The following is a 72,089-nucleotide window of genomic DNA, read 5'->3' on the forward strand; positions in this document are numbered from 1 at the left end:
CCTCCACGACCAATGCGATCAGTATCTCTTACTCACAAATACTTTTGTGCAAAACTTTCATTTTCATTCTAGGAACTCACCACCTACGGTGGAGTTTCATTTACATGATGAGCATAAAGAGATGTCACTTTATGATTTCTGTCGGATTTGTTTAGTCCCTTTTGAGGGCAAGACAGAAGAACCACATCATGATGATGTGGCTGGGTTTATTGATACTATCACTATAGGAGAAACTAGGAAGGTTTCCGATGCACGAATCACTAGCATACATTTTCCTGTTTTACGTTACTTTGCATTATTTGCTAGCCATTGTTTAATTGGACGTGGAAACTGTGGAAACCTTAGTATCCCTGGTATAATTATTCTGCACCACGGTTTATACAGTGATAACACTTTTAGTATGGGCGGTATTATTGCTAGACGGTTAAGTATGAACCGTACCAAAGGCCCCATCTTTGGAGGCATCTATGCTACACGCCTAGTCGTACATTTTAACATACCTATTAGGCATGCTGAGAAGGAAGAAAAGGTGCTGCCCCATGTTTATCTAGATCATAAAAGTATGGTGGCACACGATTTTATTGTTAAGAATAGGGCAGGAGAGCTTAAATATCAATTGTTCTTTAACAAACATCATCCTGAGACTATTATCATGCCTGCTCCTTCTTTGTTTGATTTGACTGTAGGCACGTACCTTGTTCCGTTGACGGCTATTCACGCCTACCAGAACCCTGCACCAGCCGAGGAGCCAGAACCGGAACCACAATTTGATCCTTCACGGCAGTCTAACTATCAGTGGGATCCGGAGATGATTGCCAGCCAGTGGCAATCGGAGCCTTCTTCTTCCTCATCACAGTATGACCCCAACAACTATTATTATGGATATCCGCCAGGCCAGCCGTGGCCATAGACCAACTTAGGCCAAAAGCCTAAGCTTGGGGGAGTACGTATTTCTCACCGACATTACATTTATGTTCACACACACACTCATTACTAGATGTCGGTGCTCATACTTTTTCACTGTAATATCCATGCTAGTTTATTTTCTTTTTCCTGCTTTCTTCTTGTGTGTTTGTTAAACCTTAACAAAAACCAAAAAAATAGTAGTAGTTTATTTTTCTGCTGTATAGTAATAATTAAAAAGAAAACCCAAAAATATTTCCCGTTCTTCTTTTGCTTGTTGGGAGCTTTCCCGTGTAAATAGTTTTATTTCTTTTCTTTTTTGGGGGGGTTAGTAGGAGAAGACCATAATTAAATTGTTGAAGTGGCTCTTATATGCATTATTGTTGATTTAACCAAGAGCCCGTATTGCCTTGTCTTCTCGTGTTTATTGAATGCTCGCAGATTCCAGCTTAGTCCAATGCACGTACACTCTTATTATTATTCACACCGTTCGGTCGTGCAAGTGAAAGGCAATTATGATGATATATGATGGACTGACTGAGATGAGAAAAACTGGTATGAACTCAACCTCTTTTGTTTTTGTAAATATGATGAGTCCCTTGTTCTTGATTCAGCTTATTATGAATAAACATGTTTGCAATGACAATTAGAGATCGTAGTTGCTTGTGCCATGCTTGATTAGCTATGAGTTATAAAGATTTACCTTGTGTGCCAACATGTTATTGAGGTGGTTATGATGTGGTATGATGGGGTGGTATCCTCCTTTGAATGATTTAAGTGACTTGACTTGGCACATGTTCACACATGTAGTTGAAACAAAATGAGCATAGCCTTCACGATATTTATGTTCATGGTGGATTATATCCTACTCATGCTTGCATCCAATGTTTATTAATTTTAATGCAGGTACATGGCTGTTGTCGCTCTCTAGTTGGTCGCTTCCCAGTCTTTTGCTAGCCTTCACTTGTACTAAGCGGGAATACTGCTTGTGCATCCAATCCCTTAAACCCCAAAGTTATTCCAGATGAGTCCACTATACCTACCTATATGCGGTATCTACCTGCCGTTCCGAGTAAATTTGTATGTGCCAAACTCTAAACCTTCAAATAATTATTCTGTTTTGTATGCTCGAATAGCTCATGTATCAACCAAGGTTGTCCTTATCTTCCGTGTTAGGCGGGTTATTCTCAAGAGGAGTGGACTCCGCTCCTCACTCACGAGAAAATGGCTGGTCACCGGGATGCCGAGTCCCATGCTTTATGCAAACTAAATCAAAATTAATTGCAAACAAAACTCCCCCTGGGACCTGATGTATCTTGGAGGCACTCGTTGTTTCGAGCAAGCCATGGATTGATGCTTGTTGGTGGAGGGGGAGTATAAACTTTACCATTCTGTTTAGGAACCGCCTATAATGTAGCATGGAAGATATCGCCATCTCTTAGTTGTTACGTTGACAATGAAAGTATACCGCTCAAAATACAATTTATCTCTATTTCAAAACCGAGCTCTGGCACCTCTACAAATCCCTGCTTCCCTCTACGAAGGGCCTATCCATTTACTTTTATGTTGAGTCATCACCCTCTTATTAAAAAGCACTAGCTGGAGAGCACAGCTGTCATTTGCATTCATCACTATTAATCTATGTTGGGTATGACTATGATTGGATCTCTTTTACCATGAATTACAATGTCTAGTCAGTCCTTGATCTTTAAAGGTGCTCTGCATTTATGTTTTGCGGTCTCAGAAAGGGCTAGCGAGATACCATCTTGTTATATCATATTATGATTGTTTTGAGAAAGTGTTGTCATCCGAGATTTATTATTATGACTTGCTAGTTGATTATGCTATTGATATGCGTAATTATGAGACCTGAGAATTATTGCAAATGTGGTTAGTTATGATCTATGCTGAAAACTTGAATGCTGGCTTGACATAGTTACAATAACAAGAGCAAACAGAGTTTGTAAAAGTTTTACTTTCTTTTTGTCAGTTTGTCAACTGAATTGCTTGAGGACAAGCAAGGGTTTAAGCTTGGGGGAGTTGATACGTCTCCGTCGTATCTACTTTTCCAAACACTTTTGCCCTTGTTTTGGACTCTAACTTGTATGATTTGAATGGAACTAACCCGGACTGACGTTGTTTTCAGCAGAATTGCCATGATGTTATTTTATGTGCAGAAAACAAATATTCTCGGAATGACCTGAAACTCCACGGAACATCTTAGAAAAAATAAAAAAAATCCTCGCCAAAGATGAAGACTAGGGGGGCCACACCCTTTTCACGAGGGTGGGGGCGCCCCCCCTAGGGCGCGCCCCCTACCTCGTGGGCCCCCTGGATGCCCTCCGACGCCAACTCCAACTCTATATATTTGCTTTCGGAGAGAAAAAAATCAAAGAGAAGAAATCATCGCGTTTTACGATACGGAGCCGCCGCCAAGCCCTAAAACCTCTCGGGAGGGCTGATCTGGAGTCTGTTCAGGGCTCCAGAGAGGGGGATTCGTCGCCGTCGTCATCATCAACCATCCTCCATCACCAATTTCATGATGCTCACCGCCGTGCATGAGTAATTCCATCGTAGGCTTGCTGGACGGTGATGGGCTGAATGAGATTTATCATGTATAGTATCCACTATGTTCTGAGATTGATGTTGCTATGACTTTGCTATGCTTAATGCTTGTCACTAGGGCCCGAGTGCCATGATTTTAGATCTGAACCTATTATGTTTTCATGAATATATGTGAGTTCTTGATCCTATCTTGCAAGTCTATAATCACCTACTATGTGTTATGATCCGGCAACCCCGAAGTGACAATAATCGGGACCACTCCCGGTGATGACCATAGTTTGAGGATTTCATGTATTCACCATGTGCTAATGCTTTGTTCCGGTTCTCTATTAAAAGGAGGCCTTAATATCCCTTAGTTTCTGTTGGGGAACGTAGTAATTTCAAAAAAATTCCTACGCACACGCAAGATCATGGTGATGCATAGAAACAAGATGGGAGAGTGTGATCTACGTACCCTTGTAGACCGACAGCGGAAGCGTTATGACAACGCGGTTGATGTAGTCATACGTCTTCACGGCCCGACCGATCAAGCACCGAAACTACGGCACCTCCGAGTTTTAGCACATGTTCAGCTCGATGACGATCCCCGGTCTCCGATCCAGCAAAGTGTCGGGGAAGAGTTCCGTCAGCACGACGGCGTGGTGTCGATCTTGATGTACTACCGTCGCAGGGCTTCGCCTAAGCACCGCTACAATATTATCGAGGATTATGGTGGAAGGGGGCACCACACACGGCTAAGAATATGATCACGTGGGTCAACTTGTGTGTCTAGAGGTGCCCCCCTGCCCCCGTATATTAAGGAGCAAGGGGGAGGAGGCCGGCCCTAGGAGGGGCGCGCCAGGGAGTAGGATTCCTACTCCTAGTTGGAGTAGGTTTCCTCCTTTCCTAGTCCAACTAGGAGAAGGGGGGGAAGGGGGGAAGAGGGGAAGGAAGGGAGAGAGGGGTCGCGCCCCAAACCCCTTGTCCAATTCGGACTGGGCTTGGGAGGGGCGCGCGCCACCTCCTGCTCCTTTCCACTAAGGCCCATTAAGGCCCATATACTTCTTCCTCGTATTCCCTTAACTCCCCGGTACTCCGAAAAATACCCGAACCACTCGGAACCTTTCCGATGTCCGAATATAGTCGTCCAATATATCGATCTTTACGTCTCGACCATATCGAGACTCCTCGTCATGTCCCCGATCTCATCCGGGACTCCGAACTCCTTCGGTACATAAAAACTCATAAATTCATAATATAACTATCATCGAAACCTTAAGCGTGCGGACCCTATGGGTTCGAGAACAATGTAGACATGACCGAGACACGTCTCCGGTCAATAACCAATAGCGGAACCTGGATGCTCATATTGGCTCCTACATATTCTACGAAGATCTTTATCGGTCAGACCGCATAACAACATACGTTGTTCCCTTTGTCATCGGTATGTTACTTGCCCGAGATTCGATCATCGGTATCTTAATACCTAGTTCAATCTCGTTACGGCAAGTCTCTTTACTCGTTTCGTAATACATCATCTCACAACTAACTCATTAGTTGTAATGCTTGCAAGGCTTATGTGATGTGCATTACCGAGAGGGCCCGGAGATACCTCTTCGACAATCGGAGTGACAAATTCTAATCTCGAAATATGCCAACCCAACATGTACCTTTGGAGACACCTGTAGAGCTCCTTTATAATCACCCAGTTACGTTGTGACGTTTGGTAGCACACAAAGTGTTCCTCCGGCAAACGGGAGTTGCATAATCTCATAGTCATAGGAACATGTATAAGTCATGAAGAAAGCAATAGCAACATACTAAACGATCGGGTGCTAAGCTAATGGAATGGGTCATGTCAATCACATCATTATCCTAATGATGAGATCCCGTTAATCAAATAAAAACTCTTTGTCTATGGTTAGGAAACATAACCATCTTTGATTAACGAGCTAGTCAAGTAGAGGCATACTAGTGACACTCTGTTTGTCTATGTATTCACACATGTATTATGTTTCCGGTTAATACAATTATAGCATGAATAATAAACATTTATCATGAAATAAGGAAATAAATAATAACTTTATTATTGCCTCTAGGGCATATTTCCTTCACCTAGTACCGAAAGTATGGCACCTCCATGATCTGCACATGTTCGGCTCGGTGACGTCCCACAAACTCATGATCCAGTAGAGTGTCGAGGGAGAGCTTCGTCAGCACGATGGCGTGATGACAATGATGATGATGCTACCCGAACAGGGCTTCGCCTAAGCACTGCTACAATATGACCGAGGTGGATTATGGTGGAGGGGGGCTCCACACACGGCTAAGGGATCAATGATCAACTTGTGTGTCTATGGGGTGCCCCCTCCCCGTATATAAAGGAGTGGAGGAGGGGGAGGGTCGGCCCTCTACTATGGCGCGCCCTGGGGAATCCTACTCCCATCAGGAGTATGATTCCCCCCTTTCCATGTAGTAGGAGTAGGAGAGTAGGAAAGGGAAGAGAGAAGAGAAGGAAGGAAGGGGCGCCGCCCCTCCCCCTGAGTCCAATTCAGACTAGGCCTTGGGTGTAATGCCCCAGATATACTTTCCATATTTGTATCCAACTCTTGCCGTCTCCGGCGCTAAGTTATATTTATTTCTCGGGTTCGGGTCTTTGTCTCCGTGTGTTGTTTTCGTTTTCATGCATCTCATATCATGTCATCATGTGCATTGCATTTGCATACGTGTTCGTCTCATGCCTCCGAGCATTTTCCCCGTTGTCCGTTTTGCATTCCGGCGCTTCGTTCTCCTCCGGTGGCCATTTCCAGCTTTCTTTCGTGTCTGGGGATTAAACATTTCTGGATTGGACCGAGACTTGCCAAGCGGCCTTGGTTTACTACCGGTAGACCGCCTGTCAAGTTTCGTATCATTTGGACTTCGTTTGATACTCCAACGGTTAACCGAGGGACCGAAAAGGCCTCATGTGTGTTGCAGCCCAACACCCCCCAAATTTGTCCCAAAACCCACCAAACTCTGCTCCATGTCCTAGAGCGTTCGATCACGATCGCGTGGGCGAAAACCGCACCTCATTTGGACTCTCCTAGCTCCACTTATGCCTATTTAAACACCCCCCATTTCAGATCTCGTCTTCCTCCCCGTCCTCCTCCTAAAAAAAACAGATCAACCCCCGCCACCGACGGACGTGTCCGGATCGGACCGGACAACGTCCGCCGCCACCTCCCGTCCAGTCCGCGCGCGCCACGTGGGCCGCGCCCACATCGCCGCCGCCGGGCCCGCCTGGCCTGCGCCCGGCCCCCGCGCGCCACCTCCCGGGCCCGAGCGCCCCCGCGCCTCTCCGCCTCCAGCGCCGCCGCCCCTTCCGGCTCCGGCGGCCGGAGCAGCCGCCGCCGCCACGCCTCGCCGACCCCGCCGCCGCTCCCCTCCGTCCTCGGCGCCCGTGCCCGCCGCCTCGCCCTCGCCGGACCGCTGCTTCCTCTGCCTCCGGTGAAGCTCCAGCGTGAACAGTGCCCAAGTCCGACGACCTCGAAGTCCGTGCCCGCGGGATCCCGATCTGGATCCAGATCTGATTTTCGAGCGGTTGACTTTTTTCCCCGAACCCTAGCTCATGATGCTTACTTTGACTGCTCATATCTCCGCATCTGTAGCTCCGTTTTGGGCATATAATATATCAAAATCTTCGTCTCGACGTGTACATCATTTCATTCCATTGCGTAATTTGCATTTGAGTTCATCTTGATGCCCAAAATGCTGTTAGAAGGAGGCTTCGTGAGTTAAATTGCAGATCCGTTAGTTCATCATGCACTCTTGTCATTTTTGCCATGTTTAATTCGTGCATGATATGTCTGTGCCCCTTTGGGATGAATTGTTAAGCATTTTGTCTTCTTTCCAGAGGTGTCACCCATGCATTTTTAGGATGTGTGTGTTGTCTTGTGCAAGCTTGCGAAGAGAGTTACCTGAGATTGCTGATTTCAGGGACTTAGTGATTTTCACTAAGTCTGGGATATTTTAGCTCATGATGCTATATGTCCAGCTTGTTTCCTAGTGATCCGTGCCTCTTTTGAGGATGATCAGTAAGGGAGTTTTGATATGTATGTTATGCTCTATCCATCCATGTTTTTGTTTGCATATGTGGAGTGCTCTAGGTTGACTCAATCGAGCTCAACTTTTGCTTCGTTGTTAATCTGGGCAGATCGTCAACTTGTTTGCGATTTTGCCGATGCTACCGTTAGTGTTCCATGCATGCTATGCCTTTGTTCTTGCCATGTGTAGCTAGCATATTGTGCCTTCTTGCTGGTTATATGCTTTCCTTGCCATGACTTGCACCGTAGTGAATGCATCGAGCTCGTTTACATGCCTTCGTGAGTTAAATTTCTGCATGTCTCAGTTTTCACTAAGTCTGAAAACTGATTGTGTTCGAGCTATGTTCGTGAGCTCGGTAGAGTATTTTGTGAACCCTTTTGGCCCCAGGTCACTTTGGGTGTTTTGTTAAGCTTGTTGAGTAGCTCCATGCCATATTCTTACTTGTCATGTTCAGGTCATTTATCATGTTGTTTTTCTGCTCCGAAGAGGGCTTCGTGATCTGAAATTTCAGGCTAGTGTTAATTTCACTAAGTCTGGAATCTCTTTTGCATTTGCATTTTTGCCATGCTTGTTTGAACCTCTTAATGGATGAATTTTCCTATGGCTCAGTGCTAGTGTTTTGTTAAGCATCTTGTGTAAATCACTGCCATGTATTTTGTTTTCATGTTTGGTGGCTGTAGCATGTTCATTTCGTTGCATTTAGATGCCTACTTGCTGTAAATCGCAGACCGGTGTCATATCTTAAAACGCTTGCCATTTCCAAACCGTAACTCCGATTCCAATGATCTTTATATCGTTTTCAAGCGATTTCATCCCCTCTATCCAGTGGCACCCTTGGAATTCCAAGTTGAGTCCAGGTTCATGCATTTCCTGTTATATCTTGCATTTTGCATCCCGCATCGCATCCCGCATTGCATAACATCTTTGCATATTATTGTTTGCCCTTGCACGTGGTTGATTGTATTCTTGTTGCTTGTTTGTGTTGTTTGGGTAGAGCCGGGAGACGAGTTCGCTAACGAGGAGCCCATTGAGTTTTCTTGTGAGGATCCAGTCAACTTTGACAACTGTGCAGGCAAGATGATCATACCCTCGAAATCACTACTATCTTTGCTATGCTAGTTTGCTCGCTCTTGCTTGCCAATGCTACGATGCCTACCATTTGCTTGTCAGCCTCCCAATTGCCATGTTGAACCTCTAACCCACATTGTCCTAGCAAACCGTTGATTGGCTATGTTACCGCTTGGCTCATCCCCTCTTATAGCGTTGCTAGTTGCAGGTGAAGTTTGGAGGCCGTTTCTGGTTGGAACATTTATTTACTTGTTGGGATATCATTATATTGCCATGTTATCTTAATGCATCTATATAATTGGTAAAGGGTGGAAGGCTCGGCCTCTCGCCTAGTGTTTTGTTCCACTCTTGCCGCCCTAATTTCCGTCATATCGGTGTTATGTTCCCGGATTTGCGTTCCTTACGCGGTTGGGTTATAATGGGAACCCCTTGATAGTTCGCCTTGATTAAAGCTTTTCCAGCAATGCCCAACATTGGTCTTACCGTTTGCCACCTAGCCTTTTCCTTTCCCTTGGGTTCTGCAGACTCAAGGGTCATCTTATTTTAACCCCCCCCCCCTCGGGCCAGTGCTCCTCTGAGTGTTGGTCCAAACTAGAGTCCTGTGTAGCGCCCCCTCGGGGAAACTCGAGGTTTGGTTTTAGTTGTATGGAGCGCTCATCTGAGTGTGCCCTGAGAAAGAGATATGTGCAGCTCCTATCGGGATTTGTCGGCACATTCGGGCGGTGTTGCTGGTCTTGTTTTAACCTGTCGAATTGTCTTGTTGTACCGGGTTACCGAGTCTGATCGGTGTGACTCGGGTGGAGGTCTATTCCTTCGTTGACCGTGAGAGCTTGTCATGGGCTAAGTTGGGACCCCCTGCAGGGATTGAACTTTCGAAAGCCGTGCTCGCGGTTATGGGCAGATGGGAATTTGTTAATGTCCGGTTGTAGATAACTTGAACCTTAATTAATTAAAATGAATCAACTGAGTGTGTTGCCGTGATGGCCTCTTCTCGGCGGAGTCCGGGAAGTGGACACGGTGTTGGAGTAATGCTTGCGCAGGTTGTTCCTCTAGATTCTCGCTCGCGCCTTGCCTCCTCTTCTCGCTCTCTTTTGCATATAAGTTAGCCACCACATATGCTAGTCGCTTGCTGCAGCTCCACATATACTTGCCTTATCCTTCCTATAAGCTTAAATAGTTTTGATCGCGAGGGTGCGAGATTGCTGAGTCCCTGTGGCTCACAGATACTATAATTCCAGATGCAGGTCCAGGTGATTCCGCTCCAGGTGACGAGTACGAGCTCAAGTGGGAGTTCGACGAGGACTCTCAGCGTTATTATGTTTCCTTTCCCGATGATCAGTAGTGGTGCCTAGTTGGGGTTTGATTCAGGGCCTTGTCGCATGCTGGGTTCTTTTCTATTTTGGCGCCGTAGACGGGCCATGAGTGTTTGTTTGATGGATGCTATTTATGTACTCTGATGTGACGTGGCGAGTGTAAGCCAACTACGTTATCTCCCCCTTTTATTATGTATTACATGGGATGTTGTAATGATTGCCTGACTTGCGACATTGCTTTCAATGCGGTTATGCCTCTAAGTCGTGCCTCGACACGTGGGAGCTATAGCCGCATCGAGGGCGTTACATTGGGACGCGCATGGACTGCCCTAGGCAGCCCCTCCCTCTCCCCCTAAAGCCCATTAGGGCCCATATACTCCCCGGGGGGTTCCGGTAACCCCCCAGTACTCCGGTTAATGTCCAAAGTCACTCGGAACCATTTCGATGTCCAAACATCGTCATACAATATATCGATCTTTATGTCTCGACCATTTCGAGACTCCTCGTCATGCCTGTGATCACATCCGGGACTCCGAACAACCTTCGGTTCATCAAAACACATAAACTCATAATACCGATCATCACCGAACGTTAAGCGTGCGGACCCTATGGGTCCGAGAACTATGTAAACATGACCGAGACATGTCTCCGGTCAATAACCAATAGCCGAACGAGGATGTTCATATTGGCTCCCACATATTCTATGAAGATCTTTATCGGTCAAACCGCATAACGATATACGTTGTTCCCTTTGTCATCGGTATGTTACTTGCCCGAGATTTGATCGTCGGTATCTCAATACCTAGTTCAATATCATTACCGGCAAGTCTCTTTACTCGTTCCGTAATGCTACATCCCGTAACTAACTCATTAGCTACATTGCTTGGAAGGCTTATATTGATGTGCATTACCGAGAGGGCCCAGAGATACCTCTCCGACAATCGGAGTGACAAATCCTAATCTCGATCTATGCCAACTCAACAAACACCATCGGAGACACCTATAGAGCATCTTTATAATCACCCAGTTACGTTGTGACATTTGATAGCACACAAGGTGTTCCTCCGGTATCCGGGAGTTGCATAATCTCATAGTCAGAGGAACATGTATAAGTCATGATGAAAGCAATACCAATAAAACTAAACGATCATTTATCCTAAGCTAACGGATGGGTCTTGTCCATCACTTCATTCTCTAATGATGTGACCCCGCTCATCAAATGACAACACATGTCTATGGTCAGGAAACTTAACCATCTTTGATTAACGAGCTAGTCAAGTAGAGGCATACTAGGGACACTCTGTTTTGTCTATGTATTCACACATGTACAGAGTTTCTGGTTAATACAATTCTAGCATGAATAATAAACGTTTATCATGATATAAGGAAATATAAATAAAAACTTTATTATGGCCTCTAGGGCATATTTCCTTCACTTACAACTGTAGAACTTGTCGAAGACTTCATATCTCTCGACCCGAGCATGAGCTTGGAAAACCATTTTCAGCTCTTGGAACATTTCATATGCTCCGTGCTGCTCAAAACGCTTTTGGAGCCCCGGTTCTAAGCTGTAAAGCATGTTGCACTGAACCAGGGAGTAATCATCACTACGTGACTGCCAGGCGTGCATAACGTCTTGAGTTGCTGGGAAAATGGGTGCGTCATCTAGCGGTGCTTCAAGGACATATGCTTTCTTGGTAGCTATAAGGATGATCCTCAAGTTATGAACCCAATCTGTATAGTTTCTACCATCGTCTTTCAGCTTGGTTTTCTCTAGGAACGCGTTGAAGTTGAGGGCAACATTAGCATGGGCCATTTGATCTACAAGACATATTGTAAAGACATTTTAGACTAAGTTCATGTAATCAAATTATTTAATGAACTCCCACTCAGATAGACATCCCTCTAGTCATCCAAGTGATACATGATCCGAATCGACTAGGCCATGTCCGATCATCATGTGAGACGGACTAGTCATCAAGGGTGAACATCTCCATGTTGATCGTATCTGCTATACAACTCATGTTCGACCTTTCGGTCTCTCGTGTTCTGAGGCCATGTCTATACATGCTAGGCTCGTCAAGTCAACCTAAGTGTTTTGCATGTGTAAATCTGGCTTATACCCGTTGTATGCGAACGTTAGAATCTATCACACCCGATCATCACGTGGTTCTTCGAAACAACGAACCTTCGCAACGGTGCACAGTTAGGGGAAACACTTTTCTTGAAATTTTAGTCAGGGATCATCTTATTTATGCTACCGTCATTCTAAGCAAATCAGACGTAAACATGACAAACATCACATGCAAATCATAAAGTGACATGATATGGCCAATATCATCTTGCACCTTTTGATCTCCATCTTCGAGGCGCGGCGTGATCACCTTCGTCACCGACATGACACCATGATCTCCATCATCGTGTTTTCATGAAGTTGTCTCGCCAACTATTACTTCTACTACTATGGCTAACGGTTAGCGATAAAGTAAAGTAATTACATGGTGTTTTCATTGACACGTGGGTCATACAATAAATTAAGACAACTCCTATGGCTCCTGCCGGTTGTCATACTCATCGACATGCAAGTCATGATTCCTATTACAAGAACACGATCAATCTCATACATCACATATATCATTCATCACATCCTTTTGGCCATATCACATCACATAGCATACCCTGCAAAAACAAGCTAGACGTCCTCTAATTGTTGTTGCATGTTTTACATGGCTGCTATGCGTTTCTAGCAAGAACGTTTCTTACCTACGCCAAAGCCACAACGGTGATATGCCAATTGCTATTTACCCATCATAAGGACCCTTTTCATCGAATTCGATCCGACTAAAGTGGGAGAGACAGACACCCGCTAGCCACCTTATGCATCAAGTGCATGTCAGTCGGTGGAACCAGTCTCACGTAAGCGTACGTGTAAGGTCGGTCCGGGCCACTTCATCCCACACTGCCGCCAAATCAAGATAAGACTAGTAACGGTAAGCAAATTGAACAAATCATCGCCCACAACTACTTTGTGTTCTACTCGTGCATAGAATCTACGCATATACCTAGCTCATGATGCCACTATTGGGGAACATAGCAATAATTCAAAAAAATTCCTACGTGTCACCAAGATCAATCTAGGAGATGCTAGCAATGAGAGAGAGGGAGTGCATCTTCATACCCTTGAAGATCGCTAAGCGGAATCGTTGCAAGAACGCGGTTGGTGGAGTCGTACACGCAGCGATTCAGATCGCAGTCGATTCTGATCTAAGCGCCGAACAACGGCACCTCCGCGTTCAACACACGTACAGCCCGGTGACGTCTCCTCCTTTTTTATCCAACAAGGGGAGCGGATAATTTGAGGGAGAATTCCGACAGCACGACGGTGTGGTGGTGATGGAGCTCGTGGTTCTCCGGCAGGGCTTCGCCAAGCGCTACGGAGGAGGAGGAGGAGGAGGAGGAGGTGTAGGAGAGGGGAGGGGCTGTGCCAGTGGAAGGGTACAGCTGCCCTCCCGCCCCCACTATACATAGGGGCAAGGGAGAGGGGGCCAGCCCCCTAGATGCATCTAGAGGGGTCGGCGGCCAAGGGGAGGCTTGCCCCCCAAGCCATGTCGGGGCGCCTCCTCTAGGGTTTCCCCCAACCCTAGGCGCATGGGCCCTAGGGGGGAGTTGGTGCCCAGCCCACCTAGGGGCTGGTTCCCCTCTATATTCAGCCCATAGGGCCCTCCGGGGCAGGTGGACCCTCCCGGTGGACCCCCGGAACCCCTTCGGTGGTCCCGGTACAATATCGGTAACCCCCAAACACTTCCGACGACTGAATAAGGACTTCCCATATATAAATCTTCATCTCCGGACCATTCCGAAACTCCTTGTGACATCCGGGATCTCATCCGGGACTCCGAACAACCTTCGGTAACCACATACTATTTCCCATAACAACTCTAGCGTCACCGAACCTTAAGTGTGTAGACCCTACGGGTTCGCGAACCATGCAGACATGACCGAGACATCTCTCCGGCCAATAACCAACAGCGGAATCTGGATACCCATGTTGGCTCCCACATGTTCCACGATGATCTCGTCGGATGAACCACAATATCAGGGATTCAATCAATCCCGTATACAATTCCCTTTGTCCATCGGTATGTTACTTGCCCGAGATTCGATTGTCGGTATCTCTATACCTCGTTCAATCTCGTTACCGGCAGGTCTCTTTACTCGTTCCATAACGCATGATCCCGTGGCTAACTCCTTAGTCACATTGAGCTCATTATGATGATTGAGGGAGTCCTGGATTAGGGGGTGTTCGGGTAGCCGGACTATACCTTCAGCCGAACTCCTGGACTATGAAGATACAAGATTGAAGACTTCGTCCCGTGTCCGGATGGGACTTTCCTTGGCGTAGAAGGCAAGCTTGGCGATGCGGATATTCAAGATCTCCTACCATTGTAACCGACTTTATGTAGCCCTAATCCTATCCGGTGTCTATATAAACCGGAGGGTTGTAGTCCGTAGGCAATGAACTCCATACACAACAGTCATACCATAGGCTAGCTTTTAGGGTTTAGCCTCCTTGATCTCGTGGTAGATCTACTCTTGTACTACCCATATCATCAATATTAATCAAGCAGGAGTAGGGTATTACCTCCATCGAGAGGGCCCGAACCTGGGTAAAAAACATCGTGTCCCTTGTCTCCTGTTACCATCCGGCCTTGACGCACAGTTCGGGACCCCCTACCCGAGATCCGCCGGTTTTGACACCGACATTGGTGCTTTCATTGAGAGTTCCTCTGTGTCGTCGCCTTTAGGCCCGATGGCTCCTTTGATCATCAACAATGATACGGTCCAGGGTGAGACTTTTCTCCCCAGACAGATCTTCGTCTTCGGCGGCTTCGCTCTGCGGGCCAATTCGCTCGGCCACCTGGAGCAGATCGAAAGCTACGCCCCTGGCCATCAGGTCAGGTTTGGAAGCTAAACTACACGGCTGATATCCATGGGGACTTGATCTTCGACGGATTCGAGCCACAGCCAAGCGCGCTGCACTGTCTCGATGGGCATGATATAGCTCTGCCGCCGAACAGTGCCTTGGAGGCCGCACACGCATCGGTTTCGACCATTGATTCAAAGCCTACTGCGCCGATCGAGGATCAGCGGTTGGATGCTGCCTCAGGGGCTGCGATCTCAGAGGCGATCGAGCCGAACTCCAGCCCCGCACTCCGCATGGCCCGTGACTCCGAGGAGCCGGATTCCTCTCCGAACTCCGAGCCCCCCGCGCCCCTGCCGATCGAATCCGATTGGGCACCGATAATGGAGTTCACCGCCGCGGACATCTTTCAGCACTCGCCCTTCAGCGACATCCTGAATTCTCTAAAGTCTCTCTCTTTATCAGGAGAGACCTGGCCGGACTACGGTCAGCAAGGTTGGGATACGGACGATGAAGAAATTCAAAACCCACCCACCACCCACTTCATAGCCACTGTCGACGACTTAACCGACATGCTTGACTTCGACTCCGAAGACATCGACGGCATGGACGACGATGCAAGAGATGAACAAGAACCAGCACCTATAGGGCACTAGAAGGCCACCTTGTCATATGACATATATATGGTGGATACTCCAAAAGATGGAGATGGCGATGGAACAGTGGGGGATGACGCCCCCAAGAAACAGCCAAAGCGCCAACGTCAGCGGCGCCGCTCTAAATCCCGCCAAAGCAAAAACAGTGATTCCGGCACGGGAGATAATACTACCCCGGATAGCGCCGAAGAACACCCACCTCAACAAGATTCAGCACAGGAAGATGGAGAAGCCAGCCCTCATGAGAGAGCGGCAGACTGAGAGGTCGAGGATGATAACTATACGCCTCCCTCCGAAGACGAGGCAAGCCTCGATGACGACGAATTCGTCATACCATCAGACCCCGCCGAACAAGAGCGTTTTAAACGCAGGCTTTTAGCCACGACAAGCAGCCTCAAGAAAAAGCAGCAACAGCTTAGAGCTGCCCAAGATTTGCTAGCTGACAGACGGACTGAAGTCCTTGCGGCCGAAGAGTATGAACTCGAACGCCCCTCCAAGAGTTACCCGAAGCGTAGGTCGCTACCCCGATCAGAGGAGGAAGCACCTACATCACCAGCGCATGACATGGCAGACCGGCCACCTTGCGGCCGCGACAGAGAGGCCTGTCGGCCCTCCACCCAAGCCATGCCCCAACGCCGCTCAACTAAGGCACGAGAAAATGCGCCCGACCTGCGAGACATACTGGAGGATAAGGCAAGACAAACAAGATCGATCTACGGATCGCGCAGGCGCCCTACGGCATGTGACAATGATGTTCACTCCGGATACAACAAATCCGACCGAGCCGAACACAACAGACATAGCTCCTCCGAGCTGCGTCGTGATATAGCCCAGTACAGAGGCACCACACACCCGCTATGCTTCACGAATGAAGTAATGGATCATAAAATCACAGAGGGTTTCAAACCCGTAAACATCGAATCATACGATGGCACAACAGATCCGGCGATATGGATCGAGGATTATCTCCTTCACATCCACATGGCACGCGGCGATGATCTACACGCCATCAAATACCTCCCGCTCAAACTTAAAGGACCGGCCCGGCATTGGCTTAACAGCTTGCCAGCAGACTCAATCGGTTCTTGGGAGGACCTGGAAGCCGCATTCCTCGACAACTTCCAGGGCACTTACGTGCGACCGCCGGATGCCGATGACTTAAGCCACATAATTCAGCAGCCAGAGGAATCGGCCAGACAATTCTGGACACGGTTCCTAACAAAGAAAAACCAGATAGTCGACTGTCCGGACGCAGAGGCCCTAACAGCCTTCAAGCATAACATCCGCGACGAGTGGCTTGCCCGGCACCTGGGACAGGAAAAGCCGAAATCCATGGCAGCCCTCACGACACTCATGACCCGCTTTTGCGCGGGAGAAGACAGCTGGCTAGCTTGCAGTAACAACTTATCAAAGAACCCTAGTAATTCGGATACCAAGGACAAAAGTGACAGGACACGTCGGAATAAGCAAAAATGCCGTGTCAACAACGACAGCAATGAAGACACGGCAGTCAATGCCGGATTCAAAGGCTATAAATCCGGTCAGCGGAAAAAGCCATTCATAAAGAATACTCAGGGCCCGTCCAGTTTGGACCGAATACTCGATCGCTTGTGCCAGATACATGGAACCCCCGAAAGGCCAGCCAATCACACTAACAGGGATTGTTGGGTGTTCAAGCAGGCAGGCAAGTTAAGGGCCGAAAACAGAGACAAGGGGCTGCACAGCAACGGCGAGGAGCCCAAGCCGTCGAACAACAATGGACAGAAGGGCTTTCCCCCACAAGTGCGGACGGTGAACATGATATACGCAACCCACATTCCCAAGCGGGAGCGGAAGCGTGCGCTATGGGACGTATACGCGATAGAGCCAGTCGCCCCAAAGTTCAACCCATGGTCCTCCTGCCCGATCACTTTTGATCGAAGGGACCATCCCACTAGCATCCGTCATGGCGGCTTCGCTGCATTGGTTCTCGACCCAATCATCGACGGATTTCATCTCACAAGAGTCCTCATGGACGGCGGCAGTAGCCTGAACCTGCTTTATCAGGATACAGTGCGAAAAATGGGCATAGATCCCTCAAGGATTAAGCCCACAAGAACGACCTTTAAAGGCGTTATACCATGTGTAGAAGCCAACTATACAGGCTCAGTAACACCTGACGTGGTCTTCGGATCCCCGAACAATTTCTGAAGCGAAGAGTTAATCTTCGATATAGTCCCGTTTCGCAGTGGCTATCACGCCCTGCTCGGACGAACCGCATTCGCAAAGTTTAATGCGGTGCCGCACTACGCATATCTCAAGCTCAAGATTCCAGGCCCTCGAGGAGTAATTGCGGTCAACGGAAACACCGAACGCTCCCTCCGTATGGAGGAGCATACGGCGGCTCTCGCAGCGGAGGTACAAAGTAGCCTTCTCAGGCAATTCTCCAGTCCGGCCATTAAAAAGCCAGACACTGCCAAGCGCGCCCGGAGTAACCCACAGCAGGACCGCCTGGCACACTCTGAGCAAGCGTAGCAATGCGGCCCCAACCCCAGCTTTCGCGACATAGTGAAACCAGTACCTCGCGTACATAACTACGCCCTTGAAATACCATGGGTACAGGGGAAGGGGCACAATAACGGCATGCCCAAAATACGGCTTAAAACGTACTAGGGGCTGCCGGATTCTTTTTTTTTAATTTTTTTCTTACTTTCAGGACTCCATACTTCGGACGACCTATTCGGCAATTCGACTGCCGCACAAACGATGCAAGATCCAGGGAGGCAGACAAGACATGCCACATTATGGAACTCCCAGGTGGTCTCTGTTACGAGCGCTATACCTGTTTTAAATACAATTCCGCGGCCTGCCCCTGGTCAGGACATACTGAATAGTCCAATATCTTTTGCTTACCGCACTATTTGTATCGTTCGGCTTTGATAAATAGCCTCTCTATAAACAATGCTTAGCTTTTTGTCTATTTTTTGCATTACTCTCTTTTATATATGTTCATTAATGACATGTTGCACCCGTACACTGTGGTACGGCAAGTACGCCAGGGGCTTCAGTACCCTTTAATATGGTGTGAGAAGTTCGTACACTTTCACAAGTGCGGCACCCCAAACTTGTAGCACTATATGCATCGGCTCCGAATCATGATTTGGGTCAATAGTTGGGTTTGCCCGGCTCCTATGTTTTGGTGCCTTACGTTCCGCTATATCGGCTAAGGTAGCACTAGGAGAACCACTGCGATTGTGCCCCGGTTGAGCTGGGTTAAGCACCTCAGTGGAGAAAGCTAAAACTGACTGTCATGATGAGGCGAGAGACCGGTCGCTGTTCGAGAGGTTTTTCGAGTCCCTAAAGACTTATGCCGTTTCGAGCGAGGAGCCGGATTTGTCCGGCCAAGGCGTGGATAGCGCCCCGAACTCGGTCTTCCGAACTAGGGGCTTCACCAAAATTTAAAATTATACAGTTCTATGGCTAAGTGAGAGTGTTCAAGCACTATAGTCCGATTGCCTGGTTCGTTGTGCTGAGCGCCTCCCTCGAAGGACCCAACTATGGGAAAAAGAGCGCTCAGGTTTATCCCGAACACCCCAGCACTAGTGGCATGGGGGAAGAAGCCGACGACTGGCCATCTCTCAATTTTTTGATAAACGGCCGCACAGAAAATAATATTTTAAATTCAACAAGCATTGATTAAGCGCCTATGAACAAGTTTTCAGCGAACAGGATAAAAACGAGCGAGTTTATTCAAAAATTACATCCTTGGTACATTCATCTGCCACAAGGCGGGCACCCGCAAGAACATCCTTGTAATAGTTCTCGGGCTTGCGATGCTCCTTCCCCGGCGGTGGCCCGTCCTTCACAAGCTTCTCACCGTCCAGCTTACCCCAGTGCACCTTTGCACGGGCAAGGGCCCGACGGGCACCTTCAATGCAGACGGAGCGCTTGATGACCTCGAGCCTTGGACAGGCCTCCACCAGCCGCCGCACCAGCCCGAAGTAGCTCCCAGGCAGGGCCTCTCTGGGCCACAGCCGAACTATGAAGCCCTTCATGGCCTGTTCGGCCGCCTTGTGGAGCTCGACCAGCTATTTCAGCTGGTCGCTCAAGGGCACTGGGTGTCCGGCCTCAGCATACTGAGACCAGAACACCTTCTCCGTCGAGCTGCCCTCTTCAGCTCGGTAGAATGCGGCGGCGTCAGATACGCTGTGGGGAAGATCTGCGAATGCCCCTGGAGAACTCCGGATTCGGGTAAGTAACAAGTAGTTTACTTTTATATTTCTGCTTTGCATAAAGAATGCCTTACCCGCTGCTATCTTCTTCATATCCTCCAACTCTTGGAGGGCCTTTTGGGCTTCGGCCTTGGCAGACTTGGCAGTCTTAAGGGCCGCCGCGAGCTCGGACGCTTGGGTCTTTGACTCAAGCTCCAAACTCTCATGTTTTTTCATGAGAGCCTGAAGCTCTTGCTGCACCTCGCCGACCTGAGCCCCAAGTTTCTCTCGCTCGGTGCGCTCCGCGGCCGTTTTCTTTTCGGCCTCGGACAGCGCCTGCTTGAGGGTCGCCACCTCAGTCGTGGCCCCTATAATAAGCAGTGCAATCCTGTTATTTTTTGCAATCACGCCTCTCTATAGGCACCTTTTCTGTAAGGTATTTCCTACCTTCTTTTTCCTTGAGCTGCCGCTTGGCAAGGCCGAGCTCTTGCTTGGTCCGCTTGAGGTCCTGTTTCAGGACACCCACCTCCGCAATCAGTGCAGTGGTGGATAGCAGCGAAGCCTGCACACGCATATTGACTCTTTATTGTTAGACTCCTGCAAAATTTACTAGATCCTCTATTCGGCTTTTCTTTCCGAACGCTAAACAGAGCATCAGGGGCTACTGTCTATGCGGTACTATTTTTATATATTTTTACTTACCTCGAAGCCTGTTAGAAGGCTAGCGCAAGCTTCAGTCAGTCTGCTCTTGGCGTACTGAACCTTCTAGATCACCGTACTCATAATAGTACGGTGCCCCTCGTCGATGGAGGCGCCGTCAAGCACCTCCAGCAGATTGTCCGGCACCTCCGGTTGGACGGAGGCCGCCGGCTCAGAAGGCTTGCTCCTCTTGGAAGGAGTTCGCCTACCGCGGTCCGGAACTATGGAAGATTCCGGCGCGGTGTCCGGCACAAAGCCGGACTTGGAGCCCTGGGGGGCCTTATCCCCTTCACTCCTGGAGTCCAGGAGGTTGCCTTGCGGCTCCTCCGGGACCACCTCCTCCTGCCCCGGAGCTTGTCGCGACGCCACTTCGGCGTCGTCTGCAGTGCGGGGGGAGACAGCGGGCGGAACCGAGTTCACGTCCGATGAGTCCAGGGAGCCGCCCGACGATTCGTCGAATTCGGCCCGGGGCGGACTGCATAATTACATTCGACATTAGGGAAAGTTGTGCAGCAAAGGAACATCATGAGTTATTCTGATATCCGAACTTACGATTTCGCCGGACGCTTGGCCCTGTTTGGCCACTCCTCTTTGCCCTCTTCGGCGTTGGAGGCGTAGTCCGGCGGAGGGGTCTTCCTTTTCCTAGACCCCTCGGCCTCCCCCGTTGGGGCGGCCTTCCTCTTCTCTCCTCCCTCTGCTGGGGGGAGAGTTTTCTTCTTCCTCCTCCTCGTTTTCGCGGGAGGAGGGCGTCTCGGACTCGTCAGATGACGAGTTCGACACCACCATGTTGCGGGCACTCTTTCGAGTCCCCGTGGTCTTCTTATTCTTGGCCTTCTTCTCCGGCACCACATAAGGCGCCGGAACCAGCAGCTTCGCTAGTAGAGCAGGGGCTGGGTCTTCGGGCAAGGGAGCCGGACAGTTAATCGATCCGGACTTCGCCTGCCAAGCCTGTCAAAGGTAAGGGAGTTTAGATCCCGCATAGAGTCAAACTATGAAAAAACTTAACATCCTGTAAAAGGTGAAAATAGCTTACCTCGCTTGCGTGACGCTGCGAGCTGTATCCGCGGTCCTCGGAAGCGGATGTGGGAGCCTCGGCGCCTTTGGTTAGCACCTTCCAGACGTCTTCATACGTCGTGTCGAAGAGCCTGTTAATGGTTTGGTGCTGCGCCGGATCGAACTCCCACAGATTAAAGTCCCGTTGTTGACACGGGAGGATCCGGCGGACGAGCATAACCTGGGCTACATTGACAAGCATGATCGGCTTGCTCACCAGGGACTCGATGCATGTCTGCAGTCCGGTCACCTCTTTTTCGTTGCCCCACGACAGGCCCGTCTCTTTCCAGGACATAAGCCGCGTGGGGGGTCTGGATCGGAACTTGGGGGCTGCGATCCATTTCGGATCGCGCGGCTCGGTGATGTAAAACCACCATGATTGCCACCCCTTCAGAGTCTCCACGAAGGAGCCCTCGAGCCATAGGACGTTGGCCATCTTGCCCGCCATGGCGCCTCCGCACTCCGCCTGGCTGCCGCGCACCACCTTGGGCTTGACGTTGAAGGTCTTGAGCCAGAGGCCAAAATGGGGGCGGATGCGGAGGAAAGCCTCGCACACGAAGATAAACGCCGAGATGTTGAGGACGAAGTTCGGGGCCAGATCGTGGAAATCCAAGCCATAGTAAAACATGAGCCCCCGGACAAATGGGTGGAGTGGAAAACCCAGTCCGCGGAGGAAGTGGGGAAGTAATACTACCCTCTCATGGGGCCTTGGAGTGGGGAGAAGCTGCCCCTCCTCGGGAAGCCGGTGCGCGATGTCTTTGGACAAGTATCCGGCCTTCCTTAGCTTTTTGACATGGCCCTCCGTGACGGAGGAGACCATCCACTTGCCTCCCGCTCCGGACATTGTTGGAGAAGGTTGAGGTAGGAAGTGCGGGCTTGGGCGCTGGAGCTCGGGTGCGCAGGAGATGGATAGGCAAAGGAGGAAGAAGGCGTAGGTAAAAAGGTGGATCCTTGTCCCCTTATATGGGCGAATGCGGTTATGCGTCCCCACCTGCCTAATAAAACTCGCTTGCCTCCCAAGCGCCATGGTAAATGGCGCGGTTGGATTACCCACGTCTGTATTGATGAGAATCCCGTAAAGGGGGTACACGATCTCTGCTTTGACAAGACGTGCCAAGGAAACCGCCTCGCAAAACATGCTGAGGTGGAAAAGTAAAAACGATTCGAGTAAAGGACTTGGCCGTAGTGTGATAACGCACCGCGGAATACGTCGGCAGATTTGATTTGTGTCAATATTATTCTCTCTATGGCAATATGTGGAAACTCATTTTGCAGAACCGGACACTACTCTTGGTGTTTACAATCTTCTATGAAGGACTTGGAGGAGGAACCCGCCTTGCAATGCCGAAGACAATTTGCGCGCCGGACTCGTCGTCATTGAAGCCTGGTTCAGGGGCTACTGAGGGAGTCCTGGATTAGGGGGTGTTCGGGTAGCCGGACTATACCTTCAGCCGGACTCCTGGACTATGAAGATACAAGATTGAAGACTTCGTCCCGTGTCCGGATGGGACTTTCCTTGGCGTAGAAGGCAAGCTTGGCGATGTGGATATTCAAGATCTCCTACCATTGTAACCGACTTTATGTAACCCTAACCCTATCCGGTGTCTATATAAACCGGAGGGTTGTAGTCCGTAGGCAATGAACTCCATACAGAACAATCATACCATAGGCTAGCTTCTAGGGTTTAGCCTCCTTGATCTCGTGGTAGATCTACTCTTGTACTACCCATATCATCAATATTAATCAAGCAGGAGTAGGGTATTACCTCCATCAAGAGGGCCCGAACCTGGGTAAAAAACATCGTGTCCCTTGTCTCCTGTTACCATCCGGCCTTGACGCACAGTTCGGGACCCCCTACCCGAGATCCGCTGGTTTGGACACCGACAATGATGCATTACCGAGTGGGCCCAGAGATACCTCTCCGTCATACGTAGTGACAAATCCCAGTCTCGATTCGTGCCAACCCAACAGATACTTTCAGAGATACATGTAGTGCACCTTTATAGCCACCCAGTTACATTGTGACGTTTGGTACACCCAAATCATTCCTATGGTATTCGGGAGTTGCACTATCTCATGGTCTAAGGAAATGATACTTGACATTAGAAAAGCTTTAGCAAACGAACTACACGATCTTGTGCTACTCTTAGGATTGGGTCTTGTCCATCACATCATTCTCCTAATGATGTGATCCCGTTATCAATGACATCCAATGTCCATGGTCAGGAAACCATGACCATCTATTGATCAACGAGCTAGTCAACTAGAGACTTACTAGGGACATATTACGATCTATGTATTCACACATGTATTACGGTTTCCGGTTAATACAATTATAGCATGAACAATAGAAAATTATCATGAACACGGAAATATAATAATAACCACTTTATTATTGCCTCTAGGGCATATTTCCAACAAAAGCCTTGAAAACAGATGATATCTTTGCAAAGAATTTAGCTCATCGTGAGATCCTGACAATCCAAAATATGAATGCCAAATCCAAAGGTCATTTGATGCCACGACTTCTAGTATTATGGTTGCATCTTTACCTTTCCCGTTGAATTGTCCATGCAATGGTGTAGGACAATTCTTCCATGCAATGGTGTAAGACAATTCTTCCACTTCTAATGTGCAATCGATGCTTCCAAGCATACCGGAAAAGCCTTTTGATGCACACATATGAAGAAGTCATGCAGTGTCCTCTTCATTTGGAGTTTGGAGATATTCTTCTCTGAATCTCTCAATGTTAGACTTCACAAAAATTGTTAGAACTCTTAATGCAAGTGCTCTATGCCATTCCAATCCAATCATCAATAAAATTAGTTGGACAACCATGTGCAAGCATGCACACCGCCGCTAAAACCTTCTTCAAAGAACTGTGACCTTGTTGACTAGCTGCATTTCTTCTCTACACAAGTACGAGCAATGATATTCCACAAGATGAGCAGTGCACAGAACAAATCCTTTGACATTGGGAACCTTCTCCTAATTTTTTTAAACCGAACACTGGATTCTCTCCAAAGTAGTCACCCATTAGCTTGTCATGAATAGCTTGCTTGTTTTGAAAGAGTACGATATGCTGAACCTCCCTGCCCGCCTTCTTGTTTGATATTGTGTCCACATATAAAGCAATCACCATTTGAAGTTCGTCATCCTCGTCCGAGGATGAGTCCTAAAAAAACAACTCGACAAGAGAGTTCATCTGCAATGCAATATGAGCACACACAATCTCAACAAATAATTCTTTTGGTCATATAAAAAAATGGGCGAAGAAACTCGTCGAATACCTTAGGGATGAAATGGAGCCGAGTGAGCGTTTGGCAGGGGTGGGAGGTGGGCGGCTTGACCGGGCGGCGGGGGCTAGTGCAGGGAGGCAGACGTATGGAGGAGAAGTTGGGCATATTATACGAAATCCCTTAAATTTATTTATCAAGTTTACACAGCTGTTGAAACATTTTTTTAACAACTTATTCTAAACTAGGATATTTTTTTTGGATATATGGGAACTTTTGGAGATGCTTTATAAATAGCCAAAATATTTAGAGAACTCCGAAGGCTCTTGTTATTACTTTTTCTCGCTTGATTGGCCGGCGGCCAAGGTGAGCGCCGCCGCGATAGCACCCCCAGCCCCCATCCACAGACCCACACGCAGCCAGCCGTCGCATATCGTGAGGGGCGAGGAGAGTGGCTGACTAGCCGTCACCTCCCTCCAGATCCGTGGCGAGCCGTGAACGAGGTACTATCCCGCCGCACGCACGCCGCACGCACATCGCTCTCGTTTGATATCTGATCTGTTACGTATGGTTTCTGTGCGTGACATAGTGTGCCGAATCTTGCCCTAGAGTACTAATGAAATTTTCAGCTGGGCCTTCTCTGATACATTTACGGTCGACTATAGCTGATTATAAAACCTAGACAAACTAGAAGAACGCCCGTGCGTTGCAACGGGGCCACATTAACTTTAAGAGTTCAATATTAATCATGTTAATAATACATTTAATATTCTCATACATATCAAGTGACACTGGCGACCTTTTTTGTCAATTTAGCAACGGGCTCAGTTGCAACGGGCTCTTTATACATATCAGACAACTCGCTACTACTTAAACTACAACTATGGCTACCAATATTTTTTTGTCAATTTAGCTCAGCAATAGTGCCTGGCTTAATAGACTGCTTTGCATTCACCCCCTCAAAAGACAGAGAGAACCAACTCAACATGTCAGAAGATTAACAGAAATTTCATTTGTATGGCATGAACATATAGCAGGAGCACCAACACATAGATCAGCAGAGAGCAGAGCACAGCATGCACACACTCGGGCCATCTATATCATACACACACAGCAACGCACACACGCATCACGCTGGCATACACATACAGAAAAGCAGGCACACACACCATGCGCATTGGCCGGTGCGACGCACGCAGAGCAAGTACGTACGCACGGAGAGCAAGCTAGCAAGCACGCACGCGTCCAACCCCGCCGCTGCATGCGCTGGCAGAAGGTGAGGCAGCAAGGGAGACTGCACATTGAAGCTGTCCATGCAAGGCTGGAGGTGCTGGGCCGGCGACGGCGGTGTCGGGACGGCGCTTGATTCGTTCCCGGTGGCGTGGAGCTTGGGGCGGCAACACGGCGATAGCTAGTGCTCGGGGATGGGGGTTTGGAGCGGGGGCAGTTGACCCGATGGCTGGCGAAGTTAACGGGCTCGGGCGGCTGGAAATTCGGCGGGTGGCGGCGGCACAACGCGAGGATGGGACAGGCGAAAAACCTAGCGGGCGTTCAACTACCAATACCCACGTCTTTTTTTAGGGGAATTGCTTGTGAAAATAACGTGGGACGATGCTTAGCGAGCGGATCCCTTTAAAAAAGACATAGCGAGCAGATTCCCTTAAAACTGATAGGAATGGATACGATTGATGACGTTGATAAATAGTGGTGAATGTTGGCCTAATTTACTATCATCATGCATGGAAACGAATCATCAAGAAAAAGAATACTTCCTATTACTACACTCATAGGAAGCTTCCTAATCTCTGCTACCAAATAGTTTCTGCCCAAACAAGGAAGGAAAGTTATGGACGTGATTCGGAAGGAAGCAAACGTTATGAAGATTAATTAATTTAGATTTGATCTTTAGAGATTGATTGTGATTGATTCTTTTACATAAAGACATTACTAAATAATTTGCGTCAGTATGGAAAGTTCTGATCCGTTCAGTTTTTTTCGTTGTGTGAGAGGGTGAAGTGAAAATAAACCGATAAAGTGGGGGAGGCGACGAAAAAAATCTACGACGGTTAACCTACGAAAAAAACCGGACGAAAGTGGTGCGACAAAAAAAAACCAGGAAGCGAGACTACCAACTGCTCCATTAGGAATAGAGATTACTACTGTTGCTCGTTCTTGATTAATCTGGTTTCCGATCTAGTATAAAACTCTGACGGTTGAGCTAATGTCTCGCCCCATATTGTAAGTTTTGCTGATTTTTTCCTGACTCTTGAGTGACAAGTTCCTTAAAGTTTGAAACCGCTATTTAGATACATTAAAACCGAGCATTTTTTCAGCCCTCTTAGGTCATCAACACTCCCAACCGTCTGATCATTAATTTTGAGCATTGCCGGCCGTTAGATTAGCTGTGAATCGCTTTTAATCTCATATCGTTCGCTAATACAGATCGCTCACATCATGGGCCGTTGCTCTGCTAGCATTTTTAGACGCTCCAGGTTAACTTGGGCCTAATGGGTCGTGGCAGTTTTCCCACGTGAAGCGGATGGACACGGCGAACCCTTGCTCTCTAAAAAAAAGTTGGGATCAACAGCGCTTACATTCTATGGTGTTCCTCGTATCAAAATGTCAAATCTTAACCTTGGACTGGAAGCTTTGCTGATTTTTTCCTGACTCTTGAGTGACAAGTTCCTTAAACTTTGAAACCGATATCTGCCTTAAAGTTGGGATCAACATCCGTTAGTTAAATGGTGTTTCTCAGACTATCCATAATGGGAATAATATAGATAGTAACATCACGCATATATAGGCTAAATAGATGATGTGACATGCAATAAATGAAGAAAGAGATGAAAGTGGTAACATAGCTAGTTACTACTAGTATGAGTAATATCACATATATCAAGATAAGATGTGTCTATAGTCTAATAAATGAAGTGCTTCATGTTATCACGCATATGTTACTATCCACTGTGGCTAGTCTCATATCAAAATTTCAAATCTGAACCTTGGACAGGAAGCTTAATTTATTGCACCTCGTTTTGCAGCGCAGCATCTAGTCTCGTTTTGTGATCAGGAACCAAGCTTGCTAGCAATGTATATTGGGTCGGCCATTAAGTGGGAGATGCATGAGCGCCAATTCTTCTAAGAGCATGGTTAATATTATAGCCAGCTGCACGCGATAAGTCAGTGCTATGTCAACTACAACCTGTCTTATAGTCAACATGTATAATAGTAGATCAAAAGAGTGTACTACTTTTTTATTATGTGGCCAACCTTTTATTCTTACAAAGTGCCTAGGAGCACGTGCTAGAGCTGACTCTTCACAAAGAGCCCGCTTATCTTCTCTCTCGTCTTCTCTTTCCTCCAACTAAGCAGAAATATACTACTTTATTCCTTATAGCCCGCTGACTCAGCTCTATTGTACTTACTCTAACCGGCGCGGATGGCGCCGAGACCTCTTATTCCGCACCTTTAGCGCAGAGGCAACTCACACTCATTGCAGCTGGTGGGCCAATCCAAGAACGCACATCACAACGAATACTATATATACTAGATGATACCCCGCACGTTGTTGTGGCATAGTTTGCAACATATTTCAATGAGATTCCTTGCATGAAACATGAATGTTTGGAGACGACTGGAGTAATAATATAAGAGATAGAACTAAAAATACATATGGCATATTGTGTTTGATTATTGTATAGTTATATAATATTTATTAAATATAGATATCACAATAGAATGAAAATTCCCATGCATATTTGCATGTTCTCTTTCCATGCATGCTGCATCATGATGTGGCATGCCTGCATGTTTAGAGAAATATGTTAGTGGGGTGGGCTTTTTTCATACATGTTGTCTGATAAGGTGGCATGCTTGCATGTTGAGATAAATAGGTTAGTAGGGCCTAGATTAGGCGAGTCACTTTCAAGCATGTTGCATGATCATGTGGCATGCCCGCATGTTTAGAGAAATAGATTAGTGGAGTGGGCTTTTTTATGCATGTTGTCTGCATGCTTGCATGTTGAGAGAAATAGGTTAGTGAGTGCTAACTATTTAGTTTATATCTAAATAGTTAGCACTCACTAACCTATTTCTCTCAACATGCAAGCATGCCTTCTCACCTTAAAATTATGAATGGGATAAGTCTCACCTCAACATGCAATCATGCATGGAAAAAAATCCACCACAACAGTCGTGCATGGGAAAATGTTTTCCACTAAATTATTCTATTTGCATTTAATAAATATTTTACAACTATACATACTCAAATATAATAAGTCATGTGTATTTACAAATTTTGACTCTCATCTCATCAGAGGCGGAGACAAGGGTGCGAGCAGGGGTCAGACACCCCCATCCCCTCCCCTTATTAGGTTACGTTAGTTTCTACTTCTAGTAGTAATAGTTTAGACATATAGTAGTGGCCGACCTATCATAGTTATACGTCTGTTTAGCGATAATGGTCAGCATTCCAACTTCCCAGCCCAAGAATCAAACAACATGTGAAAGGCACAAAGACATGTATCACGATCTTGCCTCCAGCCGCCAGGGCGCTTTCCTCCGTTGTCGTCCTACGACAGCTCCCCTCTGCCCACGACCTTGGTTATCGGTGGTGAGGGGGGTCGCAGGATCCACGTGTGTGGGTTGTTTTAGGCATTAGTAGCTTAGGGTTTTCGGTTGTTCATCTTTTTGGCTTCGGTGGTGGCGATGGCGGCACCGACTAATAAATATTTAGATCCTTCCTCAACGAGACGGTCCATTTTAGGGGTGGATTTTAGAAACTAGTCCGTCCAAGCAAGGATGGTGCGGCGGCGACATCCTCGTGGTGAACCTGTGTGCTCGGGCTCTGCCGTTGCGGCGGCATTTGCTCTAGCACCGACACAGAGCTTGGGAGGTAGTCCAGGAGCAGATGCAGATTATGGTCTGCATCGGCGTCATCTATAAGATGGTGGATCGTGTGCTGGATTCGTGGTTTGTGGCAGGCAAGTATTGTTTTCTCCTCCGACGTCTTAGCCGCGCGGGGGTGCCAGATCTGGAGTTCGATGGCGTGTCCGGGGTGTTACCCCGGTTTGATTCGTTCAACGGCAATCAGCGATGGAGCCGCGTCGACCTCGGGTGTGAAAATGGTTCGTCATTTTCTCCTTTGGTGGCTGATGTGGTGGTGCGAGAGGTACATGACGGATGTTTGTGTCAAGTTCAGAGCATTCTTCAATCTTGTTTGCAATTTTATTTCTTGGGTGATGTTCCTATATGCAAAGGCTAGCGTTCTGTCGTCTTTTCAATTTTGTCAGATTACGTACGTGACTTATAATATGATCCTTATGATATAAATAAGATACGTATTACCATAAAAAAATACTTCCTTTTTTGAATAAAAAATACTTGCCAGCTCAAAAGCCCAAAGCATAGCTTGATCGCTAGGTTATACATGGACGTGTCTACCGAGCGGTCAGTGGCTCGGTAACACTCCAGGGCAGCCTTCCCTTTATAGTATATTTTTGTCCTAATTAAACAGATTAGGAAATATTTTGTCTTCTTAGCAAGAAAAGGACAAAGACCATACACCGTGTTTTAACATAATTGAAAAAGCACACACGGGAACAAGTGTGAACACATTTAATTCGGATTTTAAAATTTAGAAAAGTCACAACTTTTGAATCGAACATCGAAATTAAGATCCGCTTTCATCGTTGAAATCCTCGCGATGTGCTCTTCGAAACTAGATCCCACATGGTACGTTTTGACAAACTTTTTTTGTACAATTTTGCCTCCATTTTATGCAACTACCCCGTTGTTGATGTGCAACTACCTAATAGTCGATATGCAACTTTCTCTATATCCATGAATGTGTGGTTTTCGTTGATGGCACCTCACCCTAAACTACCCACTATCAAGTGAGATGTGCAATTTAGTCTACTGCCCCAGTCAACTTCTTAGTAGTCGATGTGCAACTTTTTCTCTATAGTTGGAGGTGCATTTTTTACTGTTTGCTTCCCCGGTCAACTGTCAAGCAGTGGACGTGCAACTTCGAAAACTATCTCAGCCAACTATCTAATGGTCGATGTGCAACTTTCCCCCGTATCCGTGGGTGTGTAGTTTTCATTGCGAGCACCCCTTCCCACCCACCCCAGCTAGTGAGATGTGCATCTGGGAAAATATCAGGTGCTACCAGCACTTAGGTGATATCGTGATACGGACTTCTGGACCGTTGGATCTCATATCCAACGGCTCTGGAAGTCTATTGTACCTACGTGAAATTTTGAGACTCCTGAATGACTTTTTTTGCAAAATGCTCAAGAACTCCCAGGAGCCGTCGGATCTGAAATCCAACGGCTCCTAGAAGTCCGTATCATGGTATCACATGATATCTTCTCATGTGCATCTTTAGGGTCTCGCCTATACACAACTTTTCTACCCTCATGGTCGTATGGATGCGCAGTTTTCCCATCCAACAAATCCATGTCGATGAGATGTGCAACTTTATCTGCTAGCCCAACCAACTGCCTAGCAGATTATGTGCAACTTCGCCTGTTGCCACCGCCAACTAAAACTAAATATCCACAAGTATGGAGGGGAAGGAGCTGCCCATTGACTACTATAAAGTTACATGAAATAACAGAGTAAGTTGCACATATAGCTGGTAAGATAGGTGGGGCATGGTATGACAGTAATGAAAACCTATATCATCCATGAATAGAGAATGTGAGGGTTGCACATCAACTACTAGATAGTTGGCTAGGTAGTAGACTAGTTGCACATCACTAAAAATCGGTTGTCATGGTTGCTAGGCTCCAAATCTCATAAGAATTTCGATCATGTAGCTTTACAAAAAAATGGTTTTGAACAAAGTTGCACCATGATGTATTAAAATTGCACGATGTAGTAATAGAGTTGCACCATATAGCATCAAAGTTGGCATCAATTTTTTTTATCAAACATATCCATGCGGGATCTAGTTTCGAAGATCTCACCGTGAGAATTCTAACGGTGAAAACGGATCTGAATTTCGACGCATGGTTTGAAATATACGACTTTTTGAAAATTTATGAAGCTGAATAAATGCATATGCAAATCCAACAGACATGGAATCAAATGTGTTGGCCTTCCCATGTGACCATCCTATTAGTATATGCCATGTCATGAATAAAGACAAATTTTAAACCACAGAACTGCATGTATGCTTGTGTGATAGCTGACCGCTCGTTTTCACCAAATAGTGCGTATGCACCTTTTAGATTTTAGGGTTATACATAGGTTACCCTAAAAAAGATTATACATAGGCGTTACCGCGTGAGTAAAAAAGGATTACATCCAGCGTTAGATCGAGTAGTTAACTCCCTATCCTTCCCATAATTACGTTTGTGGCTTCTAGGTTTGCTAGCTCGGTTTGTTCTTGCATCGTCGCCCTCGTCGCGGCGTCGCTTCTTGCTGTTTCCACCGTTGTGGTTGTGGGACAGCCCGCACAGGGCAGAAGGCAGGACTCCCGGGGCAAGAGAATCTATGAGAGAGATCACAACTACTCACTCTGTTCATAAATATTTGTCTTTTTAGACATTTCAAATAGACTATCACATACGGATATATGTAGACATATTTTAGAGTATAGATTTACTCATTTTTCTTTGTATGTAGTTACTTGTTGAAATATCTAGAAAGACAAATTTTAGGAACGGAGGGAGTACTAGTCTGCAACACGCCAACATCAGCGTCACACATCAACCGATCGACTTCCAAGGAATCAAGGTACGCCACTGGTATATAGTAATCCATGTGAATCAATACAATTCGTTTCAAACCAATGATTTAATTTACTAATTAGGTAAGGTTGTAATTTATATATCTAATTTCACTTCTAGTTTATTATTTCATGGAAAATAGATTCATTTTACAAGCTCAATTGCTTCCAACTCAAATATTACTGAGAATTCAAATCAACTTGAGGATCAACCTATTCTACATGATAATTCAATCTCATGTTGTTACCAAACATATGTTTCCATTCATGTCAATTTCTACTTTTCAGACTATATTTTTGTGTTGTGTCTATTATTATCTTTCTCACCCCTTATGTCTAAATCCTAGCTCCGCCCTTGCAAGTCATCAATCCAAATTTTCATCAACCAATTTTGACAAAGAAGTGTCTCTCCCGAGGAATCGAACTCGCGCCGTTACACTTTTGTACGTGTTTGGCTAACCACCAAACCTATTGGGTGTTCATGACTAATTGCACCGTGAATAATTTAATAACAACCGTAGTCGCGCTATCTATTGCACATTATATTGTACCATTTTTTTCACAATAATTTGACTTTGAAAAAAATATGAAAAATTCATAAAAACTGAAAGAAAACTTGATTTGAAGAAAGTTCATAAGCTTGCAAAAAAAGTTCACGAAATATGAAAAGGTTATTTAAAAAAAATCCATGACATTTGAAAAAAGTTCACTAAAAAAGTTGGCAAAAAACTGGAAAAATTACGTGGATTTGAAAAAAATTCATGAAATTTGAAAAGAAGTTCTTGAAGTTGAAAGTTTTCACAAATTCTATTTTTTATGATTTTCCAAAATTTCACTTAATTGAAAAAATCAGACAAAATAAAAAATTTCAAAAGTAAAATAAAACAAAAACTCAGAATAAAACAGAAAAAAACCCGGTTCGAAAAAAAACAGAAACAAAAAGGAAAAAAGTGCTTTATGGGCTGGCCCATTTTGAATCGGATGGTTCTGGTTGTTACTTTTTTTCGCTTAGTGGCCGACGTGCCGTCACCTCCCTCCAGATCCGCAGCGAGATATCAGCTCCCTCCAGATCCGCGGCGAGCTGTGAACGAGGTACTACCATCGCACCGCACGGACACCGCTCTCGTTGATATCTGATCTGTTATGTATGGTTTGTGATGAAGTGTGCCGAATCTTGCCCTAGAGATGAAATTGTCGGTCGGGCTTTCTCTGATACGTTTACGGTCGACTACAGCTGATTATATAATGCCTAGATAAATTATTGCTGTTGCATCGTTCTTGATTGATATATAATTTCCGATCTATAAAACTAGCTGAGGTTCTCTGTAATAAAGAGCTAATGTCTCGTCCCATATCGTCAAGCCTTGTTGATTTTATTTCTGACTGTTGATTCACAAGTTCCTTACAAAGAGATGTGGCGGTTATTTCAAGTGAAAGGAACTCGTGACAAAAAAACACAAACCGGATGCATTAGCACTGGCTGTATCTTGAAAAAGGTGGAATCTTTCCCTGATCGGAAGAAGGGGATGAATCCTTTGCAGGTCAGAAGAAATATATCATCAGATAAGCAGCTAAATTGGAGCCGGGGTGGTGGCAGTGGATGTGGGGGTTGGGGGTGGGGGGATGGGGTTGGGGTTAGTGGGGGCGATGGGGCTGCCTGAGGGCCGAGAGGATTTCATGATGTTGGGAGGATGGAGGGAGTGTGGTTTCTGGAATCCTGTCCCACTCGCTCGATGATGAGTGGCTGGAAATACGAGTATGAGATTGGTTTTGGCAGATAGCAAGTCCTTGCCCTCGGGCGTGCCAGTACAGATTGGAGGACGACAAGAGCTTGGACGCTGTTTTAGACCTGTGAAAATGCCAGGCCAGTATGGGACGGGCCTCAAGAAACTCCTCGTGACCGCGCAGCCGCAAATCCCTCTGCTCTTGCCTTGTTGTAAGGCCAAGTTTGAAACAACTATCTGCTTTAAAGTTCTGATCAGCATTCACTGGTTACAGCCCTCAGATTCTATATTGTTCCTCGTGTCAGAATGTCAAATCTGAATCTTGGACTGAACGCTTAGTTTTCTTGAACCTTGTTTTGTCGGCGCAGTATTTAGTCTCAGTTGCTTCCTAGCCATCTGTATGTGTATCTACTCTGCGAGTTGTATATAAGACAATTGAGTCATGACGTGCTTTTTTTATATGTGAAGTAAATATGATACTCAAAATGCAATTCCTGTTTTTTGTTTGGTTGGTTTGCTGACCTTATGCATGCGAAGATTTCTCATTGTGCTTTGAGTGGCGTCAGTAAGGGCAAGTTAGCTATTTGTGGGAGCCATTAACCAGTGAATATCTACTTCTTGTTGAACTGTAACATCAAATATAGCTTTTGGTTCTAGATTTTCATAATTTATATGCACCGGATTTTCTAGCACCTGTTAACTGGTATTTGATAAACTTGTTTGGCCCTTCATTTTGCATATAGCATCAGGATTTATACATAGTAAATGTAATGTTTTCTATTTGCAGCACATGTTTATGCTTCCGCGATGCACAATCCATTTTAGATTGGACTCATTTTATCTCAGGGTCTTCTGTATCATTGTTTGACCATGGCAGGATTGTAGTAATCTTGTTTGGAGCATAATTCAAAATTAAATTTCCTTGTTTCAGAAAAACGGAAGTATGGAATTGAAATTTGAGGAGGTTGCTGCCCTAGACAAAGATAACGTTAATGGTGAAGATGGATCAATTACAGTAAGAAGTGCGTATCCACTGGGTCCTTGCCCTCACTTTGAATATACTGAGGGAATCGATATGACAAAGATCGATGAGGTATGATGACTATCCATATCTGTGATATTCTTTCCCCTTCTTTTTTCTTTCCCAGTGCTGGCTCTTGACATCCTCTCTTTCAGCTTATGGCAGAAAGGTCTCTTTCCATGGCCAAGTCCAGAGCAAATGACATAATCATCCCAGACCCTACTCCTGAGGTTTTTGTTACCTTACCTTCATTTACAGAATCCGTTTGATGAGTCATTCCATTATATTAGTTGCTTGGTTTAACTCTGTAATATTATTGGGTACTTACGTTTACTGAAACAATATATTTATTGTTGTCATATATGAACCTTAGATAGGAACCATGATAGCTTTAGACCCCCTTGCTTTTTCTTCTCTCCTTGTTGGTACCTCATGTTCGGTATCTGTAGCCTACACAACTTGCTTGGGTTACAAGGTTTTGTTGTTTTATTGTTGTTGTTGTCATATATTCACCTCCAGTTAATTTTGTTGTGCTTTTAGTCGGATAACTGATGCCTTTCACCTTTTTCGACTGTGACGGATCCATCTACTGGGTGTGTGATGACTTCTTCGACAAGTATGCCAAATTGGAGCCCATCTTTTTAAAAGATAATGTCCGGTGCTTCCTCCGATTATTCAGGAACGGTGGGGGCAAGGCCATGTCATGGGATCTTTCCATCACAGCAGAAACCTTAACCTTCTTGGTCAGTTTCAATGCCCTGCAATGTGCACAACTTGTGTTGGAGGGCGAGGCACCTGAGCTCCGTGGGATGCACGCTAATCCCAACTGCATAAACAAATATGGATACTTCCCGCTCCACCAAGCTGCTGAAAGGTTCTCTGTTGACATGATCAAGCTGCTTTTACGTCATGGTGCATCAGCCAATGTACGCACAGTTGGCAAGGAAATTATTGAGGATCTACTCCCGCTGCATGTCGCAGTAGAGAATACTTGCCTGCATAAGTATCTGGAGGACAATCTGGAGGACAATCTTTCTCCCAGCCAGAATCATCTGGATTATATCTACAAGCTCATCCGTCTGCTGTGTCTACCTGAAATGGTCTGTTTCACTTCCCTCCCTTTACGAATTACTACTTTTGCAGCATGACATACGAGTAACTGTGGTCATACCATAGATCCCTAACAGCTGTTATAATGATATTAGTGATACTAAGGACTGGGCATCCTTTCATCTCCATTTGTCAGAGAAAGTAGAGTTTCTGTTTGTTACTGCATGTTCTTATAGTAAACGATAACGAGTCTTCATTGGACTATACAAAAACTGTTGCTAGTAACTAATTTAATTTTCTTTTCCTTGGAAATTGGACCTAATCCATATTTACTTTGATAGAGGAAACAAAGCGAAATATAGAAAGTTATTTAACTGTATTTGCTTGCATACAAATGCTAAATGCACTTAGATTTTTGTTCCTTGTTGTTCTACAGAAGATCTTCTTGGATACAACTAGACTGCTTGCAGAAAAAACAAATAATCTACTTGAAGAGCTCTGGAAGTACATTGAGGATGTAAAACTTATCCAGTCTGCAGTTCTACTACTGGCTGCTCAAGAGCAGATACGTGGAGGCTGTTCCTCCAGTAGTAAGAAAGATGGGTTTGACATTATCAAGAGCAGTATACTGAGGCTTTCATTTGCCTTGATATGGGGGAAAGGTTCAAATGAAATGCCACAGAAGCTTCTGGAGGAAATGAAGGCACTTCATTGCGCAGGGCTGCTTGTTGATGTAATTTCCCGTGTCGGTGAACCTCTTTCTGCATACATTCAAGCACATTCAAAGGTACACGTTTTTGGTACATTGCAGCTGTGGTGCCTCATATCTGTTACTAATGTTTTAATACTATTTGTAAATACATGCACTAGTCTTAGCAAGAAGTATGTTAATAATCTGATGTCAACTGAAAAGAACAATATCTTATGCTCCCTCCGTCTGGGTTTACGGGGCTGGCGGGCGTCCGGACAACAGCCATGCCTGCTTCTGACCACCCAAAACCCTCCTTCCTCTCCCGCACGCGTTCCCGCCAGGCGCCAGCTACCCACATTCATGCTGATGTAGAGCAGCCGCTCTATATTGAAGCCGACACAGAGCGGATGCGATCTCTCACTGGCTCTGCCATTGAAGCGGTGTGCCGGCCGAGGGTGCCGCCCGTTGCACGTCTGGCTGAACACGCCTCCTCGCCGTATTCAAACATCTCCATTAAACCCGTGTGTGCCGAGAAACCTACTTCGGCCACACGTCTGTTCACGAGTGGGTCAGCATTAACCACAACGCCGTGCAAGGTCCTCTCGTCAGCCGGCTATTTAAAGGAGGCCAGACGCCGGGCAAGAATTGCACCACTCCACCGCCTCCCATCTTGCCCTTCCACCATTTTCTCCACCCTTCCGATGGCATCCGATGAGCAGGAAGAGCAGTTCACCGGCATAAAAGCCGGCTGGGTGGCCCGCCGAGCCCATCGGATACGAGTCAGGCAACTCGCTGCTCCACCTCCCTCACCTAGCCCAACGGAGCAAGTTGCCTCTCCAAGCTGGCGCGTGGTTCAACAATTGCCACTCCAAGCTAGTTCGCAAAGGAGTGGCAAGTTGCTCCAAGCAGGCACGCGGGGGAGCACGGCGGAACGGGCATCGTGGCTGCCATGGGTGAGGCCATCCCCCGTACCATCCGTCGTCAATGTTGGCGGAACCGCGCTCGGTCAGTGGAGAAATACGTGGAGATCGACGAGTCGGTGGCGACCAGTGCGTCCGCGCCCGCCGCCGCCGTTAACATCGAGGAAAAGTAGAACACGGGAGGCCACCGCCGCTTGGGTCCCAGGAAGGCCACTGCCGATGCGTCGCCGGCGTGCACAGTCGGTGACTTCATCGGTTCAGCGCAGACCATCGTCGACCCACGCATCGGCTTCATGGAAGCGGAGTACGCACCCTTCCCCTCCGGCTGAAGCACCCCCTTTGCCACTCGATGAGCGGCGCAGCCGGACATAGGGAAGATACGGGGGAAGAGTATACCTCCGGGGCTAACGGGGCTCCCGGCAGTCCGATGAGCGGGCTGTCGGACATGAGGAAGACAAAGGGATCCGCCGCGGCTGGCCGTAGACTAGTGTACATACTTTTACCTTTTTAATGGTTCAGCGTTGGAGATGCCCTTAGCAACAAAATAGCCTGTATGAACATCAAGTGTTTTGCCAATGCTATTGCATGGTGCATGAATAGAGAACATGCTAAGAGTAACGTGGTTACTCTTGCTCCTCAAAAAAAAAGAATAGAGAACATGCGCTTGTGTCATTTCTCTCTGTCTATTTTCTACGCATGGCAGATAAACTAGCAAAAATGAGCACTTCCATGTTTTCATGGCCGCAGCTGTTTGGCAGGGCTCCAGCTCCAAATATTCTAGGTGCTGGAGCCGGGGGTATGTTAAGGGTGTTGACATGAGCCTTCTTTGTTCATGTTAGACTGGAAATTTATGCTTAAGATACAAATTTTAGCCTACAAACTCCAGGTTCTGCAAGAAACAGGGAGTTGTAGCTCATACCTTAACTTCTCTGTGGCTCTGGAGGACAGTCTAATTCAATTCAAAAACACTAGGTGTATGCAATTCATGACTAACCTTTTTAGTTTGTCTGAACTTTATTTTATTTCATATAGCCTAAATCAAATACGTTTATTATAGTTGGAATTTGAGTAACTGTAAAGTTTAGTTAAGTGTGATGCGGTTCTTGACTACTTTTCAAGGTCTGGATCATAAGCTTTGGACTACAAAACTTGTGGCAGCTAACAGGTTTTGCTTTAAGATATCAAAGATACATCAATCTAGATGAATCCACATCGGTATATTATGTACTCCCTCCGTCCCATAATGTAAGACATTATTACATCTGATATGTGTACATTATGGGATGGAGGGAGTAGTTTATAAAACCTAGTAGTGATTGTATGTTTGTAACTGTTTTTGCACACTGTTCTATTGCCTTCCAATTCATGTTGTATAACTGCAGTTTCTCCTTCAAACAATTTTTTCCATCATCTCGCTGCTTACCCTTGGTTATATGTTTGCTAAATTGTATATACAGTAGATCTGTGTTAGCCATATATTGCCTTATACAACAGTTTGTATGTCATGTAGGTGCCCCATGCTGAGGTCTTGGAACATGTTTCATCTATCCTGAAGGAGTATGGATTTTGCCCTACTGGAGATTCCATGGACACTTTAAACCTGTACTACTCTTTGTATTACTTCACACAACAATTTTCTATGTAAATAAATGGTCGTTTTGCTGATTATTTTATTTTATCTTCTTGCAGCCAGCCTTATGACTGCAAAATGTCGAACGGAGATGTCACACCCTAGCTAGTCCATGCATTAGAGTGTGCATCATGTTTACTTTCATCAAAAACTTGAAATGGGAAAGGCAGAACCCCAGCACCCCTCCTGAAATCAACTAGGGTTTACTAAAAATAATTTCAATGAACCTGAAATGCCCTTCTAAAATGTTCACCCTCTTTGCCTTGGGTTAGAACCTCTGGCAAAATAGGTGCACAATTTTCTAGGTCAACAAAGGTCACTGGATTAAATCATATGTATGTTGCCTTTGGACATTTAAATGCTAATAAATAATTTAAATGTTCAAATAATTCTGGAAGTAATTGTTTTCTGTTGGAAATAATCTAAACAGAGGCCACATTTATTTTTCAGGATTTTTGGAAACGTTTTAGTATTTTATCTAAAGCTAAACAGTTGCAATTTAATAGAAAACAGAAACAAAAATCAAAAAAAAAGAGAGAAGAAAGCCCACCTGGGCCTTACCTGTGCTGGCCCAGCCACCTGGCTCGGCCCAGCCTGCTGGCGCTGCCAGTCGTCGTCCTCCTCGCGCCAGAAGGACGCGGAGCGCGTGGCCGGCGCCCGCGGCCACACGCCGGCCACCTCCTGCTTCCGCCGACGCCCGGGAGACGCCCTGAAGTGCCACGCGACCCCCACGTCTCCCTCTCGCACTCGCTCACTCTCCCCCTTGTCTCCCTCTCTCTCTCCCGCGACGGCCGAGCGCGTACCTCGCCACCGATCGCCGTAGTCGCCACCACAGGCACCCCCTCGCCTCTCCGACGAGCCCATTAGCTCCGCCTCGACTCCCTCGTCCTCCCCACCGAGCCACGCATCGCCGGAGGCCCTGCATCACCGCCCTCGCCCTCGTCTTCAACCTCGGGCACCCGAGCCATCTCCGGTCGAATTCGCCGCCGCCAGAACCTCCCCGAGCCCGCTGACCCCCTCTCCGACTCCGCTGTGAGCCCCTCTTCTTTTCCCCCTAGTTCCCGTGCTCGATTACGCCTCGTAGCCACCGCTCCCTCCGAGCCCGAGCGCTCCTCGCCGCCGGCCATGTCGCCGTCGTGGCTACGGCCGTGTAAGCACGCGTCCGAGCGCCTCACCGTGCTCAGTACAGCACCAGGAACCCGTAGCCACCCCAGTTTCCCCCTCCCGTGCACCGTAGCATCGATTCCGACCTCGCCCGAACTCCGGCCGCCGCCACGAGCTCGAATCCGGTGAGCTCGCTCCACCCCAGCTCCTCCCACCTGCCCCACTAGATGCGCACGAGCCCCAGCTACGCGTAGCACGTCTCCGCCGTCGATTTGGTCACCGGAGGACCAAATCCGAAGCCCTCCGCCGTCTCAGGCCTCGCCGGCGTCGAGCCACCGGCGAGTTGACCCAGTTTGACCCTGGGTGGGCCCAGGAAGACCCCCCCTGAGTCTATGACAGGTGGGGCCGGTCGGCTAACTAAATTAGGATTAGTCTTAATTAATTTTAATTAAATCAGTCACTGACATGTGGGCCCAGGCCCCACTAATAAATAATTAGTGTTAATCTAATTTTGCTAATTAGCTGAGAGGCTGACAGAAGGGGCCCACCAGTCAGGTTTGACCTGGGCTGGCGCCTTTGACCTGCTGACGTCACCCTGACGCGTTGCTGACGCAGTAATTGATTTTCTGGATTTATTTTTATACAGGAAATTCCAGAAAATAGTTCAAACTTCAAAAATTCATAGAAATTCAACCATAGCTCCAAATGAGACAAATTATATATGAAAAATTATCAGAAAAATTCAATCTATCCATCTGTAATGGTTTCATGCATGACAAAACAAGTTTACCTTGCTGTTTAGGCAGAATAAGGTAATGCACTATAAATGCCATGTTAATGAGCTAATATTTGAATCCTTGATTCAAATGAGTTCATCCCTTTCTACTTTAGCCTGCATTAGGCCAAGACACAATCATATTGCCCTGTCATAGCATGCATCATATTGTTGCATATTGTCATGTGTTGATTGTGTTCCGATGTGTTCTCCGTGGTAGGTTCTGCCTCCGAGGATATTCACGAGTATCCAACTGAAGGGCAGTATCCTGCTACCACTCCATCAGGCAAGCAACCATTGATCATTCCGATACAACCCATGTTCTCGCTCCTGCTCTTGTTTACTGCATTAAGACATCGCGATTCAAACTGCTGTGTGCTACGGTAGTTGAACCCTTATCCTCTGCATGACCTGTCATTGCCACAGTAACTAGATGAAACCCACTAGCATCTGTAGGAGTTGTTTGAGCCATGTTTTGTGATTCCTACCTTGCTATGCCTGCTATGCTTAGAGTTGTGTCAGGTCTGGCTCATCTGGGTGATGGGCTAGAGTGAAATGCTTATGTCAGTAATGTGAGGGATGTGTTGAACATGTTTTGGTAAAGGTATCGATGAGAGGCCATGTAGGAGTACATGGTGGGTTGTTTCATTGAGGCCGCCCCTAAGAACTGAGATCTGTATGTGTGATTTAAGATGCAGTTACTACCGTACATTGGGCCCGAAACCAATGGACCCTCTCGGCTTCTTAATCACCCTAGTACTCTGTCCAGGAGTTGCAATTAGTTTCTGGTGTTTGTAGGTTATGTGTTGGCGGCCGTGCGTAGCGCTGACCCTAGGGGTGGGCTATGTTGCGGTAGATACACCGTGGCACAGTGTACCGAGTCACCCGTTTGGTGTCTCGGGAACCCTGTTCACATCGTTCGGGGCCGTATGTGGAAACCTCGGCCGGACTCCCTGCGGATGGAACCTGGATAGGCGATAAACCTGGACTAGGGGCTTAAGTGTTTAGGTAGGCCGTGGCCGACACCCTCGCTGGGCTTCCGCTTGAAGGTTGCCGAGTACATGTCGTGTAAGCGGCGGTAAGTGGTGAAAGCGTGTATGACGAAGTACACCCCTGCAGGGTATAAAACTATTCGAATAGCCGCGTCCGCGGTAAAGGACTACTTGATTGCCTATACAGTTCATAGACAAGTTAATGAATACTACTAAAAGACTCAAGATAAGTGTGAGTATCGAGGATGGCCCTCTTGTAGGATGATGAGGGAGGATCCCCGGTAGTGTATTGTGTTGGTGAGTAGTGGACTCGTGTGCGAAAACTATTTTATTGGTGAAGATCCGTAGGATAGCTTAGCCAAGAGTCAAAGCTGGCTTGCTGCATCAACCCCACCACCTTCTTGAGAATAAGCATGTATAGTAGGTTCTGATGTAAGACTTGCTGAGTACCTTTGTACTCATGTTTGCTTATTTATTGTTTTCAGACGACAACACTACCCCCTCCGATGGGTTTTATGTAGACCTTGACATCGATGAGTGACTAGCCACCCAGGTGGTGATCCCGGCCATGGAGGGCCCTATGTAGATAGACAGGCTTCGAGAAGCCTTCTTTCCTTCTAGAGTCTGTACTCAGACTAGTTGCTTCCGCATGTGCTTGTATGTTTGTATGATTGAGTGTCGGGTCATGTGACCCCTATCTATATGAACATGTTATGTATGCCTCTCTGGAGCCTTTAAATAAAGTACTTGAGTTGTAGAGTTTTGTTGTGATGCCATGTTGTATGTACTCATATCGAGCATATTGTGTGTATGATTGAAATGCTTGGTATGAGTGGGATCCTACAATCCAGTTGTTTATCCTTGGCAGCCTTTCTTATGGGGAAATGTAGTCTAGTGTTCCTCGAGCCATAGTAGTCCGCTACAGCCCGGTTCATCGGAGTTCTGCTAGCCCAGCACTACTGTTCAGGACACTTGACTGGCCGGCATGTGTTTCACTTCGTCCCTATGTCTGTCCCTTCGGGGAAATGTCACACGGTGACTTTCGGAGTCCTGCTTAGCCTGCTACAGCCTGGGGTTCCCCGGAGTCCTGTTAGCCTAGTGCTACAGCCCGGAATCACTCGTTGATGACCGACATGTTCGATGTGATTCATGTATGCCTGTCTCCATAGGTTTGTGCCGCTTTGGGTTCATGACTAGCCATGTCGGCCCGGGTTCTCTGTCATGTGGATGTTAGCGACACTATCATATACGTGAGCCAAAAGGCGCAAACGGTCCCGGGCCATGGTAAGGCGACACCCGTGGGATATCATGCGTGAGGCCGCAAAGTGATATGAGGTGTTACCGGCTAGATCGATGTGACTTGGAATCGGGGTCCTGACAGCGTTGGTATCAGAGCCGGACTGCCTGTAGGTTCGTTGAGCCAAACTGGTCGATGTCGAGTCTAGAAATGCTTTAGTTATATGTAGGGGAATTGATTGTGGAAGGGAACGTAAGGTTCTTTTACTTCTTTACCTATGCCTCTGATCTGAGTCATTCTCTCCTTATTCAACGTGGGCTAAGGACTAGGCTCTCTTCTTCTATCAGGTTCACGTGTTACTAATCCGTAGTAGCTTATAGGATTATTGTTACGAGTTCCAGTCCAGTTTCTACTATTCTTAGTATGTTGCTATTTGAATCAGAACCTTGATATGATGTTGTTGAGCGGTATTGTGAACTGTTGTGGATGTCTCAAATCTTTTTCTGGGCATTTACAGCCGTTATGCTGTCCAATTTTCCCTAGAAATTCTAATGTCTTTGCCTTGTGGTTGTGCTTTCAGATGGCCAACCGTCCTCAAAACCAAGTGGTTCGCCTGACCAGGTGCCTCGACGTGCCCGGTCATACTGCTATGTTAGTCCGAGTCATGATCGAGACACGATACCGTTGGTATCCCGAATACACTGTTGAGGAGCAGTTCCACGATTTTAATCAAAGCCAATATCTCTGCACCGTCAGGATATTTCCTTCTTATCCTGGATCTACTGAGCCCCTTCACTGTTCCTATGGACTCGGGGTTACTGTTGAGATGGCTGTGCAGGATGCTGCCTATTCCATGATGACCATTTTGCGAGTCCGGACTGGCCTGCTTCGGAACACCGATTTCTGTTACATGCCAGCTTCACTTCCGGGAGCGCAAGGGTATCTTCAGGCTATCTATGCTGACTCCACTCAGGAGGACTCACTAACTCGTACCACTGCCGAGTTGCTCGAAGATAAGGACCGAGAGAATCGGGCCTTAAGGCTGGAGCTTTTCAATACCCGTGTTGATCATTGGGCCACATTGACTCGGTTTGCACCTGCGGTGCAAGCTGGATGTATGGATACAAGGGATCTGTATCCTGTGAGATCAGCTCTGCCAGACATGGTGGATTGGCGTGATGTGGGAGGCATCACCCCACCCCGTGGTCCCCGCAGGCCACCGTTCGTTGGTCCAAGACCTCATCCTAGCCCTTTTGGTCCACAGGCTCCTCAGGACTGTCTGTTTCCGGATGGTCATGTTGAACTTCCAGGTTACGGAGGTGACTTCTATGAGAACTACTACGGAGCTGTCTGAGTTAGTAGTAGTACCACTAGTATTGTAGTAGTTGTATTTCCACTGTCCCGCGTGACTTGTGGAATACGACTTAGTGAGTAGTCAATTCCGGAGGTGTAGACAAATAATGTATAGGAGCTTGGAATGCTTCCGATGAGATGTAATGTCTTCCATCATAGTTGTACTGTAGCCTGGGCTTGTACTAAACTATGTATGATGTGTATGACCGTTGGTATATATATGGCAATTTTATATTACCATGTCATGCGGATGAACATCTCTGCATTCCGTGTTATCCATTACATTCTGCACTTCCTTGCTAAGTTTGAGCCATCCTTGTCTAAACCGTTGTCTTGTTTTCTCCTAGGATGGTCAACACTCGCAGCAACCCTGCTGCCCCGGAGCAGGGGGAAGCCAGTGCAGCTAGGGGTGAAAATCTGCCTCACCCGCCTTCTCTGGCCGAAGTGATGCTAGAGGCGGAAGGAAACAAGCGTGAGACTAACCGCCTGCTGGAGCGGATTGAGCAGAACACTGCACGCCACCCACGAAATGACTTGGTGTCAATCAATGACTTTATCAAGTTGTACCCACCAAAGTTCAACCATTCCGTCGAGCCCCTCGACGCGGATGACTGGCTTCGCAGCATCACCCACAAGCTACGTTCTGCCAACGTGGCCGAAGCCGACAAGGTTACTTATGCTGCCTATCACCTCGAAGGCCCTGCTAGCCTTTGGTGGGAAAACTTCGAAGCTATGCGCCCGGTCGGCCAAATCACTACTTGGGCTGAATTCAGTGAGGCTTTCCGTGAGCATCACATTCCGGAAGGTCTCATGGATCGCAAGAGGGAGGAGTTCTGTAACTTCACCCAAGGAAGACTGACTGTGGATGCTTACAGTCGTGAATTTGGGAATCTGGCACGCTATGCTCCCGAAGAGGTATCTACTGACGCCAAGAAGCAAGCAAGGTTCCGCAAGGGACTTAGCCCTGAGCTTCGCCGCGATCTCCGTCTGCACGAGTGCACATCTTTTCAGAAGTTCGTAAATAAAGCCATCAGTGCTGAGACGGGCCAGACTGATTATGATGCTTCACGCAAGCACTCCCGTGATTTTGGCTCTTCATCCGGCTCTGGGGCTCAGAAGCGCCGGGTGTGGATTCCAAGCATGGCACTACCACCCAGGTTCATTCCGAGGCCATCCTTTGAGGCGCCTCGTCCCAACCAGCAATTTGCACCGCCCAAGCCCTATGGTGGCCCCGCTGCTAATGCTGCTCCACGCCCCAATGTGGTGACATGCTTCAAGTGTGGAGAGCCGGGTCACTATAGTCGAGAGTGTCCCCAGAACAACCCCAATCAAGCTGGAAAGTCCGTTGGCCGTGGTAAGGCCGCGGGGAAGACTTTCTACGCCAAGCCGGCCACCACTGCCCGTGGCCATGTCAACTATGTTTCAGCCGAGGAGGCTCATGAGGATCCTGACGTCGTCCTTGGTACGCTCCTTGTTAAGTGCCATCCGGCATCTGTTCTTTTCGATACTGGAGCATCTCATTCATTCATATCCGAGAACTATGCTCGATTGCATAACACAACATTCTGTGACATGCCCACTTCCATGGTAATTCAAACTCCGGGTTCCAAATGGCAAACTTCTAGAGTAAGCCATGGGAACGAAATTCTTGTCGATAGACTTGTCTTCCTTGCATCCTTGATAGCTCTCAAGTCCACGAACATAAACATCATCTTGGGTATGGACTGGATGTCAGCTCATTACGCTAAGATTGATTGTGCCACTAGAATCGTTCAACTTACTCACCCCTCGGGCAAGACAGTTAATGTTTTAACTCGAGTGGCCAAGCGCCAACTTTACTCCCTAAATGCCAACCCCCTTCCAGACCTTGAGGATGTTCCGGTAGTCCGAGATTTTCCGGATGTCTTTCCAGAAGAACTGCCAGGTGTTCCACCTGACAGGGATGTCGAGTTTGTGATAGATCTTGTTCCAGGAACTGTTCCAATTTCTAGAAGACCCTACAAGATGGCACCCTTAGAACTAGCCGAGCTTAAGAACCAACTCGATGAGTCCTTGAAAAAGGGTTTCATCCGTCCTAGTTCCTCTCCTTGGGCTTGCCCCGTCCTCTTCGTCAAGAAGAAGGATGGAACGGATCGAATGGTTGTGGATTACCGACCTATCAATTTGGTCACCATCAAGAACAAATACCCGCTTCCCAGGATCAACGATCTGTATGATCAGCTCACTGGATCCTCAGTCTTCTCCAAGATGGATTTGAGGTTGGGCTACCATCAAATCAAAATCAAAAACGGGGACATTCCCAAAACGGCCTTTGTTACTCGTTATGGCCAATACGAGTACACCGTCATGTCCTTCGGTTTAACCAATGCCCCGGCTACCTTCTCTCGGTTAATGAACTCGGTCTTCATGGAGTACTTGGATAAATTCGTCGTAGTATACCTCGATGACATACTCATCTACTCCAAGAATGAAGAGGATCATGCCGAACATCTAAGGCTGGTATTGATGAAACTTCGAGAGCATCGCCTTTACGCCAAGTTCTCCAAGTGTGAATTTTGGTTGCCAGAAGTGACCTATCTAGGCCATGTAATCTCTGGTAAGGGTATTGCCGTCAATCCCGAGCGAGTTCAAGCCGTCCTTGATTGGACTCCACCTGAAACGGTCAAGCAAGTTCGGAGTTTCCTTGGCCTAGCAAGCTATTGCCGCCGCTTCGTCGAGAATTTCTCCAAGGTTGCTAAACCTCTAACTGAACTCCTCAAGAAAGATAAAAAGTTCGAGTGGACTCCATAGTGCGAGATCAGTTTTCAGGAACTGAAAAGACGTCTGACATCTGCCCCCGTACTGGTACCACCAGACTTCTCCAAGGACTTTATTATCTATTGTGACGCCTCGCGACAAGGACTAGGTTGCATACTCATGCAAGATCGTCAGGTAATTGCCTATGCCTCACGGCAATTACACCCGCATGAGGAAAATTATCCTACACATGATCTAGAGCTTGCAGCTGTAGTCCATGCACTTAAAACCTGGCGACATTACCTTCTCGGTAATCGTTGCGAGATCTTCACCGATCACCAAAGTTTAAAATATATCTTCACCCAACCAGATTTGAATCTCAGGCAAAGACGTTGGGTCGAGTTGATCTCGGATTACGACTTAGGAATAACTTACACCCCGGGCAAAGCCAATGTCATGGCTGATGCGCTAAGCCGTAAGTCCTATTGTAACAACCTGATGTTACAACAAAGTCAACCACTTCTCCATGAGGAATTTCGTAAACTTAATCTTCACATTGTTCCTCGAGGATTCCTTTCCACCCTGGTGGCGAAACCTACCCTTACGGATCAGATTATCAAGGCACAGAAGGTAGATCCGGGAATCTCCCGTATTAAGAGAAACATTAAGAAAGGAGTCGCGAATTGTTTCTCCATTGATGATCAAGGTGTCGTATACTTTGGGAATCGCCTAGTGGTTCCAAAGGCGCGAAACCTGAGGCGACTGATCCTCAAGGAAGCTCATGAATCCCCTTTCACCATTCATCCCGGTAGTACCAAAATGTATCAAGACCTACGCCAGAGGTTTTGGTGGACTAGGATGAAGAGAGAAATTGCTCAATACATTGCTAATTGCGACGTTTGTCGTCGTGTTAAAGCAGAGCATCAACGGCCTGCTGGCACCCTTCAACCTTTGACTATTCCTGAATGGAAATGGGATAAAATCAATATGGATTTCATCACTGGGTTTCCCAGGACCAAGAGAGGGAATAATGCCATCTTCGTCGTGATCGACCGACTTTCCAAAGTAGCCCATTTCCTACCTGTTCGTGAGTGTATCACCGCTAGCCAGCTAGCCGAGTTATACATCTCCCGGATAGTGTCTCTTCATGGTGTTCCATTGGAAATTAACTCAGACCATGGGAGTCTCTTCACCTCTCGATTTTGGGAAAGTTTCCAAAATGCTATGGGAACTCGTCTCTCTTTTAGCACCGCCTTTCATCCCCAATCAAGCGGTCAAGTAGAACGAGTCAATCAAATTCTGGAAGATATGCTCCGAGCCTCTGTCATCTCGTTCGGAATGAGTTGGGAGAAATGCCTCCCATTCGCGGAGTTTGCCTATAACAATAGTTATCAAGCCAGCTTAGGCAAGGCTCCTTTCGAAGTTCTCTATGGATGGAAATGTCGAACGCCTCTTAACTGGTCAGAAACCAGGGAAAGACAACTCTTTGGCCCGGATATGATTCAGGAAGCAGAAGAGAAGGTTCGCGTTATTCATGAGAAATTGAAAACAGCCCAATCTCGTCAAAAGAGTCAATATGATCGTAAACATAAGCCTATGACTTATGAAGTCGATGAGAAGGCCTACCTTCGGGTTACTCCGTTAAAGGGAACCCATCATTTCGGTATCAAAGGCAAATTGGCCCCTCGTTACATTGGACCCTTTCGCATTCTTGCCAAACGAGGAGAAGTTGCCTACCAATTGGAACTACCTCCGCATATTTTCAGAGTTCACAATGTCTTCCACGTTTCACAACTCAGGCGTTGCTTCGCGGATCCTATCCGCGGGGTGGACCACGAAACGCTTGATCTACAAGATAACCTCTCTTATCGGGAATATCCCGTTCGTATCCTTGATCAAGCCGAGCGTACCACTCGACGTCATAACATCAAGTTTCTCAAGGTTCAATGGTCACATCATTCCGAGGAAGAAGCCACTTGGGAAAGGGAGGATCGTCTTCGACTCGAGTACCCCACCTTCTTTCCAGAGGATCCTAAATCTCGGGACGAGATTCTTTTGAGTGGGGGTGAGTTGTCACACCCTAGCTAGTCCATGCATTAGAGTGTGCATCATGTTTACTTTCATCAGAAACTTGAAATGGGAAAGGCAGAACCCCAGCACCCCTCCTGAAATCAACTAGGGTTTACTAAAAATAATTTCAATGAACCTGAAATGCCCTTCTAAAATGTTCACCCTCTTTGCCTTGGGTTAGAACCTCTGGCAAAATAGGTGCACAATTTTCTAGGTCAACAAAGGTCACTGGATTAAATCATATGTATGTTGCCTTTGGACATTTAAATGCTAATAAATAATTTAAATGTTCAAATAATTCTGGAAGTAAATGTTTTCTGTTGGAAATAATCTAAACAGAGGCCACATTTATTTTCAGGATTTTTGGAAACGTTTTAGTATTTTATCTAAAGCTAAACAGTTGCAATTTAATAGAAAACAGAAACAAAAATCAAAAAAAAAGAGAGAAGAAAGCCCACCTGGGCCTTACCTGTGCTGGCCCAGCCACCTGGCTCGGCCCAGCCTGCTGGCGCTGCCAGTCGTCGTCCTCCTCGCGCCAGAAGGACGCGGAGCGCGTGGCCGGCGCCCGCGGCCACACGCCGGCCACCTCCTGCTTCCGCCGACGCCCGGGAGACGCCCTGAAGTGCCACGCGACCCCCACGTCTCCCTCTCGCACTCGCTCACTCTCCCCCTCGTCTCCCTCTCTCTCTCCCGCGACGGCCGAGCGCGTACCTCGCCGCCGATCGCCGTAGTCGCCACCACAGGCACCTCCTCGCTTCTCCGACGAGCCCATTAGCTCCGCCTCGACTCCCTCGTCCTCCCCACCGAGCCACGCATCGCCGGAGGCCCTGCATCACCGCCCTCGCCCTCGTCTTCAACCTCGGGCACCCGAGCCATCTCCGGTCGAATTCGCCGCCGCCAGAACCTCCCCGAGCCCGCTGACCCCCTCTCCGACTCCGCTGTGAGCCCCTCTTCTTTCCCCCCTAGTTCCCGTGCTCGATTACGCCTCGTAGCCACCGCTCCCTCCGAGCCCGAGCGCTCCTCGCCGCCGGCCATGTCGCCGTCGTGGCTACGGCCGTGTAAGCACGCGTCCGAGCGCCTCACCGTGCTCAATACAGCACCAGGAACCCGTAGCCACCCCAGTTTCCCCCTCCCGTGCACCGTAGCGATTCCGACCTCGCCCGAACTCCGGCCGCCGCCACGAGCTCGAATCCGGTGAGCTCGCTCCACCCCAGCTCCTCCCACCTGCCCCACTAGATGCGCACGAGCCCCAGCTACGCGTAGCACGTCTCCGCCGTCGATTTGGTCACCGGAGGACCAAATCCGAAGCCCTCCGCCGTCTCGGGCCTCGCCGGCGTCGAGCCGCCGGCGAGTTGACCCAGTTTGACCCTGGGTGGGCCCAGGAAGACCCCCCCTGAGTCTATGACAGGTGGGGCCGGTCGGCTAACTAAATTAGGATTAGTCTTAATTAATTTTAATTAAATCAGTCACTGACATGTGGGCCCAGGCCCCACTAATAAATAATTAGTGTTAATCTAATTTTGCTAATTAGCTGAGAGGCTGACAGAAGGGGCCCACCAGTCAGGTTTGACCTGGGCTGGCGCCTTTGACCTGCTGACGTCACCCTGACGCGTTGCTGACGCAGTAATTGATTTTCTGGATTTATTTTTATACAGGAAATTCCAGAAAATAGTTCAAACTTCAAAAATTCATAGAAATTCAACCATAGCTCCAAATGAGACAAATTATATATGAAAAATTATCAGAAAAATTCAATCTATCCATCTGTAATGGTTTCATGCATGACAAAACAAGTTTACCTTGCTGTTTAGGCAGAATAAGGTAATGCACTATAAATGCCATGTTAATGAGCTAATATTTGAATCCTTGATTCAAATGAGTTCATCCCTTTCTACTTTAGCCTGCATTAGGCCAAGACACAATCATATTGCCCTGTCATAGCATGCATCATATTGTTGCATATTGTCGTGTGTTGATTGTGTTCCGATGTGTTCTCCGTGGTAGGTTCTGCCTCCGAGGATATTCACGAGTATCCAACTGAAGGGCAGTATCCCGCTACCACTCCATCAGGCAAGCAACCATTGATCATTCCGATACAACCCATGTTCTCGCTCCTGCTCTTGTTTACTGCATTAAGACATCGCGATTCAAACTGCTGTGTGCTACGGTAGTTGAACCCTTATCCTCTGCATGACCTGTCATTGCCACAGTAACTAGATGAAACCCACTAGCATCTGTAGGAGTTGTTTGAGCCATGTTTTGTGATTCCTACCTTGCTATGCCTGCTATGCTTAGAGTTGTGTCAGGTCTGGCTCATCTGGGTGATGGGCTAGAGTGAAATGCTTATGTCAGTAATGTGAGGGATGTGTTGAACATGTTTTGGTAAAGGTATCAATGAGAGGCCATGTAGGAGTACATGGTGGGTTGTTTCATTGAGGCCGTCCCTAAGAACTGAGATCTGTATGTGTGATTTAAGATGCAGTTACTACCGTACATTGGGCCCGAAACCAATGGACCCCCTCGGCTTCTTAATCACCCTAGTACTCTGTCCAGGAGTTGCAATTAGTTTCTGGTGTTTGTAGGTTATGTGTTGGCGGCCGTGCGTAGCGCTGACCCTAGGGGTGGGCTATGTTGCGGTAGATACACCGTGGCACGGTGTACCGAGTCACCCGTTTGGTGTCTCGGGAACCCTGTTCACATCGTTCGGGGCCGTATGTGGAAACCTCGGCCGGACTCCCTGCGGATGGAACCTGGATAGGCGATAAACCTGGACTAGGGGCTTAAGTGTTTAGGTAGGCCGTGGCCGACACCCTCGCTGGGCTTCCGCTTGAAGGTTGCCGAGTACATGTCGTGTAAGCGGCGGTAAGTGGTGAAAGCGTGTATGACGAAGTACACCCCTGCAGGGTATAAAACTATTCGAATAGCCGCGTCCGCGGTAAAGGACTACTTGATTGCCTATACAGTTCATAGACAAGTTAATGAATACTACTAAAAGACTCAAGATAAGTGTGAGTATCGAGGATGGCCCTCTTGTAGGATGATGAGGGAGGATCCCCGGTAGTGTATTGTGTTGGTGAGTAGTGGACTCGTGTGCGAAAACTATTTTATTGGTGAAGATCCGTAGGATAGCTTAGCCAAGAGTCAAAGCTGGCTTGCTGCATCAACCCCACCACCTTCTTGAGAATAAGCATGTATAGTAGGTTCTGATGTAAGACTTGCTGAGTACCTTTGTACTCATGTTTGCTTATTTATTGTTTTCAGACGACAACACTACCCCCTCCGATGGGTTTTATGTAGACCTTGACATCGATGAGTGACTAGCCACCCAGGTGGTGATCCCGGCCATGGAGGGCCCTATGTAGATAGACAGGCTTCGAGAAGCCTTCTTTCCTTCTAGAGTCTGTACTCAGACTAGTTGCTTCCGCATGTGCTTGTATGTTTGTATGATTGAGTGTCGGGTCATGTGACCCCTATCTGTATGAACATGTTATGTATGGCTCTCTGGAGCCTTTAAATAAAGTACTTGAGTTGTAGAGTTTTGTTGTGATGCCATGTTGTATGTACTCATATCGAGCATATTGTGTGTATGATTGAAATGCTTGGTATGAGTGGGATCCGACAATCTAGTTGTTTATCCTTGGCTGCCTTTCTTATGGGGAAATGTAGTCTAGTGTTCCTCGAGCCATAGTAGTCCGCTACAGCCCGGTTCACCGGAGTCCTGCTTGCCCAGCACTACTGTTCAGGACACTTGACTGGCCGGCATGTGTTTCACTTCGTCCATATGTCTGTCCCTTCGGGGAAATGTCACACGGTGACTTCCGGAGTCCTGCTTAGCCTGCTACAGCCCGGGGTTCCCCGGAGTCCTGTTAGCCCAGTGCTACAGCCCGGAACCACTCGTTGATGACCGACATGTTCGATGTGATTCATGTATGCCTGTCTCCATAGGTTTGTCCGCTTTGGGTTCATGACTAGCCATGTCGGCCCGGGTTCTCTGTCCTGTGGATGCTAGCGACACTATCATATACGTGAGCCAAAAGGCGCAAACGGTCCCGGGCCATGGTAAGGCGACACCCGTGGGATATCGTGCGTGAGGCCGCAAAGTGATATGAGGTGTTACCGGCTAGATCGATGTGACTTGGAATCGGGGTCCTGACAGGAGAGTCATGTGGTACAGTTGTGTCAGGCTCAAGTGATTCTTGTTAAGTTTATCAAACATGAGTCTAATATCTCCTTTTTTTCTTTAAATGGATAATAGGGTCTACAGATGCAAACAGGGCAGCTATGAAAACAGCCAATCTGCATGCTGCAAAGGAAAAGGTAATGCGTCTACTTTTGGATAGACTGATGGTGGTTGGTAATGAGTAACAATGTTGTGGCGGCAAAATGAAAGGAAGCTATAAGAAATTTTGCCCTTTCCCCTTTCTTTCACCTTATTTAAAATTATGCGAAGTGAAAATTTCCCAAATTGACGAATCCCATGAAGGCTTTTGGATACATAGTAAAATCTTTGTTTTAAGGTTTGCTTTTTTGACTTTTGACTGCTCGACTTGCCCTAATCTCGGGTCCAGGTCACTACTGTTGGAGGTGAGGGCCTCTCCCTTATGGCATGGGAGCACAGTACACAAACACAAGTCACCATTAGACCTTAATGCTAATTTTGGTGCAGCAGCACCGAGCAGCTTTGCCTACACCTTATGGCAGCACAAAATGGGTCACTAACTAGAGCACAAAGTGATGGTTTTGGTGCTGCAAAGCTGGGTGCTTTCTAGTGGTGTATTCATCCATATTTAAAGAGTACAAGTATTCGTGTTCTAATGGACTTCGGCTACTGAACTTGGACAGGTTCAAGCTGCTTCCAGTGCTCATTAATTGAGATACTCCCTCTGATCCATATTACTTGTCGCTCACACTTGATGTATCTAGACGTATTTCAGTGCTAGATACATCCATTTGAGTGACAACTAATATGGATCGGAGGAATACAAAATATCTAAATTCTAGCCTACAATAATACCTAGTTTGTGTTCACACACACTGCCTACAATACCTAGTGTGTGTGTGTATATAAACTAGGTTTTACTACTAGGACAAAGAACCAAAAAAAAGGCAGCCTGGTGCATGTAGCTCCCGCTTGTGCAGGGTGTGCAGGGTCCGGGAAGGGTCTGAACACTTTTGGTTTTTTGTACGCAGCCTTCCCTGCATTTCTGCAAGAGGCTATTTCCAGGGTTTTCGTACTAGGACAGCCAAGCAGAAAACAGTCATCCAATATTTGTCTGTACGGATGGAACTCTATTTATCTATGCAATTCCCCATATCCGACGCACTTGACAGCAATCTTCGTTGCCTTGCTTGCTGGCTAAGCCACCATGGTTGGTTTGCCTTCCTTCTTTGAAGCAGAAAGAAATAGCTAGTTTGGCACTGCTTTGAGTTGCCTCCAAATGCGTATGACCTATCGCAGTGCCATGGCATTCCAACTATGACTCATCTCTGCCATCCTAATGTGCTGTGTTTTCCATCAGATTCTTTACCAAAGAAAAGGGCTAAATGCAATAAAAAGTAGGCATAATTAGCTTAATAAGTTGCTGAACTGTGTAGATTCCAAGTAAGACTTGCACATTGTTGTTATTACTTATTTCCAACAGCTTAGTGTTCTTGAATGATTTGTTGCATCTGAAATTTCTTTGGTGCCTGCGAGAAAGATTCTGATAAAAGAATATGCGGGTAATATAATCGTTGAGGCAATAAAAAATGCATGTTTCAGTTGCTATGTTTGTGCCATGTCTTGTACTGGTTCAATAGCTTATTACCCCCTCCTTTCCGGTTTAAGGGCCCTAGGGCTCATCTTAAAAAAAATGTTTTTCTGTTTTCTTAGTCTCAATTCTACTACTTACCATCACATGTTCAGATTTTAAGGTGCATTAAATCACTGCATGCAAGAATCAAGAGACAACTCACATATGCATGCACAAGTTCTTGGTCATTTAGTGGTCATGCATGCATGCGTTGTAATTAATGCATCGATAACACAACTTTTTGGGGGAAACGAGTGTACTAATCAAGTAATTTTGCAAACTACAAAATTTATTCCACCACTCACCATCTATCTTGGTTGGAGGAATTTTCAAATTAAGCCCTATAAACCGGAAAGGAGGGAGTATGTTGCTTTAGGCTGGTCATAGTGGGAGTAATTTAGCTAGTAACATAGTGCAACCCAAGATAACTTTGCTTATGTGGCATGTACTAGTTAATGAGGAGGTGTTTTGAGTAACATAATATGTTACCATCGCATAACACTTATGACATGTTTTGAGTTACATAAAATGAGTCTACAAGCTAATAAATACAACCACCTTTGACACTACCTCTATGTTACTCCCCACTATGAATGTAGTAACATACTTAGACTAGTGCCATATGCATGACACTAGTGTAAGTTACTCCCCACTATCATAGTAGTAGTAACATAACATACCCCAAGGCAAATTTGCTTATGTGGCAAGAATTTAATGAGGGGAGAGATGCTTGTGGTGACATAATATGTTACTTAACACACCCTGAGGCAAAATGAGTCTACATTTCAATTAATGAAGGCTTGCATCCATATGTAACTATCCATTAGAGCATGGTTAATAATATAGCCAGCTGCTGGCTATATGAAACTGCCATGTCACCTGTACTCATCATTCATAGTCACTTTATACAATAGTGTAGGCTATAAGGTTGGCTATCTTATCTCTTTCTCTTTCTTCACATTTATTGTAATTGCCTTGGAATACATATAGCTAGGCTCTTGCATGAGAGCCTACTTTCTTTACTTCCTCACATCTTTACTTTCTATAAGCCCACTATCGTACTTGCTCTTATGGAGGTAGTAACATAGACTAGTAACATATGCATGTTACTAGTCTAAGATACTTCCCACTACTTAATTACTGCACTGTAGTAACTTCATTCATATCTTATGATACCCAATTTTGTGTATTGATCAACATACAACATCTCAAGTGAGAGGTGCTGGCTGATCATGCTCATCTGGTTTCTTATGCTGTATCTGTATTGCAATATGTGACAGGCTGCGAGAAAGGAAGCAGGTGGAGGATGGGATCCCACATATGCAAGGAGAAGTTTTTTCCCATATTGGAGATCAGTGTTACAAGCCCGGTTTCCTGTGAAGGTGTATCCAGCCTATGCAAGAACAGATGCTAGGTCTGGGCTTGATCTTGAACAACTCCGTGTCTCTCTGAGAAGCTCAAAGGCCAATGGATCTACTCCAACTCCAAATATAGTCCTTCCGGTGCGAAGGATCTCACCACTTACAAAAAATAATCAACCCACAAGGCGCTTTATCACTACTGCTACTGGTGCATTCAAGCTCTTGAAGGCGCTAAAGTAGAGTAGAAAGGTATGCCAGGAGTTTCATCTCACTGTCCCAAGTTTTCTAAACATGCACCACATAAACACATGGAAAGAAAGAGCTGTCGTGCTGCCACCTTTAACTAGTAAGATAAGTTGTTGATATAACATTAAGGAGTGGTGATTTGCTTGATAGGGTTGGGTATTCTATTATTTTGTCATTTTCCCGCCGTTGTAAGTTTGTAGTTTCCATGTTCTTCTACTTCAACACGGCTACGCCAAGCTTGGGTGTATGTTTGTTTGCTTGGCAATGAGCAACCCTGCTGTTATCTCTTTCCTCCAACTGGTCCATATGCAAATAATTTAGATGATAGTGACATCCAAATCCTTGTGGATGTGAAGCAACAGAGATGTACTTACTGTGTAGTATGTTAGCCCTGGAAATGTACAACACATTTGATCTTAGTAGTCATCCTAACACCGATAATGTGGGTTGAGAAGCCAGTGCTCAATGTGGTGCTGCTCCATTAACTAAACCATGTGAAAGCTGAGCTAATAATAAGTGGCTTCTATTGATGCCACTGACAACAAGTTGTTGAGAAGCTTTCAAGTGCTTCTTCAACCTCCTGCACGTAGACATGCTTTGTGTTCAGTTATTTGTCCTTAGTGTTGCCTAACAACCCACTACTACTTGCTTACACATCCTTGTCCGAATAGACACAGGTGAAGACCTTGGTTGGTAGGCTGGGTTCTTTCATGTCGCATCATAGTAGGTCATTGATAATTGGATGTGGAGATGCAGTCCTACCTTAAGCTTATGTCCTATGACAACCTCTAAAGTTTGTACTCCAGTTGATCACTAAAGTAAAGCTAGTGATCTCTGAATTGAGTGTGAAAAAGGATTTGGCTTCAACTAAATTTTTGGCTTTTGATGCCGAACAATGTGTCAATGAGCCTGAACCTGCATTAGCATGGGAGAATTTCATTTCCTTTCTGTCCATGTCAGTTTTCATTTTCTATCCAAGTTCTGATTTTGTTGATTTCCCCCCATTTTGGTGAACTCTGCAGGGGGCTCAACTTCTTGGAAATAATCGGGTTGATCAGCATCATCAGCATAACCTTGTCACCAGGGAGGCGATCTGAGGTTTTAGACTGATTCCTGACCATAATCTGTGATTCGAGTCATGTAGATGTGGTGGTGTCCTGTAATGTATGTCAAATGTGTGCGTGGTCTGTTCTAGTCTCGTCGCGGAATAAGTCTGGATGGAGGAATTCCCTTGAAAAAGAGAAGACTGGATGGAGATGGCTCGTAACACTGAGGTTTAGCCTTTGCACAGTTTCAAGTACGCTGGAAAATCTGCGATTTCGTTGTCTGCACCTCTCGACTGGACCGTGGCAATGTTTAACGTTATCTCTGATTTTTTTTTAAACTTCAATGTTATACTAGCACACATGTCCGTGTGTTGCAATGGGAGAGGGAGAAAAAATATATATTTTGCAGTGTCAAAAAACGTCTTACATTATGGGATGGAGGGAGTAACTCTAAAACATGTACTATTAACAAGCTTCAGAGATCATACTGAGACTCACTGATTTTAACTCTTAAGGACGAGCCTAGCAAAATGACACGAAAAGTTCACATCAAAACGCTATTCTGATTGTCACATCACACATTGATCGTGTCGGAGCGAATGTCAATTTTCATGAAGCAGGTTGGCCAGATTCAGGAAACACGTGTAAAGTGTAGTGTTATTATTAGGTTATAGACTTATATTGTATTGGTATATGTGATGTTACGGTAACTAGCTAAATTACTGAAACTATCTCTCTCCTCATTAACTCATTGCCATATAGGCAAATTCGCTGAGTTGGACTTCATGTTACCATTAAAGTTACTCCCACTATGACTAGTTTTATAGCTCGGACCCTGTTGCTTTTAGACCTGGCGAACAACCTGGTGTCGGCGGAGGTTTGACCGGGCACATTCACTATCTGTTTCTTTGGATCTTTTGTGACCTTGAGGCAGGTGAGTATGGTGCTCAAAGTGGCCGAGACAATCTTGTACTCCCCCCTTCCTAAATGTAAGCCATTTTAGATATTCTAATATGGACTGAATGCGGAACAAAATGAGTGAATCTATATTTTAAAATATGTCTATACATCTGTTCGTAGTTTGTATTGAAATTTTAAAAGTTTTATATTCAGAAACGGAAGGAGTACTTGTGCATGATAAAATCGTTGTTGGAAGGTAAGGGAATCTCCAACGGCAACCCGCAAATTCCTCTGGTATATGTCTGTTTTTGTGTTCAGACATGGTTCGCAGATATGATACGGGAGGGAGCCATCCAACGCTAATTACAAAGTATCCGACTGGGAGGAGAAAATGTAGGTGGGGACCATGCATATGCTGGGATATTGTGGTGTGGTGTCCGGTTGGGAGGAGAGAGAGGAGAGGGGGACTATGCATGTGCAGATAGAGAGAATAGAGAGCAGGACCACGCAGATGCTTTTGTGTAACACCCTCGATGCGACTATATCTCCCACGTGTCGAGGCACGACTTAGAGGCATAATCGCATTGAAGGCATATGTCGCAAGTGAGGTAATCTTCACACAACCCAGGTAATATATAAAGGAAAGAGATACATAGTTGGCTTACAATCGCCACTTCACACAATTACATGAATAAAGCATTACATCAACCAAATTCAAACAGGGTCCGACTACGGAACCAAAATAAAAGAAGAACCCCAAATGCGACAAAGGTCCCCTATCGACCCCAACTGGGCTCCACTACTGATCAACTAGAACGGAAACAACACAGAGGACAAGATCTTCAACGAGCTCCTCCTGAGCTTGGTTGCGTCATCTGCACGGACTCATCGGCACCTGCAAGCTGGTTTTGGAAGTAATTGTGAGCCACGGGGACTCAGCAATCTCGCACCCTCGCGATCAAGACTATTTAAGCTTATGGGTAAGGTAAAGGTATGAGGTGGAGCTGCAGCAAGCGACTAGCATATATGGTGGCTAACATACGCAAATGAGAGCGAGAAGAGAAGGCAAAGCACGGTCGATAAAGGTATGATCAAGAAGTGATCCTAGACTACCTACGTCAAGCATAACTCCAACAACCGTGTTCACTTCCCGGACACCGCCAGAAAGAGACCATCACGGTTACACACGCGGTTGATTCATTTTAATTAAGGTCAAGTTCAGGTTTTCTACAACCGGACGTTAACAAATTCCCATCTGCCCATAACTGCGGGCACGGCTTTCGAAAGTTCAAATCCCTGCAGGGGTGTCCCAACTTAGCCCATGACAAGCTCTCACGGTCAATGAAGGAATAGACCTCCACCCGAGACGTTCCGATCAGGCTCGGTATCCCGGTACAACAAGACATTTCGACAGGGTAAAACTAAACCAGCAACACCACCCGAATGTGCCGACAAATCCCGATAGGAGCTGCACATATCTCTTTCTCAGGGCACACTCAGATGAGCCAGACGTCGGGTAAGCCAGCCCAGAGTTGCCCCTGGTAGCCTCGGACATCGCTCAGTTGGACCAACACTCAGAGGAGCAATTGGCCCGGGGGGGTAAAATAATGATGACCCTCAGGAGCGCGACTCCCAAGGGAAAAGAAAAGGCTAGGTGGCAAATGGTAAAACCAATGTTGGGCATTGCTGGAGGAGCTTTACTTAAGGCGAACTGTCAAGGGGTTCCCATAATAGCCCAACCGCGTAAGGGACGCAAAATCCGGGAACATAACACCGATATGACGGAAACTAGGGCGGCAAGAGTGGAACAAAACACCAGGCATAAGGCCGAGCCTTCCACCCCTTACCAAGTATATAGATGCATTAATAAAATAAGATATATAGTGATATCCCAACAAGTAAATAAATGTTCCAACAAGGAACGGTATCTCCATGTTCCAACAAGGAACAAACTTCAATCTTCACCTGCAACTAACAACGCTATAAGAGGGGCTGAGCAAAGCGGTAACATAGCCAATCAACGGTTTGCTAGGACATTGGTGGGTTAGAGGCTGAACATGGCAATTTGGGTGGCTGACAAGCAAGTGGTAGGCATCGTAGCAATGGCATAGCAAAAGAGCGAGCAAACTAGCATAGCAAAGATAGTAGTGATTTCGAGGGTATGATCATCTTGCCTGAAATCCCGCAAGGAAGAAGAACGAGTCCATGAAGAAGACAAACGGACGAAGTTGAACGGATCCTCACAAACTCGACGTTAACGGAACCAACCCGAAGAAGCAACACCGGAAAGAAGCAAACAATCACGGTAAACAACCATCACATAAACATGGCATGATGCACAAACAATTATGATGCATGTCCGGTTTAATAAGGCATGGCATGGCAAAGTGCACAAACAATCTTACAAATTAAGTGGAGCTAAATATGCAACTCCGTTGCATATTGACAAAACACCACATCAATTATTTAGTTCTCTCTTGTTTATGTACCCAACAATATTAAATGTTGTTAAACATGGCAAGAGGGTGATGCAAATGAAAACTACCTATCTAGTCAAGGTTAAATGAGGCCGGAGGCAACGAACAACAATTCCGGAAACTCCTCATGTGCAAATATTAGGTTAGGTCCTGTTCTGCCCTAAACACAATTTTAGAGTTGTTAAACATGCAAGATGAGTGCACCATGATAAACTAGGCAAAATTCTACCCCAAAAACATATAAAGTTTATTAAAATCGGAGTTACGGTTATTTAGTTATGAATTAAATCATATTAGCATGGCATAGGGGAAAATTAATGCAAACAGCATTTTAAATATTTTAAACATAGATGAAGGTTGGATATTATTAATCTACACAAAATTCTGAGCAAGTTTCATATATAAAACATTTAAATCCGATGCACGGTTCATGAGTTATTAAATGCATGAACATGAGGGTCTAATCTGTAAAACTGGCAGTCTTTGGATAATTGGACAAATTCCCAGGACGGAAAAAAAACGAGGCGGGCCGAAACAGGAACTGAAGCACTGGGCAGCCCAACCAGAGGAATGGAAAAAAACAAGGTGGGGCGGGTGGCGGCTCACCCAGTGGGCTTCGGCCCGGCTGGAGGAGGAGGCAGGCCAAGGCGAGGCCGGCTGGAGCTGGGCCTTGGGGCGCTCGCGCTGGACCGCGGGGAGCTGGGCCGGCGATGCTAGCCGCGGATCTGGGCCGAAGGCGGGGGCGGCACGCTGGGCCTGGGAGGCCACGGCGGGGCCCAAGAGCGGGGACGCGGTCAACGCAAACGGATCGGGGCTCCTCCCGATCCTCTCCGGCGGCGGCGCGCTGGGAACTCCGGCGACGGGGACGGCAGGAACCGAGGCGGCGGCGCCGGATCTTGGGGCGGGCGGCACCGGGGCTCCTCCCTGGGGTCGGATGGAGGCCGCTGCGCTCCGGGACGGCGGCAGGAAGCGAAGGGCGACGGGGGCGGCATCCGGCGAGCTCAACGGTGGCCGGGGCCGGGCAGGGCACGAGGCGGCGAGCGGCGTCGGCGGGTGGCCGGTGTCGAGACGGCGTGCGGCGGCGCAAGGGAGGACCGGGCGGCGCGGATCTGGTCTCCCCGTGGCTCGGGCGGCGGCGTTGAATGGGCGCGGGGGCCGGTCGCGGGCTCTCGGGGCCCGGCGGCGAAGTGGGGCAGCGCGGTGCCATGTGGCGCGCGGCGAGTGGAGGGGAAGCGGCGGCGGGGAGACGTGGCGGCTTCTGATTGGCTGGAGTGAGGTGGCGCGCGGGGGCGGACATGTCCGGTACAGCGCGGACGCGTCCGGTGGCGCGGGGAGGAGTGGGTCTAGGGTTTAGACTGCGAAATGATCCGAAATTTCGGGGAGGGGTGCTCTTTTATAGGTAGAGGGGGCTAGGAAGCTCCAAATGAGGTGCGGTTTTCGGCCACGCGATCGTGATCGAACGACCGAGATGATGGAGCAGAGTTAGGTGGGTTTTGGGCCAAATTGGAAGGGTGTTGGGCTGCAACACACACGAGGCCTTTTCGGTCCCTCGGTTAACCGTTGGAGTATCAAACGAAGTCCAAATGGTACGAAACTTGACAGGCGGTCTACCGGTAGTAAACCAAGGCCGCTTGGCAAAACTCGGTCCAATCCGGAAATGTTTAATCCCCACACATGAAAGAAAGGTAGAAAGGGACACCGGAGGAGAACGAAGCGCCGGATTGCAAAACGGACAACGGGGAAAATGTTCGGATGCGTGAGACGAACACGTATGCAAATGAAATGCACATGATGACATGATATGCAATGCATGACACGCAGCAATGACAAGGCAACAACAACGAATAACTAAACGACACCTGGCAAATCGGTCTCGGGGCGTTACATTTTGGTTGGTCAAGTCGATGTCCGGACTTCAGTATAGCTCCTCATGTTTGTCTTCACTTTGCCAGAAAACGAACATTCAAACTACTTCGTGGACTGCTGCAGGACCACGTTGGATTGCAAAAGTGAACAAAAGTGTTCGGTGAGACATACCGAAGTTTTGCGGTCCCCCTTGAAGATGTTAAAAGATTATGGATGTCGCCTAGAGGGGGAGGGGGGTGAATAGGCGATTTAAAATAATTACGGTTTAGGCTTGAACACATGCGGAATAAACCTAGTGGTTAATTTGTCAAGCACAAAATCTACAATGAATAGGCTCACCTAGGTGCACCAACAATTTATGCTAAGCAAGATAAACAGCTAAGTGATAGCAAGATATATAACATGAGACACTATGTCTATCACAAAGTAAAGTGCATAAGTAAAGGGTTCGGGTAAGAGATAAACGAGGCACGCGGAGACGATGATGTATTCCGAAATTCACACCCTTGTGGATGCTAATCTTCGTTCGGAGCGGTGTGGAGGAACAATGCTCCCCCAAGAAGCCACTAGGGCCACCGTAATCTCCACACACCCTCGCACAAACAAGATGTCGTGATTCCACTAAGAGACCCTTGAGGGCGGTCACCGAACCCGTACAAATGGCAACCCTTGGGGGTGGTCACCGAATCCGTACACTTTGGCAATCATTGGAGGTGGTCACCAAAACCCGTCAAATTGCTCGGGGCACCTAATTGGAGACCCCGACGCTTGACCAGAGCTTTACACCATAATGATTGAACTTCGACAGCACCAACCGTCTAGGGCACCAAGGCACCCAAGAGGACAAGCTCTAGGGTGCCCAAACACCCAAGAGTAGCAAGCTTCTCAACTTCAGTTCCACGTATCACCACAGAGAACTCAAACTAATGCACCAAATGCAATGGCAAGGGCACACAGAGTGCTCAAGTCCTTCTCTCCCAAATTCTAACAAAGTAACTAATGCTAGGGAGGAAAATAAGAAGAAGAACGAAGAAGACCTCTATACCAAATCTTATAATTATCCACATCATTTCAAGAAAACCACCTTTTTCCCATGCCTACAGTTATCTGGGAAGATTTCTCTAAATGTTTTGAGTGTGTGCTCTCGGCACTAACTTCTGAAAATACTCAAATTAAATACTCAAAACACAACAAAAAACTCAGAATAAAACAGAATAAAACCCGGTTCGAAAAAAACAGAAACAAAAAGGAAAAAAGTGCTTTATGGGCTGGCCCATTTTGAATCGGATGGTCTGGTTGTTACTTTTTTTCGCTTAGTGGGCTGGCGGCCCAGGTGAGGGCCGCCGCGATATTTGCACGCATAAAGAACATGCTATAGCCACCCCCAAGCTCCCATTTCCCAGACCCACACGCAGCCAGCCACATACCGTGAGGAGCGAGGGGAGTGGCCGACGTGCCGTCACCTCCCTCCAGATCCGCGGCGAGACATCAGCTCCCTCTAGATCTGCGGCGAGCCGTGAACGAGGTACTACCATCGCACCGCACGGACACCGCTCTCGTTGATATCTGATCTGTTATGTATGGTTTGTGATGAAGTGTGTCAAATCTTGCCCTAGAATCTTTCCCTAGAGTACTGATGAAATTGTCGGTCGGGCTTTCTCTGATACGTTTACGGTCGACTACAGCTGATTATATAAAGCCTAGATAAATTATTACTGTTGTATAGTTCCTGATTGATCTAGTTTCCGATCTATCAATTCGCTGACGGTTCTCTATAATGAACATCTAATGTCTTGTCCCATATCGTCAAGCCTTGCTATTTTTTTGTGACTGTTGATTCACAAGTTCCTTACAAAGAGATGCCACGGTTATTTCAAGAGGAAGGAACTCGTGTCAAAAAATCACAAACCGGATGCATTACCACTGGCTGTATCTTGAGAAAGATGGAATCTTTCCCTGATCGGCAGAAGAGGATGAATTCTTTGCAGATCAGAAGAAATATATCATCAGATAAGCAGTTAAATTGGAGCTGTGGGGTGGTGGCAGAGGAGGTGGGGGTGGGGGTGGGGGACAAATGGGGTTGCCTGAGGGCCGAGAGGATTTCATGATGTTGGGAGGATGGAGAGCGTGAGGTTTCTGGAATCATGTCCTACTCGCTCGGTGATGAGTGACGGAAATATGAGATTGGTTTCGGCAGATAGCAAGGCCTTGCTCTCGGGCGTGCCAGTAAGATTTGTAGGACAACGACAAGAGCTTGGATGCTGTTTTAGACCTGTGAAAATGCCAGGCCAGAATGGGCCGGGCCTCAAGAAACTCCTCATGACTGCGCAGCTATAAATCCCTCTACTCTTGCCTTGCTGTAAGGCCAAGTTTGAAACAGCTATCTGCTTTAAAGTTGGGATCAGCATCTGCTGGTTACAGCCCTCAGATTCTATGCTGTTCCTCGTATGAAAATGTCAAATCTGGACCTTGGACTGAAAGCTTAATTTTCTTGAACCTCGTTTTGTCTGCGCAATATTTATTCTCAGTTGCTTCCTAGCCATCTGTATGTGTATCTACTCTGCGAGTTTTATATAAGACAACTGAGTCATGATGTCCTTTTTCTATACGAAGTAAATATGATACTCAAAATGCAGTTCCTGTTTTTTGTTTGGTTGGTTTGCCAACCTTCAGCATGTGAAGATCTCTCATTTTGCTTTGAGTGGCATCAGTAAGGGCAAGTTAGCTATTCATGGGAGATGTTGAACAGTAACATCAAATTTAGCTTTTAGTTCTAGATTTCCATAATTTATATGCACAGGAGTTTCTAGCACCTGGTCAACTGGTATTTGATAAACTTGTTTGGCCCTTCATTTTGCATATAGCATAAGGATTTATACAGAGTAAATGTAGCATTTTCTATTTGCAGCACATATTTATGTTTCAGTGATGCGTGACCCATTTTAGATAGAACTCATTTTATCTCAGGGTCTTATGGATCATTTTTTGACCATTGCAAGCCTTGTAGTAGTCTTGTTTGGAGCATAATAAAAATTAAATTTCCTTGTTTCAGACAAACTGAAGGATGGAATTGAAATTTGAGGAGGTATCTGCCCTAGACAAAGATAACGTTAGTGGTGAAGATGGATTAATTACAGTAAGAAGTGCGTATCCACGGACCCGTGGCCCTCACTTTAAACTCACTGAGGGATTTGATATGAGAAAGATTGAAGAGGTATGATAACTGCCCATCTGTGTGATATATTTCTCCCCCTTCGTTTTTCATTCCCAGTGCTGACTCTTGACATTCTCTCTTTCAGCTTATGCTAGAAAAGTCTGTTTCGATGGCCAAGTCCATAGCAAATGACATAATCATCCCAGACCCTACTCCCCAGGTTTTTGTTACCTTCATTTATGGAATCCGTTTGATGTTTCATTCCACTATATTAGTTATACTTTGTAAAGCTGTAATATTATGGGGTACTTACGTCTACTGAAACAATATTTTTATTGCTGTCATATATATGAACCTTAGATAGGAACTGTGATAGCTTTAGATCCCCTTGCTTTCTGTTCCCTCCTTGATGGTGCCTCATGTTCGGTATCTTTAGCCTACACCAACTTGCTTGGGTTACAAGGTTTTGTTGTTTTTATTGTTGTTATCATATATGCACCTCCATAGACCACAAGAGAATTAATTTTGTTGTGCTTTTAGTTGGATAACTGATGCCTTTCACCCTTTTCAATTGTGATGGATCAATCTAGTGGGTGTGTGATATCTTCTTCGACAAATACGCCAAATTGGAGCCCATCTTTTTGAAGGATAGTGTCCAGTGCTTCCTTGGATTATTCAAGAGCTGTGGGGGCAGGGGCATGTCATGGAATCTTACCATCACTGCACAAACCTTAACCTTCATGATCAGTTTCAATGCCCTGCAATGTGCACAACTTGTATTGGAGGGCGAGGCACCTGAGCTCCGTGGGATGCACGCCAATCCCAACTGCATAAACAAATATGGATACTTCCCGCTCCACGAAGCTGCTGAAAGGTTCTCTGTTGACATGATCAAGCTACTTTTACGCCATGGTGCATCAGCCAATGTACGCACAGTTGGCAAGGATATCATTGAGGATATACTCCCGCTCCATGTCGCAGTTGAGAATACTTGCCTGCATAAGTATCTGGAGGACAATGTTTCTCCCAGCCTGAATCATCTGGATTATATCTACAATCTTATCCGTCTGTTGTATCTACCTGAAATGGTCTGTTTCACTTCCCTTCCTTTATGAATTACCACTTTTGCAGCATGACATAAAAGTAACTGTGGTCATACCATAGATCCCTGACAGCTGTTATAATGATATTAGTAGTACTAACGATCGGGCATCCTTTCATCTCCATTTGTCAGAGAAAGTAGAATTTCTATTTGTTAGTACATGTTCTTATAGTAAAGGATAGTTAGTCTTCATTGAACTTACAAAAACTGTTGCTAGTAACTAATTTCATTTTCTTTGCCTTGGAGATTGTCCCTAATCCATATTTACTTTGATAGGAGGAAACAAAGCGGAATATAGAAAGTTATTTAACACTACTTGCGTGCATACAAATGCTAAATGCACTTAGATTTTTGTTCATTGTTGTTTTACAGAAGATCTTGGATACAACTAGACTGCTTGCAGAAAAAACAAATAATCTACTTGGAGAGCTCTGGAAATACATTGAGGATGGAAAACTTACCCAGTCTGCAATTCTACTGCTGGCCGCTCAAGATCAGATCCGTGGAGGCTGTTCATCCAGTAGTAAGAAAGATGGGTTTGACATCATCAAGAGCAGTATACTGAGGCTTTCATTTACCTTGATATGGGGGAAAGGTTCAAATGAAATGCCACAGAAGCTTCTGGACGAAATGAAGGCACTTTATTGCGCAGGTCTGCTTGTTGATGTAATTTCCCGTGTCGGTGAACCTCTTTCTGCATACATTCAAGCACATTCAGAGGTACACATTTTTGGTACATTGCAGCCGTGGTGACTCAGATGTCTGTCACTTAGTGTTTTAATACTATTTGTATTTTACTGTTGTTAGTGTTGTTATCTTAAAAAACATGCACTAGTCTTAGCAAGAAGTATGTTAATAATCTGATGTCAACTGAAAAGAACAGCACTGTATCTTTATACTCCCTCTGTCTGTGTTTACTGGGCTGGTGGGCCAAATGCTAGGACAGGGCACAACGCAGATTTCTGGTGCTTCACATCCGATTAAAGCGAATGAGCTTTTTTGCCTCACGTAATTAACAAGAGTTGCCCCTGGACGTGCACGCTGTGCATGCTCCTGATATTTATTAGCTCCAAATTTCTCTTCTCTTAGTTATCCAGCCAGCCGATTGTTACACAGGAATAGCAAGGAGATCGAGGGGGAAATCTACACCTTTAATGCGGACTTAATCACGCGTTCCTATGCTCGCTGTCGCTGGCCTAACACACACGGACATAGGTAGTATTTGACAACTTTGTTATAATATTTCGTTCTGTTTAACAAATCTATACAGAAATGAAATTCATAAAAAATAACACTTCCTCAAGATCATTAGTTGTTTCACAACCATTGGGTCTGGTACTCTGGTTGCATTGAGTGGCTATAGCATAACCAGCATAACTTCATTCTGTTGCGGATTCCCAGTAAAAAAAGACCGTTGTGTCGAGATTTATATTGCCTTCTAACTCATATTGTATAACTGCAGTTTTCTCCTCCAAGCAATTTTTTCCATCATCTTGCTGCTTACCTTGGTTATATGTTTGCTAAATTGTATCTACAGTAGATCTATGTTAGCCATATATTGCCTAATACAACAGCTTGTATGTCATGTAGGTGCCCCATGAGAAGGTCTTGGAACATGTTTCATCTATCCTCAAGGAGTATGGGTTTTGCCCTACTGGAGATTCCATGGACACTTTAAACCTGTACTACTCTTTGTATTACTTCACACAATAATTTTCTATGTTAATAAATGGTCATTTAGCTGATTATCCTATTTTTTTCCTTCTCAAAGCCAGCCTTATGACTGCAAAAAGTCAGACGGAGAGTCATGCGGTACAGTTGTGTCAGGCTCAAGTGATCCTTTTTACATTTAACAAACATGAGTCTAATCTCTCCTCTCTATTTTTCTTTATAAATGGATAATAGGGTCTACAGATGCAAACAAGGCAGCTACAAAAACGGCAAATCTGCATGCTGCAAAGAAAAAGGTAATCAATCTACTTTTGGATAGACCGATGGTGTTTGGTAATGAGTAACAATATTGTGGCGGCAAAGATAAAGGAAATTATAAGAATTTCTGCTCTTTCCCTTTTTTTTACACCTCACTTTTTAAAAATTATGTGAAGTAAAATTTTCCCAAATTGACGAATCCCTTGAACGTTTCGGATACATCGTAGAATCTTTGTTTTAGGGTGTGTTTTCTTCACTTTCTGCTCAACTTGCCCTAATCTTGTGTCCAGGTCACTGCTGTTGGAGATGATGGTCTCTCCCTTATGGCACGGCAGCACATACACAAACACAAGTAACCATTAGACCTTAGTGCTGATTTTGGTGCAGCAGCACCAAGCAGCTTTGCCTACACCTTAGGGCAGCACCCGCAAAAAAAAGAGAGCACAAAATGGGTCGCTAACTAGAGCACAAAGTGATGATTTTGGTGCTGCAAAGCTGGGAAGCTTTGTAGTAATGTATTCAACCATATTTAAAGAGTACAAGTATTCGTGTTCTAATGGACTTTAGCTACTGAACCTGGACAAGGTTCAAGCTGCTTCCAGTGCTCATTAAATGAGCTACAAAATATCTAAATTCTAGCCTACAATACCTATCGTGTGTTCACACACACATTTATACAAACTAGATTGTGCCACTAGAACAGCCCAGCAAAAAAAGTCAGCAAGACTTGTCTGTACGGACGGGAACTCTATTCATCGATGCAATTCCCCATATCTGACGCACTCGATTGCACTGTTTGCTGCCTTGCTTGCTGCTAAGCCATCAAGGTTGGTTTGCCTTCCTTTCGGCACTGCTTCAAGTTGCCTCCAAATACGTATGCCCTATTGCAATGCCATGGCATTCCAACTATGATTCATCTCTGCCATCTTAATGTGATGTGTTTCCCACCAGGTTCTTTACCAAGGAACGTGTAGATTCCAAGTAACATCAACATTTGGACTTCACCAAGGGGACTTGCACATTGTTGTTATTTCTAACACCTTATTAGTGTTGATTTGTTGCATCTGAAAAAAAAATTTGGTGCCTCCGAGGAAGATTCTGATAAAAGAATATGCAGTGTAATGTAATCGTTGATGCAATAAGAAAAGCATGTTTCAGTTGCTATGTCTGTGCCATGCCTTGTGCTGGTTCAACAGCTTAGTATGTTTCTTAAGCATGCTGCTTAATTACTACCCTGTAGTAACGTCATTCATATCTGATGATACCCAATTTTGTGCATTGATCAACATACAACATCTCAAGCGAGAGGTGCTGGCTGATCATGCTGGAATATGGATGTATCTGCTTTCTTATGTTGTATCTCTATTGAAATATGTGACAGGCTGCGAGAAAGGAAGTAGGTGGTGGATGGGATCCCACATATGCAAGGAGAAGGTTTTTCCCATATTGGAGATCAGTATTACAAGCCCGGTTTCCTTTTAAGGTGTATCCAACCTATGCAAGAACAGATGCTAGGTCTGTGCTTGATATTGAACACCTCCACGCCTCTGTGAGAAACTCAATGGCCAATGGATCTACTCCAACTCCTATTATAGTTGGTCCAGTGGGAAGAATCTCACCACTTACAAGAAATAATCAACCCACAAGACGCATTATCACTACTGCTACTGGTGCATTGAAGCTCTTGAAGGCGCTAAAGTAGAGTAGAAAGGTATGCCATGAGTTTCATCTTGCTATCCCAAGTTTTCTAAACATGCCCCAGATAAACACATGGAAAAAATGAACTGTGGTGCTGCCACCTTTAACTAGTAAGATAAGTATTTTATTATTGTGGCTTATTTTCCCACTGTTTTAAGTTTGTAGTCTCCAGGTTCTTGTACTTCAACACGACTACGCCAAGCTTAGGTATGTTTGTTTGCTTGGCAATGAGCAACCCTGCAATTATCTCTTTCCTCCAACTGGTCCATATGCAGATAATTTAGATGATTTTGACATCCGAATCCTTGTGGATGGGAAGCAATAGAGATCCACTTAATTTGTACTCCCTCTGATCCATAATAAGTGTCGCAGTTTTGAACAAAAGTTGAACTAACCTTAGTTCAAAATTGCGACACTTATTTTGGATAGTAGGGAGTAGTGTGTTTTAGTTTCTTAGGGAATTCTCAGCCATGGAAAATGTATAGCACATTTGATTTTATGGATATATAGTAGTAGTTAACCGAACATCGATAATGTGGGTAGGTAGCCAGTGCTCAACGCATAATGAGCAGCTTCTATTTCTTTTTCTTTCAACTGATGAGCGTATTCTATTGATGCTCACCGACAACATGTTGTTGAGTAGCTTTGGAGTGCTTCTTCAACCTACTGCACATAGGGACATGCCTTTGTCTTCAATTATTCATCCTTAGAGCATCTCCAACAGATGATGTAAAAGTTAGTGCCCAAAAATGATTTTAGGGCAAGAGAGTCTTTGGGCATCAGAAAATTTTCTGCCGTAACAGTGGGGAGGCCA

General features: G+C 46.3%; 2 protein-coding genes across 3 annotated transcripts; both read left to right on the forward strand.

The window, feature by feature from the left end:
- The first annotated feature begins 35,068 nt into the window (after positions 1-35,068).
- On the forward strand, positions 35,069-57,097 carry LOC125554563 (meiotic drive suppressor JIEYAO-like). Its single transcript, XM_087519518.1, has 9 exons — positions 35,069-35,218; positions 35,302-35,376; positions 35,737-36,246; positions 36,633-36,983; positions 39,318-39,409; positions 39,497-39,530; positions 53,866-53,872; positions 53,960-54,021; positions 56,777-57,097. Exons 1-9 carry the CDS (start codon positions 35,069-35,071, stop codon positions 57,095-57,097), a joined length of 1,602 nt encoding a protein of 533 aa, XP_087375644.1.
- A 9,359-nt stretch (positions 57,098-66,456) lies between these two features.
- On the forward strand, positions 66,457-71,279 carry LOC125554562 (meiotic drive suppressor JIEYAO-like). 2 transcript variants are annotated; one of them, XM_087519519.1, is made up of 9 exons: positions 66,457-66,606; positions 66,692-66,766; positions 67,137-67,634; positions 68,021-68,368; positions 69,239-69,330; positions 69,420-69,460; positions 69,563-69,615; positions 69,868-69,925; positions 70,954-71,279. In XM_087519519.1, exons 1-9 carry the CDS (start codon positions 66,457-66,459, stop codon positions 71,277-71,279), a joined length of 1,641 nt encoding a protein of 546 aa, XP_087375645.1. The 2 variants fall into 2 exon arrangements, with proteins under 2 accessions (XP_087375645.1, XP_048574040.2); XM_048718083.2 differs by lacking the exon at positions 69,868-69,925 and having other exon boundaries at positions 69,554-69,615; positions 70,959-71,279.
- Positions 71,280-72,089: the final 810 nt, after the last annotated feature.

Source organism: Triticum urartu, chromosome 4A (genome assembly GCF_056163025.1).
Source record: "Triticum urartu cultivar PI428250 chromosome 4A, HENAU_Tu73, whole genome shotgun sequence".
NCBI lineage: Eukaryota > Viridiplantae > Streptophyta > Magnoliopsida > Poales > Poaceae > Triticum > Triticum urartu.

What these genes read in the sequence shown, in the direction of transcription:
- LOC125554563 (XM_087519518.1), top strand. Translation starts at nt 35,069, where the DNA reads ATGGAATTGAAATTTGAGGAGGTTGCTGCCCTAGACAAAGATAACGTT. An exon ending in TGCTGTGTCTACCTGAAATG is followed by an intron (nt 36,247 to 36,632) that starts GTCTGTTTCACT and finishes GTTGTTCTACAG; the next exon opens with AAGATCTTCTTGGATACAAC. An exon ending in TGCATGCTGCAAAGGAAAAG is followed by an intron (nt 54,022 to 56,776) that starts GTAATGCGTCTA and finishes AATATGTGACAG; the next exon opens with GCTGCGAGAAAGGAAGCAGG.
- LOC125554562 (XM_087519519.1), top strand. Translation starts at nt 66,457, where the DNA reads ATGGAATTGAAATTTGAGGAGGTATCTGCCCTAGACAAAGATAACGTT. An exon ending in TCCATGGACACTTTAAACCT is followed by an intron (nt 69,331 to 69,419) that starts GTACTACTCTTT and finishes TCCTTCTCAAAG; the next exon opens with CCAGCCTTATGACTGCAAAA. An exon ending in ACGGCAGCACATACACAAAC is followed by an intron (nt 69,926 to 70,953) that starts ACAAGTAACCAT and finishes ATTGAAATATGT; the next exon opens with GACAGGCTGCGAGAAAGGAA.